Source organism: Takifugu rubripes, chromosome 16, assembly GCF_901000725.2.
Source record: "Takifugu rubripes chromosome 16, fTakRub1.2, whole genome shotgun sequence".
Lineage (NCBI taxonomy): Eukaryota > Metazoa > Chordata > Actinopteri > Tetraodontiformes > Tetraodontidae > Takifugu > Takifugu rubripes.
In genome coordinates, this window is record NC_042300.1 from 4,355,461 (window position 1) to 4,418,063 (window position 62,603).

General features: G+C 49.5%; 5 protein-coding genes, 2 long non-coding RNA genes and 1 other non-coding gene across 8 annotated transcripts; 7 read left to right on the forward strand and 1 right to left on the reverse strand.

The window, feature by feature from the left end:
* Positions 1-2,699: 2,699 nt before the first annotated feature.
* Positions 2,700-3,429, forward strand: LOC115252996 (uncharacterized). Its single transcript, XR_003891310.1, has 3 exons — positions 2,700-2,862; positions 2,961-3,254; positions 3,333-3,429. It is a non-coding gene; the product is annotated as an uncharacterized lncRNA (long non-coding RNA).
* Position 3,430: 1 nt separating this feature from the next.
* On the forward strand, positions 3,431-4,108 carry LOC115252995 (uncharacterized). Its single transcript, XR_003891309.1, has 3 exons — positions 3,431-3,560; positions 3,674-3,880; positions 3,986-4,108. It is a non-coding gene; the product is annotated as an uncharacterized lncRNA (long non-coding RNA).
* Positions 4,109-9,834: 5,726 nt separating this feature from the next.
* On the reverse strand, positions 9,835-12,090 carry glrx5 (glutaredoxin 5 homolog (S. cerevisiae)). Its single transcript, XM_003971461.3, has 2 exons — positions 11,681-12,090; positions 9,835-11,092 (listed from the first exon to the last, which is right to left on the reverse strand). The coding sequence occupies exons 1-2, from the start codon at positions 11,976-11,978 to the stop codon at positions 10,920-10,922; spliced, it is 471 nt and encodes a 156-aa protein (XP_003971510.1). The 5' UTR covers positions 11,979-12,090; the 3' UTR covers positions 9,835-10,919.
* A 224-nt stretch (positions 12,091-12,314) lies between these two features.
* Positions 12,315-13,925, forward strand: prkrip1 (PRKR interacting protein 1). The gene has a single exon (XM_003971482.3). It carries the CDS (start codon positions 12,362-12,364, stop codon positions 12,926-12,928), a length of 567 nt encoding a protein of 188 aa, XP_003971531.1. The 5' UTR covers positions 12,315-12,361; the 3' UTR covers positions 12,929-13,925.
* LOC115253112 (small Cajal body-specific RNA 13) lies at positions 13,202-13,473 on the forward strand. Its single transcript, XR_003891421.1, has one exon.
* Positions 13,926-14,272: 347 nt separating the features above from the next.
* On the forward strand, positions 14,273-18,030 carry clmnb (calmin b). The gene is made up of 10 exons (XM_011611857.2): positions 14,273-14,532; positions 14,843-14,904; positions 14,982-15,077; positions 15,566-15,649; positions 15,743-15,835; positions 15,920-16,113; positions 16,188-16,381; positions 16,444-16,526; positions 16,707-17,668; positions 17,832-18,030. Exons 1-10 carry the CDS (start codon positions 14,454-14,456, stop codon positions 17,953-17,955), a joined length of 1,971 nt encoding a protein of 656 aa, XP_011610159.2. The 5' UTR covers positions 14,273-14,453; the 3' UTR covers positions 17,956-18,030.
* A 452-nt stretch (positions 18,031-18,482) lies between these two features.
* Positions 18,483-20,471, forward strand: LOC105417541 (alpha-1-antiproteinase-like). The gene is made up of 4 exons (XM_011611887.2): positions 18,483-19,269; positions 19,492-19,759; positions 19,874-20,021; positions 20,102-20,471. The coding sequence occupies exons 1-4, from the start codon at positions 18,567-18,569 to the stop codon at positions 20,288-20,290; spliced, it is 1,308 nt and encodes a 435-aa protein (XP_011610189.1). The 5' UTR covers positions 18,483-18,566; the 3' UTR covers positions 20,291-20,471.
* Positions 20,472-21,003: 532 nt separating this feature from the next.
* Positions 21,004-23,054, forward strand: LOC101073758 (alpha-1-antitrypsin homolog). Its single transcript, XM_011611856.2, has 5 exons — positions 21,004-21,159; positions 21,278-21,917; positions 22,000-22,270; positions 22,357-22,504; positions 22,599-23,054. The coding sequence occupies exons 2-5, from the start codon at positions 21,287-21,289 to the stop codon at positions 22,788-22,790; spliced, it is 1,242 nt and encodes a 413-aa protein (XP_011610158.1). The 5' UTR covers positions 21,004-21,159; positions 21,278-21,286; the 3' UTR covers positions 22,791-23,054.
* The last annotated feature ends 39,549 nt before the right edge of the window (positions 23,055-62,603 follow it).

Below are 62,603 nucleotides of genomic sequence, written 5' to 3' on the forward strand. Positions count from 1 at the left end.
ACCCTTAGGTCCTCCTCAAGCTTCAGATAAAATCTCAATCAATCTATCTGAGGTACAAAAAGATTTTTCCTTTATTTCTTTTCGTTTCAATCAATTACCCAATTTTTTGGCAACAACTATGGTAACATCCCCCAGAAGTCACTTCAAACAAAGAGAGAGAGAGAGAGAGACGAACAGAACACAGAATCGACTCACGCACACACAGGCGCCACACACACATACAATCTGTCCATGCAGATTTATCCTATTTAAGCATGCCCCGGCGCCGCTGCCGTAAACCACAGTTTGTTTCTCGCGACTGTCCGCACTAAATTTACCACCCTGAAAAGTGGGCCCCTGACCGTAAAAGAGTGTCTTCAAACGCACTCGTCAGCCACGTCAGAGAGGACACCCCCGACCCGGAGATAACCCCAGTTTTCCAATCACTCAAGAGAGAGAGACCGGCCTGTGTGCTCCGAAAGGAAACACAGGACTTAGGGCAAATGGTCCTGAACCCGCGGCTTTTTAACACTTTAACATCATTTCCTGGCCGTAACCCGACACATTCCTAGTGTCCACACGCTCAGTTGCCAATCCTGTACATAACACAGTGTACAGACCGAATAAAATAAATTCAGAATCAGCTGTCCTTTTTAGCTGAAGTGAGCCGTGTAATAAACCTCATGGCCTGTCTCTCCTCCAGAGCCACTACTTCAATCTTTCACAAAACACAAAACAAAAGGTCAAATTGAACAATTTAGAAGAAGTATTCCCCAACATCAACACAAAAATGTACATCCACACTAATTATCTTTACGGTGTGTCTAAATTACTCCCCAAAAGCTTAATTGAACCAACTATCACCCCAATATGTGAAAAATGTTCACTTTACTTGCCGGCTTGGAGCGGGAGTTGGTCCGAGGAGGCAGATGGAGAAGACGACAGCCACAACCGATCCTGTTCGTGACGCCAAATTTGTTGTGAATCTTCTCCTGGTGGTTGCCGAGATGTGTTGATGAGGAAGGAAACTTCGCAGACACCGACTTGATTATTAAAGATGTTTATTGGAGAGAACAGTCAGGCATCAATCGAACACTGCAGTTTGTCCGAGGGAGGTCTCGAGGTCCCGATGGTGAAGAACTCCGGGGTGTCTACCTCGATACCTCCTTCTTATACAGTCGAGTAAACACATTCTTTACTGATGACCTCACGCTGTACAATATGGCCAACCCAATGGTATAGCGTTCAGTTATTACCAAAAAAGGTAATACTTGAAGATGCTTCATGATATACATCCTCCTAGTGAGAGGTACCAGGGGCCCACAGGCTCCAGTGTTGTCTTTTAGCAGCTCCTATTACCTAAAGGAAGAAGACACCGGACACACATGTGGAGGATGTCCTGATATTGTGCTTAGGTTGGCAGATAAACACATTACGGCCTTGCAGACGTAAAGCCTGCATAGAACGGGTCAGATACTACAGTTCCATCCTCAATCCAATGGCCAGACTGAAAGAGTGAACCAACAGATGGAAACAGCCCTTCAGTGTACTGTGTCCCAGAACCCATCTTCCTGGTCCCAGCAGCTGTTGTGGGTGGAATATGCTCACAACACTTTGACAAGCTCTGCCACAGGCCTGTCTCCTTTCCAGTGTGCCTATGGGTATCAGCCACCCCTCTCCCCAGCCCTGGAGAAGGAGGCCTCTTGCCCGTCACTTCAAGCCTTCCTCCATCGCTGTCGTCGGACCTGGGCCCGAGCTAGAGCCTCCCTCCTGAAGACTGCTGGCCGCTACTCCTCTGCTGCCAACCGTCGTCGTTCCCAAGCTCCAGAATATCAGGTGGGCCAGAAGGTCTGGCTCTCCACCCGGGACCTTCCACTGCGGGTGGAGTCCAACAAGCTGGCTCCCAAGTTCATCGGACCGTTCCCCATCGAAAGAATAATCAATCCTGTGGCAGTCAGGCTCAAGCTTCCCCGGTCCATGAGGGTTCACCCAACCTTCCATGTGTCCAGGGTCAAGCCTGTCCGAGAGAGCCCTCTGGTGCCTGCTGCTCCTCCACCGCCTCCTCCTCGCTTCGTCGATGGGGGACTCACCTATGCTGTGTGCCACATCATCCGCTCCCGTGTTCGTGGCAGAGGCCTTCAGTATCTCGTCGACTGGGAGGGTTATGGCCCAGAAGAAAGGTCTTGAGTTCCTGCTCGTCACATTTTGGACCGACAGCTCCTCCGTGACTTTCATCGGCAGCATCCAGATCAGCCCTCTCACGACATGATTGGGGGCTTCCCTCATCGAGGGGTGCGTGCTGTCGGCCCTACTGCTGCTCCTGAGCCAGAGGAGGATTCCTGGTCGCAGACGGGAGATCTGCAGGTGACCTTGTCCTCCTCTCAGGAATGACCTTCCAGCGTTTACCTGCCTGTTTTCCCGGAATCGACCCTGCCTGTGTACGACCTGCCTGTTCTGCCTGACCCCCGGTAAATCAACCCTGTCTTCTGTTTTGACTACGAGCTCAGCCAGTCTCCCTCTGGATTGTTTGCCTGATTCTGCCTGCCTCCCGGTTACTGACTTTTTGCCTGCCTCAACCAAGTCCACTGCCCCGCCCTCGAACTGTTCTTTGTTTGCCAGATTGCAGTTAATAAACCTGTTAACTGATCATCAGTTCATTGCCTGTTTTGTACTGCACTTGGGTCCATACCATACCCGTCACAACATGAAGACATCAAAGTCAAGATGGATTAAAGAATCTTGAAAGACAAAGGTATAGTCAAAGCTTCCCTGCTCAATATACTAACAATAAACAACTGTGCAACATTGGCTGTGAGCTGTCGTACAGAGCAGAAATGGGCATCTCTTCACGTAAACGCAAATGTGAGGAATCGTCAAAATCAGGTGACTACACCATCAGAGAAGCCAAATCCATGTTTTTCATGCTGGTCTGATTCATTTGAACAAAAGTTTAAAGCAAACTGGTTTTACCTCACAATCAGAGAACAGCACCAGTCCAACCACCAGCAGAGGGGAGGACGGTAGGCCGGTGTGCAAAAAGAGGAAGGTCAGCTCTGAGTGCAGGGGAACGGTTTGCAGCAAACCCACTCCTCGAGTGGGACCGAAGGAGGTGTCAAACCGGGGAAGAAAAAGAAAGGCCCAGTCAGACCCAGAAGCACCCAGGAAGAGACAGAAGCCTGAACCAGTGACGGTTCCCCACAATGTGTTCTCTTTTCCTGAGCTGCGGCCATCAATCACAGCAAAGCCCAAGCATATCTTGGAGCCAATCAGCAGAGGTGAGGTTATTGTGGAGGGTGTATGTGTGTGTGTGTGTGTTTGTGTGCACTACAGCTGTAGTAAATCTGTATTTGCAGAAGAATATGAGAAACACTACATCGAAGTTTCACAGCTGGGAGAAGGAGGTTTTGGAACGGTGTATTGCGGTTATCAAAGGGACGGCTTTTTTCCAGTAAGTATTTTTATTTGAATCACACCAAGCACACATACACATATAATCATCACTGATCTCCTTGACACATGATTTTTTCTTGCAGGTGGCAATCAAGCACATCGATAAAGACTTGGTCAAGTACCAGCCAGTGGTAAGGCTAACTTTGAGCCTGCCATCAGCTGTTGAGCTTAGTGTGGAGCTCTTCCTTTTTCATTGATGACCAGCAGTAAACCAGCAGCAAGCATGTTGTGTTCCTCTCTTCAGGTAATAAACGGTGAGCAACGCTGCGTCCCAATGGAGATGGTACTGATGGCGATGACACCAGGGGACTCTGTAGGGGGAAATGCAGTCGTATCCCCATTAGCATGGACTGACCTTGATTATGAAGTCCTACTGATCATGGAGAGGCCAGAGAACTGCATGAACCTGTTCGACTACAACAATGGCCAAATAGACGAACGCCTGGCTAAGGTAATAATGCTGGCTATCGTGTTAGGGTGGACCGCCTCCCACCGCTGCAGAGCTCAGTCTGATAATATCTTTGGATGTTCTTTAACTCTTCTTTCTATCCATCAGGAATTCATGAGGCAGCTGGTGGAAGCTGCAATTCAAATCCATAAGGCAGGCGAATTCCACGGCGATCTCAAACCAGAAAACATTCTAATCCAATTCTATGATGCTTGGCGCATTCCTCGAGTGCGCGTCATTGACTTTGGTTGTGGCTGGTTTGTGATGCCGGGATATCGCGGCTATGTCGGTTCGGCTGAACTCATGCTGACGTCTGATTTGGAGCTTTTCAGTGGACACTTTAATTCAAAACCTTTTTCTTTTCCCACAGGAACCTATTGCTTTAGGCCTCCAGAGTTTAACCACCAGGAAAGCTATGAAGCTGGCCCGACCACCGTCTGGCAACTCGGCTGCATCCTCCTCCAACTACTCAGTTTATAACAGGGATGCAGCACTGTGAACATTTCCTCATGTACACCATAATGGAGTTGAAAGTGTCTGAAGGTAAAGAGATTCTACTGATTCTTTTCTTTATTAATATTTTGCAATTTTCTTGCTAATGGTCACTTTTTTCTCTGTCTACCCTCCTCAGACTGTAAGACGTTTTTGAAGAGCTGTTTGCTAGTCAACCCGGATCAGCATCTTACCCTGGGACAGATGTGGTGCCACCCGTAGTTCCATTGTCTGATGTCCCTCTATTTTACTTTAATTTTCAGGAAATGTGAACCTCATAATGATATGTAACCATTTATCACTTGAAGAGAATTGTCTTTATTTTATTAGCATGTGTTGTACCATATGTTTCTGTTTTCTGTTATGGTCCGGTTTAGAAGTTAGGAATGGTAGAATGTTTAGGAAGTGGAATAAAGATAAGCAGTCAGTTGACCCTTCTTTGACATGAATACTGCTTAGACAGTTGGAGCCAGGCAGACAGGAAATGGTAGACCCCCATCGTAAAACGTGACAGCAGAGTTTACTGGTGATTGATAAGTTCCTCAGCAGGAATGAACTCTGACCTGGCCATCGGGGAAGAGAATGGAGAAGAAGGACCGTACCAACACCAAAGGAGGCTGGAAGAAGAAGATGAGGTCACCCAAGAACAAGGACTGGATTGGACTGAATTAGCATCAATAATTTACATATGTCTTTCTATAAAAGACTGGGTCAAGGGATAGTTAGGTTGTCAGACTTCATGCTCTGACAATTGACTTTGTTGTTTGCCCAGGGTTCTGTAATATTTGTATCTTGAATTCATTCTATTGTAAATACATTTTGAAATTGGCATTTGTTTACTTGAAGTCTTCATTTAACGCGGATTGGCAGTGACACATGAGAGGTATTGCAATCTAACACACTACTGTCTAAATAAACACTCTATTTTCCTACATCTCACAATACCTGAGAAAATGACTGGTGTCTGGTCTCTGCTTTGTTTCTAGGTAACTATTTTAATTATAAACCCAGCCCAGATGGGCCAACATGGGGACCATGTGGTGGGCTTGGGGCTGGGTGAATGCTTTTAGAGGTTACCGTATTTTCACGACTATGAGCCGCACCTAAATCACTGAGATTTTCTCAAAAATCGACGGTGCGCCTTATAATATGGAGCGCCTTGTATGTTGACTGAGTTCCAAAATCTGGTGTGCGCCTTTGGTGGGTGCACTACGGTAAACGCTCTCTAAACGCCAATCGATTAGCGGCACACCTACGTGTAAGGATCCCCTAAAATGGCGCCGATCAAGCGAGACGCATATGAATGAGGCTTACTTTAAACTGCAGGCCATCGAATATGCGGCTGAAAATGGCAATCGAGCAATCTTAGTGTTTTTGCTTTATGAGGATGCGGCATCTCTCCATACGTGCAAGGACAACTGTTGCGCAGCGGCTGTCCGCGGATTACCAGGAGAGGGTGGCCATCTTCCCTAACCCTAACCAGGAGAGGGTGGCCATCTTCCCTAACCCTAACCAGGAGAGGGTGGCCATCTTCCCTAACCCTAGCCAGGAGAGGGTGGCCATCTTCCTCACCTACTGCCGCGACAAGATAACCGTGCCCAGCCACATCACCAACATGGATGAGATCCCTCTGACTTTTAACATCCCTTTGACCCACAAAGTGGAGAAAACAAGACCGGCACGGTGGCGATACGCACAACGGGGCACGAGAAGTCGTCGTTCACCGTGGTTCTCGGCTGCCACGGAAACGGACAGAGCACTGGATGACGGAAGGCCAACACTCCTTCTCAAAGACAATGAGGCAGGGGCGGGCAAGTTATGCCACCATATGCGGGTGGATTGTAGACGCATTGGACTATGATACCGTCTTCATGTATTGGAAGAGCTTTCACAAAATCAACGCTGAACCGGAACCGGTCGGTGAGTCCGATTCAGATGATTAAGAAGAGGAATTCTGGATGTTGGACATTGAAATAGTGCAGCTGTTTAATTTAGATACAGAAGATGAAAACTTTGATGGTTTTGTGGCGGAAGAATGAATATTTTCTTCAATAAATGTGTCGAAACTCACTGTTTTACTTCCGTTGTCATTTTTTACTGTATGTTCCAGCATGTGCCTAATAATACGGTGTGCCTTATGTATGTTTTAAATACAGAAATAGCACCCATAACTGAGACTGTGCCTTTAAATACAGTGCGACTTATGGTCGTGAAAATACGGTACTCAATAAATGTTACCCATGTTTTGGTGTCGAACTGCTGAAAAAAAGTCTGAGGCTCTGATCCAAAAGAAACCCAGGTGGCCTTGACACACATTTATTTAGTGTAACTTTTAATAACATGTCTCAGACCTGAACCTGTACCATTATTGATTCTAAACATTGAGGGAAAAAAAGCAGGCTTTTCCAACTCTATGTTGTTAATTCAGGTACCAGAGGAGCATTTGTCAGGACCAGAGTTTAGTGTCTCCTGTACAGGTTTTTGTCCCTGTCTTCATCACGTCATGTTTTATTTTGAACTCTGGTGGGTGTCATCCGCATCTTCCTGACAAGTCTTCCTCCTGTGTAATTGGGTAACGTCTCTGTTCCGTCTCCCTCCACCTCCTCTTTATAAGCCGTTTCTTCGCCCTTCCGTCTCAGATAGACCGCTCTGCTCTCAGAATGCTGGTCTACTTGTGGTCCCTAGAGTCTCTAGGGGTAGAATGGGGGGCCGTGCATTTAGCAACCAGTACGCTCCCTGCTATGGAACCTCTCCTCTCCTCTCCTCTCCTCTCCTCTCCTCTCCTCTCCTCTCCTCTCCTCTCCTCTCCTCTCCTCTCCTCTCCTCTCCTCACCAAGTAGACAAGTGATGTTATTTCTTGTGTAGTTTTTCTGCCCCCCCCCCCCCCTTCTGTATTCATCTAAAGAATTACATGTGAAGTTTGAGTGGTAAGAAGCTCCACCATCAGAGTTTCAGCATTTAATCCTCACAATCTTGCAAAAGGGCTATATTTTGTACCCAGCGAGTTCAGAACTGAAGAAGCCTTCTGGATAGAAGGTGAAACGTCTTCAAAAGAGAAGAAAAACACTCCAGTTGACACAGAAAACTCCCTTGAATAGACACGCAAAACACAACGATGGCTAGGATCAAAGCATATAGACTTTGTTCGGAGTCAAAACATTAAAGAAATACCAAAGCCATTTCGAAAGACATACATGAAGACATCAAAGTCAAGAAGGATTAAAGAATCTTGAAAGTCAAAGGTATAGTCAAAGCTTCCCTGCTCAATATACTAACAACTAACAACTGTGCAACATTGGCTGCTGAGCTGTCGTACAGAGCAGAAATGGGCATCTCTTCATGTAAACGCAAATGTGAGGAATCCTCAAAATCAGGTGACTACACCATCAGAGAAGCCAAATCCATGTTTTACATGCTGATCTGATTCATTTGTACAAAAGTTTAAAGCAGACTGAGCCACCCTCAGGGTTACTAGCACAACTTCAGACAAGAGTTCTGGCCTTCTTCTGGGACGGCATGCATTGGGTCCAGCAGGGGGTGTTGTACTTGCCTAGAGACAAGGGAGGACAGGGCCTCATCCACCTGGCCAGCAGGACCGCCGCTTTTAGAATACAGTTTGTACAGAGGTTTTTAACAGGGCCGGTGGACCTAATGTGGAGAGATGTGGCCAGATGTGTCTTCAGACGGGTGAGTAACTTGGGGCTGGATGATGCTTTGTTTTTGACTGACTTTAAATTTGCAAAAGTAAATGGGCTACCTCCATTTTATCAAAGTGTTGTTATGGCATGGGCCCTTTTTAAAGTTTTAAAAGAACCAGCTCTGACTCTCTGTATTGGCTGCTAAGGGAACCCACGGTGCACGGAGCCAGGCTGGACGTCTCGGCCGAAGCCGCGCCGAGGCTGGCGGCTGCACTGTGGCGGACCCGGACCTTACTCCTCCAGCACATAGTGGCCATGGCAGGGTCAGACCTAACGGGCGCGGAGGCAGTGGGTTCCCTGTTGGGCATCCGCTCTACCCAGGCAGCCGAGGGGGTGCTTTGGCTATGGAGGAACAAACTCAGCACGAGAGAGAGGCGCATCCTTGTGGACTACGGCCAGGGGACCGAACCCGACAGTGAGGACCCCTTCCCGGAGATCAGGCTGGCCGCCCATCTCGTGAATCTAGACGGTCCTCTCCTCAGACTAGCAAAGACCTTCTCCCTGGTAGCAGTCGATAAGAAGACCCTATACAACGACTGCGTGAAGGTACTAAACAGGAGAGGACTGTCGAACAGGAGCACCAGCGTGTGGGCTGATCGACTGGGAGGGGATGGAGCCCGCCCCTGCTGGAGGGTCCTTTACAAGCCGCCCCTGAAGAAGAGGACCGGGGACCTCCAGTGGAGGATCCTACATGGGGCTGTTGCCCTGAACGCTCTCCTCTCCAGAATGAACACTGCTGTGTCGGACCAGTGCCCGTTTTGCTCCGGGCGAGAGACTGTGTTCCACGCGTACAGTGAGTGTGAGAGGCTCACTGTACTTTTTAATGTCATGAAGGGTGTTTTTAATGGTTTTAATGAAACATTTTTGATTAGAACTATTTTTGGTGCAGGATACAACAAAGCTGCTCGCAACAAGTGGCAACTCCTGAATTTTATTTGTGGTGAGGCAAAAATGGCAATTTACATCTCCAGGAAAAACAAAATTTCAAAAACTGGAGATAGTGAGGCCACCTCTGTATGGCGCTGCAATGTCCGGTGTTGGCTGAGGTTGGAATTTGGTTTTTATAAAATGATAAACGACCTCGGCCAATTCCGCGATATATGGTGTCACAGAAATGTTTTATGCACTGCTACGGAGGACCATTTGCACTTTGCACACCCCCTGGTGGGATAAATTGTATTGTATTGTTTTCTTAATATTTATCTATTTATTATTGTGGTTGTTGGTATTATTATAACTATTATTATAGTTATTTTTATTACTATTATTGTTCTGTGTTTTTTCTAATCAAGGCGTTCTGTGGCCCCTCCACCAAGTAGACAAGTGATGTTATTTCACATGTAGTTTTTCTGCTGCTCCCCCCTCCTCTATTCCTCTAAGTGCAACTAATTTGAAAGTAAATATTTATACTTTGCGGATGATGCATCAGATCTGTGGAGGGATTCAGTCAAATTAATTGGGTCCAAACCCCAAGTCAAGCATTGTGCTCGTCTCTGGGTGGATACCAGATTAGGTGCTCGATAACGCCTGTTAATTAATTGCCAATGTATCTTATGTTGATATTTTTCTGGATGTGTGTGTTGTGGTTTAAAGTCCAGCCTACAAAGTAAACTGCTTCCCTGTAAAATTTGCCAGTAACTAATAACATTAATCAGCTTCATCTGATTCACATGAGCCCCCAGGATAAAACAGATTGAGTCATCATCAGTGAAAGGTTGCATAGTTCAAACAGAAGGTCCACACGGGCCACAGAAACATCAGGACTGGTTATTTGCATCGTAAAATATTTAATGCATTTAATATTCTTCCCATGCAGCTAAAAAGCATTGATCAACACACTCTGAATGTACAATATGTTACAGAGGATATGATCCCAACTGTAAGCCGCAGTTGATTAACATCACAGGCTCAGTGAGAAACTTGATGAAATCATTAACTTCATGGACAAATTTAAAAAAACAAAACCCACAGACTCAAAGAACGAACCATGCATTTAAATATGGACGATTTTATGAAGAGACTGTGTGTCACAGTGCGCAGATTACAAGTTATGAGAGGACACGTGTAACTTTAGGGATGTAATAAAAAACAACCCAAGATGGGGCAGGTGTGATTAAAACCATTTCAACAACGGAGGGTGTTGAGGTCACAAGGTGATGAAAGATGTATAACTGCCATTACACCAATTAAAAACCCACCAGGAAACATTACTGCCCTCCACCGGCCCATCTCCTGACATCATAATAGGCAAATTTAGAAGGTATAAAGACAAAGGTTTTAGACACTAGCAGACTTTTTAAAATTTAAGTTTATGAATATAAATAAATGATACATTATACAGCTGAGTGTTTATTTCTGTCAGTACATATTAAAAATGTTTATCCTGGAAGAGGTAATGATTTGATTTTTTAAAGCTGCTATGATCCAGAAATAAAGCTGTACAAATCTGTTTTTTTCTTTCTGGTTGTACTGCAGATTTGGTTCCTCCAACAGCAGGAAACACTGAAGACAGTGTGTGCTACCGGCAATGTACATCACAAAAGCATTAAACATGTATGCTAATGTTCTTGACTAGTTCACAAACCAGCTTTGTAATTAGATACTCTATGCAGGTTTGGTTTTACTGCCCCCCAGTGGCCAGAAACAGTCACTACAGTTTTAAAACTAAGATGAACGTGGGTAAAAACTAAACCTCACCTAACTTTAACTCCATTAATGTAGTAGAAGTGTTGAATATAAATGCCCGTGACTGAGAATACAGTGTTGCCATCAAACATGGGTAAGTGGGAGGGGGGTTCAATCCACCGACGTGCCCCCTCTTTCGAGTCCGTTCTAAAGTTCTTGGTCTCTCTCTACTTGGATTCTCCCTCGGCGTCGAGGAGCGCGGACCGGATGCCCAGTTTCTTTAACTCCTCCACCAAATCGCCGTTCTGGTGCATCTGGAGCAGGATGTCGCAGCCCCCCACGAACTCACCATCCAAGTAGACCTGTGGGATCGTGGGCCAGTTGGAGAACTCCTTGACTCCTGTGGAAGAGAAAAGTGATGACAAGAGTCAGATGACAAATTCTAACAAAGACTTCAGGATAATCTTCATCTTTTCTTCAGGATAATCTTTTCATCCGTCCCTTTGTGAGGTTGTGAAACGGGACTTTTCTAATTCACGTCACCTCCTGGTTGTTGATCAACCGATTCCCTGTTGTAGAAAAGGGGGACTTTATTCCCAATAATTTAAAACCTTGGGTGGATTTTAAAACAATGAGGCTGTTTTCTGGCTGTTTCCTTAATATGACGCCAGATCACATCACACGAATATTCCGTTTCTGCATTTGTGGCGTCATGGTTTCAGTTTAAAACAACTAAAGAACCACAGAAGTTTCTGACGCCACAAACTAGTATGGAAGAAAAGCTGTTATCCGCTCCAAAAACAGAACCCGTGAAAGACACCGATAAAACCGCACCCCCCAGCTGCACAGAGGTGATAAAAGCCTTCCGAAACTCCTTCATCGTTCCGGACACCATCGCCATGTTCAACAGTGGTTGAAAAGTTCTAGGGGATCTGGAACGTTCACTTGTTGCTGCCGAGTCATGGTGACATCGAGTCGCGGTACCGACCTTGTCTCAGGTCCTGGTCTTCCAGCACGTTGTAGGCAGCGTAGTCGTCCACCCCGTGCATGCGTAGAATCTGAACCACAGCGTTACTGAAGCCGCACATGGGCTGAGCCGGCGTCCCCTTAATGAACACAACGACTTTGTCCTTCTTCACCATCTCACCAAGGTCTTTCTGGAGGTTCGCCGCCGAGCACAGGAGCCGGGCCGAGGCGACCCACGAGCGTCCGCCGGCTGGACGCAGTTGGTTAACCGCCAACCCCGACCGCAGACACCGCGCAGTTGACCTAAATAGACAATTCATGGTTTCGGCGAAGTTGTGCCTGAAAATAATTGGAAGTTACTAAGGAACTGATCTCAACCAGCTAGTTCGGTGAAGTCAATCGTCAGTACTAACGCTCTTTAGGAGGGGCGGGACTTAAATGTAGATTGGCCAGCTGTGTCAAGACGTGTCCTGGTATTGGTCAAAAGCACACGTCGATCATAATTACTCAACGAAGCACACAGCCGAGTCAATAAATATTAAGATTGAAAACAACATAAACACTTAAACAGTCAAAAATCGTGTTTGAATACGAGGTAATAAAATGTTAAAATACGTCTTTTGTCAGATATGTCTACCGGAAATATTCAATAACTTCCGGGGTAAGGTGCTCAAACCGGAAGAAGACGGGGAATGTTTGAAAGATGGCGGCGGACGCGCAGAAAAATAACAAGCAGAAAAAAACTGGAGGAAAAGAGGCGCAGCCTCTGATTATCGCGAAAAGCCCTGCTGAAGAACAACGGCTAAAGTTGGAGCGGTTGATGAGAAACCCGGACAAGCTTGCTCCTATCCCGGACAGACCAAAGGAATGGAATCCCCGGGCTCCACCGGAGTTTGTACGGGATGTGATGGGCTCCAGCGCCGGTGCGGGCAGCGGGGAGTTCCATGTGTACCGTCACCTCAGACGGAGAGAGTACCAGAGGCAAGACTTCCTGGACAAGATGTCAGATAAGCAAAACGCCGACCAGAATTACCTGGATAAGGTGGAGCAGAACAAAAAGGCAGCCGAGGAGAGAACCGCGAAGCGGCGAAGGAAACGAGACAAGTTAAAACTGAAAAAGCTGATGGCGAAAAAGGCGAAGACGGAATCCGGGAAAGAAGACCAGACGGACTCCAGTTCGGACAGTAACGAAGATAAGGAGCGTGAGGAGGAAGAGGAGGAGAGAGAGGATGATGCCGAAGCTCCAAGCTTCATCATGGGCAAGAAATGAGTCCATCTGCGGGGGGGTGGACACGCCGACAGGACTCGATCTCGGTGCTTTGTCGTCAGGTGACATGGACACTCGGATGGAGCTCTCTGGCTGTGCAGGGACATGCGTCAGATTTTTCATTATTCTGTCCATCTGTGAAATGGGTGGGGGGGGGGGGGGGGGGGGGGGGGGGGGTTATTTTAACCATTTTAACCATTCAATGGAACATTTGAATAAAACAGACTTTTCAACAGAAATGGCGCTAAACCTCCTTTTTGCATCTTTGTTTCTGATGTTTTGCAGCCTTGTAAACCTGCTCCTGGCTAAGATTATTGCTTGTGGGCACAACAAGGTTGCAGAAAGCATCCCAAAGGATGAAAAGGCGTGACTTCCAGAGGTCTGGGAATTCCACGTGCGATGTTCTTTGAACAAACACCTGCTTTCCACGGTGGCGATGGGCTTGTTCTGTAGCCATCGCATTTCTTGAGGCAGGTAGAAAAAAACAGCATGATATTGTTTGAAGCGGGGAGAGCTGTTCCCGTCAGACACTGTCCGCTGTCACAGCAACGTGGGATCTCCATCGGAGCAGCTTGATGATTCCAGATGAGGAACACCACTGCAGCGCTACTGGTCCATAAATGTAAAGTTTAATAAAAGTTGCCATGTTATTATGGTTTAAATATGGGGGGGAAAGAGGTGATAAGTGCTGATGCTTCGATCACTGACTGATGAGACTGATTCAGTTTTGTATTGGATGGTTTTCCAACCTGTTACCATCACATCTTTGTCCCTGGTGATGAAAGGATCCCATTCCCTGTGACTACAGGGAACAACAGAACCTCAAATAATGCACCTCAGTGTTTAAGATCACTATTATTGATGCAGAATAATCACATTTCTCATTAAAGTGAAGCATTTTGTTCAAAGCAAAGGGAGCATGTTTGAGTATTTAGGAGTTTTCAATCAATTTTGGTCCATGTTTTCTGTCTAAAAGTAGATTAAATTGCTATAAATCTGACTTGTGGAGTCCTACTTGTCCTGTTTCTGCGTGGGTGACTCTGGGATTATGCACTTTACATCAATAAAGTGTTAAACTTTTGGAAAGCCTTTGCAACCTCGGCGTGAACGTTTTGCCAAAAACCAAACTTTTGATGAATAAATCCCCCATTAGCCACTTTCTCCAGCCGTTTAAAGCGTTTGGAATGAACAGCTTGCTCTCCAGACTGTTGTATCAAAGTGAATCCCCCAGCGTCAGAAAGATTTATTGCCTCTCCAGGAGAAGTATCCCGCCTGCAGCCTTGCGCAATGACTGACTTGCTGCGACTGCTCCCACAGACAGATTTAAACCCCAGTCTGCCAATAAGACTTGAGCCGAGCCGTCACTGGGAGTGGAGGCCAGGGGGGAGGGCTCGGCGTGTCGGGGCAAGACACGCCGTCTGGGTTTGTCTTACTTTTTATTCTGGAGTAAAAACTCAGAGTGGATCAAATAACTTCAAGTGTGTGCTTCTCAGAAGTGGTTCTTAAAGGAGAACGTGATGTTAACAGAATGGAGGATGAGGCCAAAGTTGATTCCCAGAGGGGAGCGGACGGAGGGAGGAAGAATGATGAGGAGCCACGGACTGCAGGTAGTGTGGAATGAGTGTTACTGCTCCCTTTAAATCAGGACCTACTTAAACAAGCCAACGCAGCAGGGCGACACTGTCCTCCATTACTGGAATTTATTCTGTTTCACGGATGTTTCTGAAATGGTGGCACCCGATTAGGCAATCACATCATTTCATCCCCAACTCCAACATCAGGCTTGGCAAAAGCATGAATAAATCATCACTGAAGAGAAATAAATCACGACGGCGTTTCATCTGTTCCCCTCCTGACATGTGCTGCTTTGCTGATGAGGCTCTGCGGACCTCTGCTGTGATTTGTTCTCTTCCCCAGACGAACGGGCGGCCGTGCAGGCGAGAACCTTCACCAGGTGGATCAATCTGGTTCTGCAGAGGGTAACACATAACTCCAGACTGCGGCACTCTTCTTTAACTGAAGCCAGTGAATTAATTTCACACTTTGTGGCTCCCAGAACGATCCTCCAGCCGCTGTGCGTGACCTGTTCAAAGACATCCGGGATGGAAGAATCCTGATGGCTTTGCTGGAACGGCTCTCTGGGAGCCAACTGGTGAGAGGCAATTTGCCTTTGAGCTGCCAGCTCTTCAGCTTCAAACACATTCAAGCCTTTGATTTAAACAGAAAAATGGTTCCGCGGCTTACACCAAACCGGTTAGCGTTAGCTTAGCTCAGAAAACTTCCACCTTCACACACCTTCAAAGGTGAGAACATTTTGTTGACCTCACAACTGACTCTCAAGATGATTTTGCACCTCGAGTAGCTCGTTAGCGCACATTCTAACAATCTGCATCGAAAGCGTCTAAACGAGCTGGTAAATTATCGAAGAAAAGTTCGATTAGAGCGCTCTGGGGCTCAAACGGACCCCATTGATCACATTGCTGAGTCGATATCTGCTTCCTGCCCTGTGGCCGGTCTGAGTATCTGTCTGATTACCGGTTTTATGCCGATGACATTAGTGTTTGGCACTAGTGGAGGAAGATCAGAACTAGAATAATCTATAGTTTCACATTAAATAAATGAACAAACAAATCCTTTAAGCTCTACAGGTTCAGGTCTCCTCCTCAGCGCATCTTCAGACTGAAGAACGTCTCTAAGGTCCTGGCGTTCCTGGACGGTAAACAGGTGATAAACTGGTCGAAACGTTGTGACAGTGTGATACACCGATACGCAGAGCTACTTTTCTTGACTGAACCTTCGCTCTCTGTTGTCCTTCAGGTGGACCTGCTCAGCATCAGCGCCTCTGGTGTTGTCGATGGCGACCCTTCTGTTGTTCTCAGTCTGCTCTGGAGCATCATCCTTCATTTCCAGGCAGGATTCTCCCATCATGCATCACTCCAGCTCTGCCGCATCTGCCGGACTGAGATCAGTCTGCTCTGTTTTGCTTTAATCCAGGTAAAGCAGGTGGTTGGAGGCCTTCAGGAGCCTTCCTCCAGCCCCCCTCTGTGCTCCACCGAGCGCCCTACACAGACTGGTGAATCTGGTGCTGACACCCTGCCAAGCAAAGGCAGGCAGGCTGCCAGAGAGTCAGAGCATCATGGGAAAACCGTCCACGCTCTGCTGCAGCGGGTCCAAAGATGCACGTCAGAGTGAGTCTGGAAAAGATCCTAAAACGAGGCCACCCGTCAGGTTGAAACGAGTCTGATCTGCTGACGTGTCGCAGGTTTGGGGTGGAAGTTGACGACTTTGGGAAGAGCTGGAGCAGCGGCCTGGCGTTCCTGGCTCTGATTAAATCTATAAACCCGGCTTTGGTTGACCTGAGGGAGAGCTTATTGAGAGAGCCAAGAGAAAACATCCAGCAAGCTTTCACGTTAGCAAGCTGCAGTCTGGGCATAGCGCCCCTGCTGGAGCCCGACGGTACGACAGTAGCAAAGACAGGGCTGTCGATGTGACTCTGAACAACTTTATTCTTCCCACAGATGTGTTAAGCACATTTATAGATGAGCCGTCCATCATCACTTATGTGTCCACGTTCTTCCAACATTGTTCCACCACAGATGAGGTGAATATTTATTTTCTTTTTTTTTAGCTTTGGCTTTTCAAAATAACTGCCATCTGTCCCTCAACAACACGTTAATATTCACACGTTCCATTAGCATTCAGATCCGACTGAGTGCTGAAGGTCCAGTTTGAGTATCACAAAATATGGGAAAAATGTTCTGAAACTATTTTCATTTTGCAGGATTGTTCAGGATGTTCTGAAGATACCGAAGCAAACTTTGGATCTTTGGGGACCGGGTTTGGAGGGAACCTCGCCATTGATCCAGAAGCTCAAGCTTTGCTGAAATGTTCAGAAAAGAGCTGCGAGCAGCAACTGTGGAAAAAATGGAGTCGTAGAGCGTCAGCCAGAGGGAATTCTGAAGAACCTGTGGGCGACGGTGCATCCGGCAGTAAGAAGGGCAGGTATCCGAATCCACCCAGTCCGCTGAACGCCAACATAGCCAGCCAGGAGATCCAGTCGTGGATGAAAACCTCAGATCGGTCACAACACAGAATGTACGAAAGCCACTTTTCTCTGAGCTCAGAGGAAGGCGTCTACAGCCTGTCTGTGGTGGATTCAGAGGAGGAGGAGGAGGCCTGGAGCCCCATCCTGGGCCTGAACAGAGGGGTTTTTCAGCCTTGCTCTCGGCTAAAAACAGAGAAAACGCTCCTGAAACGAGGACAAACAGGAGAAAAGCTCACAGCTGAATCATGGGTGGATAGAACGTCTGCTTGGAATGAAAGGAGCAGCGGAGAGATGGTAAACAATGAGCCGGAGGGAGACATCAGAAAGACAGAAGCGTGTGAAGATGAAAGCTTTGTCAGAGGACAGATGAGCGATGGAGGCGCTTGTATAGACAAGGAAGGAAATCCAAGATCTACGGTGTCCCGGTATCATAAAACCCAGGCTCTGGGAGGTGGAGCAACAGAAATAAATCATTCTGAAGCTGCTGGCTGCAAGAAAGAGCAAAAAGGACAAACAGAAAGGAGCCTGTTTGAAAAACGTGGAAAGGTGAGGGAACAAACAAAGTCAGGTGGAGGAGAGGAAGAGGAAGAGGAGGAGGAGGAAGAGGAGGAGGGAGCAGCTACTGTTAGCAGAGGACAACACTGGCAGGAACGCGACACCAGTACCAGAGGCTGTTCTGGGATCTGTCAGACATTCAGGTGAATCAGAGGGGAAAATGCCAACCGTCGCTAGCTGCTGCAGTTAGCAGCTAAAGCTAACGGCTCCAGCAGGGTTACAGTAGTTTACAGCTTCATGAAATTATGGATATATAAAGGAGGAATTTAACGTCAAGGTGTTGTGTTTTATCTGCTTTTTTAACAGACAGGGAGGATTCCCTCCTGAAACCTCCAACGCTGCTGGCCTTACTCCACCAGAGACTGAAGTGCTTTTGCTCCTGTGGATCCTGACCTACTGTTGCTTCATCCTTTATCACATGATCTCCTGAGTTCACCCTTAGAGGGCCATATGATGCTCGTCTTTACTTCAATTTTCAAACAATAAAGATGTGTCTGCTGGATGATTCATTTAGCCTCATTGGAAGTTGCCAATTGCAGCGGATAAACTCGGCCACACGGGGGCGCTGCTGTACCTCCGCAGTGGCAGCCACGCGTGTCAACCTCTCCACTGCAATTTTTTTTGTTGGCTCCCAGATGACCTGCTGGGTAATTACCAGCGGCATTGACTGGTGAAAGTATTTAATGAGCGCTGACATTTCCGAGAGGCTCCGCCTGGCGTTCGGGCTCTTTTTACGCTACAGTTAAACGTTCCCATCGGAGGCGGTGGAGTGTCCAGCGGAAGTCTCCGCACAGCGAAGTTGCATAAGTGTTCAAACTCCGTGTTTGCCAAGATATGTCCACCAAAGACACACACTCACCGCTGCAGAACACTGAACGGTGTTTACTTGGACTCTTGGGTCAGTAGTTCAGCCCAGGAGATCAATATGCTTTCAACAGCGCTGACACCCCCGCACACATCTAGTGTCCACTTCCCCAAAGCTAAAGTTTGGGTTTATCTTTTATGAGCTCAATCTGAAACAGGCTGGGGAGGGAGGTAACAATGTCTTTGAGGTGCAGCTTTTCATGTCTGACCGCGCTGACTCTGCAAATGCTGTGCGTGGCACACGGAACCTTTGGACCCAGGGCTGAGAAAGAATTCGCCGGGCCGCTGCCGCAAGAAGCCCATCAGCATCTCAACACTTCGGCCCTAAACACTCTTTTGGCCTTTGAACCTTACCATGGCTTGGCCAGCAGAGTGTCCACTGAGCCTGAGGCCCAGCAGCGCAACATCCTGTTTTCACCACTGGGCCTGGCCTCAGCTGTGGTTCTGCTCTCCCGGGTGTCCCGCTCCGAGAGCAGGAGCCAGGCCCTGGAGCTGCTGGGCCTGGCGGCCAATTCCACGGAGCGGAGCGTGGAGGACGCCGTATCATCTCTGACTGATCTGTTGCACAACCTGACTCTCCCTGAGGGGAGGGGTGGAGGTGGGGGCCGGGGGGCCGGTTCAGAGGCTGGAGCTGGAACCACAGCAGGGGATGGAGATGGAGGCTCAGATGCTGGAGGCAGAGCTGATGCTGCCGAGGCTGGGACTCACGCCGGGAGTCAGCTGAAGGTGTGGAGCGGCCTACACGCAGGCGGAAATCAGTCCGACTATCAGAGTTTTCTGTCCGAGGGATGGTCGGGCTTCAACTACACCTTTGATACGTTGCAGAAAGACTTGGAGTCATCCGATGAACTCGAACTTAACAATTACGCATACTTCAAAGGTAGTTCCTTCTTGAATCGGGGGATGGGGGCTGCAGCTTGTTGAGATGATGAAAAAGCCCCACAGTCAGTGGAGCAGAAGGAGAGTCGTTAGATCAGACCCTCATCTGTTCCCTCAAACCTGGAGAAATGTCTGGGTTGCAGTGCACGTGTGAACATTGCTGTGTGTCAACACTCTCTCTCTCCTCTCTGACCTCTTTCCTTCTACCACTGACACCAACCAGGGCGGCTTCCGTTTGAGCGGCGCCACACGGTGCCACGCAGTTTCCAGCTGAACGCCACGGCGAGCCTGGAGGTGGCCATGATGTTCAGGGACGACTCCTCAGACGTGATGATGCTCTATGACACCAACTGCTCGGCCACGGTGGTGCAGCTCGCCCAGTCGGAACGCCTCGCTTGGCTGCTCCTGCTGCCCAAAGCCGAGCTGCAGACCCTGGAGGGCTGCCTCTCCAGCAGACGCATGAGCTTCTGGCTCAGCAACCTGAAGCCGGGGTAGGTGGGCAGTTGTGTGCACCAGCAAATTATTACTCAGTTGAATTGAGGGAATGAGCTTCTGAATGAAGCCTGAGGGGGAAACTGTTGACACGCCGGGGGCTCTGTTCACAGGCGGGCAGAAATCCTTTTCCCCAAGTTCCAGCTGAGGAGAAGCTACAATGTGAAGAACCTCCTGAAGAACTCCGGGGCATCATCGCTCTTCTCAGACGCGCCAGACTTCTCGGGGTTATCAGAGAAGGAGACGCTGAGGCTCGTCAAGGTTCAGAGAGAAGCAGAACATCCAACTGTTGCTTTCTCCTCATCTTTGATCTTGCTTTATTGTCTTTGATGGACACGCAGGCTTCTCAGGAGGTGATGCTGGAGGTGGAAGAGGCCAAGTTGGAGGAAGGGGGGGGTTACGATGTCCCGCTGGACTTCTCCGTCCCTCCACGGATCACCTTTAACCGACCCTTCGTACTGCTAACGTACGACCATGTGACGGGGCTGGTGCTGCTGATGGGCAGAATCTCTGACCCTGCAGATGTCTGAAGACGCCGCGCTCCTTTTTGTTTGTCATGTTAAACTGCACCCATTTTATTATATGGCTGGTTTGGTTTGTTTATTTTACCTCCAATTATGATGAGAATTGTTTGCATCATGAAAAAGAAGCAAGATGACTGTTGGCCTTTTCTTTGTTCTCCTCTAAACATAAAACACTTTTCTTCCACTACTAAGTGTCTTTCTCTCACTTGTTGCTACAACCATTAATGACGACATAACGATGCATTTTATATATCGGCTAAACGGTCCAGGAGTAAAACAGTGATAAAAAAATATGGCCTAATGAAGCAAAGGAGTAAAACTACAATGAAGAAAGTTTAAGCAAGCAAATTTTCTTCATTATATTCTAATATGTAGCATGTTGTGCAGGTTGTGTGTGTTTACTGAGGGATTAGTGGTACCAGCAGGCTAGAGGGCAGGTAAACAGATGTTAGCCACAAAGCTAACATGTGACTGACAGTGTTAAAATGAAGAATCATTCTGCACAGTTCAACAAGACCGACTGTGACTGTAATTGGTGCTATTGAGCCGTAGATCTGTCTGTCGGTATCTTTTACGTGGCTCCTTCTGCCAGTCGTGTGTTTCTGCCCCATATTTAGAATTATTATTGCACCTTTTCTCTTGATATTTGCTCCTTTTAAGGGTTCTTATTTCCAGGATTTTTCCACTTATCTTTTCCTTTGACTTGATCAGTCAGTCGAGTCTCTGTTACATCAGTCTCTTTGGTTATCAGGGGATGCGGGGGGGCGGATCGGTTTAATGTTTGACCCAGCTGTCATCTGATCTCCTCCACGCTCCCACATAAAAACGGGACATTCCTGTCAAACGGTCTGCCTGCAGCGAAGGAGACTCTAAAGGTAAGAAGAGAACCATATCCTATAGCTTCAGATCTTCTCTCCAACTTTAACTAAAGCGCCAACATCTGAGCTTAAACATGAGCTTTAGAGCTAAATGAGCTTCTGTTTTCCTGCACAGGCTGTGAAGATGCGCGATATCATTGCTAGTTGCATGTTAGCAGCACTGCTGCTGGCCGTAGCCTCAGCCGACCACCACCAACACCACAACCACAACCACCAGCACGGCCCCAAAGGTCATGATGGAGAAGACATCTGCCACCTACTTTCCAATGGAAACGCCGACTTTGGCTTCGCCCTCTACAAACAACTGAATGCTAAATCTGATGCTGGAAAGAACATCTTCTTCTCACCGCTGGGCATCTCCTCCGCCCTCTCTGTGCTGACCAAAGGGGCTCGTGGTGACACCCGCAGCCAGCTGTTCTCCACCCTGGGCTACGGCGCCTTTAACCAGTCTCAGGTCGATGAGGCCTACATGCATCTCTTCCACATGTTTAAGCACAACAGGGGAAACCAGGAGCTGCGTCTGGGCAACGCCGCCGCAGTCGACAAGACCTTCAACCCTCTGAAGGCCTACATGACTGATATCAAGGACTACTACTCTGCCGAGGTCCTCGACGTCGACTTTAAGAATCCTGCCGAGGCCGCCGCAGAGATCAACAAATACATTGCCCTTAACACAGGAGACATGATCAAAGACCAGGTGAAGGACCTGGACCCTGATACCGCCATGGTGCTGATCAACTACATCTTCTTCAAAGGTAGGAGACACACAGTCGCCTGATGATGAAGTTTTTGATCTCTCACTAATGTTGTGTCTTTATCCCTTGTCCATCCTGCTAGGAGAGTGGGAGAGACCCTTTAACAGCAACCTGACACAGAAGATGGACTTCAACGTGGACGAGTCCACCAAGGTTCAGGTCGACATGATGAGGAGGACAGGTCGCTTTGACTACTACAGCGACTTTGACAACCACAGCTCCATCATCATGCTGCCTTACAAGGGCAACACCTCCATGATGATCATCCTGCCCAATGAAGGCAAGATGAAGCATGTGGAGAACTCCATCTCCAAGGAACAAATCCTTCACTGGTTCAACTCACTCTTCAGGATGTGAGCTGGTTCTCTTTTCGGTCCCAAAAACCTGTTTGATCAAGAGTCAAATCAAAGATGGAGTCACACTATTCTTCTATCCGCAGGTCTGTGGAACTGATGCTGCCCAAGTTCTCCATCAGTGCTGATGCTTCACTGAACGAGGTGCTTCAAGAAATGGGCGTGACCAATGTTTTCTCAGATGCCGCTGACCTCTCTGGAATATCTCAGGAGCCCAAACTCAAAGTCTCCAAGGTAGGCAAGGTTCCACAGCTCTGGTGCACATCACATCCAGCATCCCAAAGGTTAGGGTGGAATTTTAACTCCACACTTCCTGGTTCCTCCGCAGGTGTCCCACCGCGCTGTGCTGGATGTGGATGAGAAAGGAACCACGGCCGCAGCCAGCACCACCATCGAGATCATGCCCATGAGCATGCCCGGAACCATGAAGGTGGATAGGCCATTCTTGGTCCTGATCCTGGAGCGCTCCACCAGAAGCATCTTGTTCATGGGCAAGATCAACAACCCCACAGCCCAGTAGAGATTCCAGGAAGCCCGAAGTCCTGATACCCCGCGGACTGGACGAGTATCGGAGATACTCGGCATCGCTACGTTAACCACAGCGCATTAATCCTCCTGCAGCCCATCAGAGCGACGGTTTTATTACCGTCTGTCATCTGGACCCTGATGAGCAAATGACCATCAAAGACATCTGTGACCGTTGGATGATAGATCGACTGACACACTCACGTGTGTTCATGTGCTCTTACTGTCAACTAAAGGAAATAAAGACTGTTTTTCAACACCTGTTTGTAGATCTCATCCTACACCACCACATATTTGAGTGTAAAGTGTTTCACATTAACATGAGTCCATGGCTTTGGTCACGTGTCATCACAATAACATTTCATTTCATTTATAAATGTAAAAAAATAAAAACGATTTGCTTAAATGCAACCCCCCCCCCCCCCCCCCCCCCCCCCAACACGCAACGATGAGGTTTTAGCTCAGATTTAAGTGATTTCTTCCAGATTTATTCAGGGAAAAAGAAGTTAAAGCTTACTCAACTAACAGAGATTAAGAGAAAATGAGGTTAAGTTGATGCTCAACCCTCAATAACCTCGTATTGATCCTCAATATAGTTTCATAGAATCGAGAACAGCTGACACAGATGTGTACTTTACTGACGTTGCCCGTGGCAACAAGGATTAATATGGCTGTCAGTCACACACGTTTAAGCTAATTTAGACCTAGTTTGATTTAAAATCAACGATGTTCTCCATCAGCTCATGTTCACCTTCGCGCCACAGAAAGTTTGTTCTGATTAGATTATTAGATTAGATCAGTTTTGTTCTGTTGAAAAAGGTTTTCAGTCTGTTTCGGTCCCAAAAGATTCAAACCAAAATCCCTTTTGACAGTTTCCCCCTCTCAGAAGTTAAACGAAGCGGCTGCTGGAGTAAAGATGAACCGAAAAAGCCTCTTTTAAAATTGCCCTACGAGAGCGACGATTAGGATGAAGGACGTGAAGGCTGACAAAGGGAGCGCCCGCCTCCTTTAGTCCTGTTGTGGACAGACTGAGGGAAGATGAGCAACCTTGAGACCAGTAGAGGCAACCAAACTGCTAAGTGGCAGACTCACTCGATCAACATCACAATCTCCTGTTTGGTGGCGTCGCCGCCGGCGATAAGAGCGGACCGGAGCCGTGTAACCTGGTGGCCATCACCCCCACACGAGTCCTTGCCCTTCTGACCTGTCAACAGAGGAGTTGCTGCAGGCGGGTTTACACAATCGGCACACATATACTTTGTCTCCCCTGTTGGCACGCACACACGCACACACACACCCACACACACACACACACACACACACACACACACACACACACACACACACACACACTTGTGTGGAGGATGCCAGCGAGAGCCTCCAGTACAGCAGGAACAGGGGCCAGAGGAGCATTTAGGAGGACAGACCAACGTGCTTCAGTTAAATTTAACACCCCCCCACCAGCCTTAATAAAGTCCAAACTACCCCGAGGAGAACTTTAGCACAACTAAAAATATGCAGTTCCTGGCCTCCAAATGTTTACGTTTCTGTCGGATTCCAAACTCTCAGCCGTGAAGCCACGTTCCTGCTAAACGTCCTGCCCAACGAAACGCAGTGGAAAAGGAGAGCTGGAACACACACTGATGTTTTCACAGAGTATTTGTGAGCTACATCCTTCGCTAGGTTAGCGAGGCTAGCTCACATCACCATGTGGACTCTCCTACATGAGCTGGTGTGGAATTCTGCACAAATAAGACAGGTTCTCAGCTTTTGTTTTGAGCTTTCTACACCTTGCCCTCCACCCAATGTCCCTAAGATTTAGAGCCGTATCTTTCTAGACCACTACCATGGCAATAAACGTCCAGATGTTACGGTTAACATTAACCAGTTTACCAGAAAAAGAGGGGGCTGAACACCAGTAAAGGTCGGCTGTGTGGACTCCTGCTTCCAACACCACCTCCATCTTGCTGCAACCGGCTTTTATTTTTATTGTTGTCGAGTGTGAATGGAACTCACAGCAAAAGAAACAATTCAGTCCTGGACGGCACCTTTCATCAGTCAAACAGGGGAACTGAAAAACTGGAATTTAAAATGCATCCAGGATGGAAACGAGGTAACAACAGAGCAACTATGGGAGTGCTCATGACCCTGATGACAGAACTGCTGCTTTGCATAAGCAAATATTTCTAAAGGAGATTTTCCGAGATGAACTTAAGAGGAGCTCGTGAGCAGCAGCTCTTTTTATGATTGTTTATTTATGAAGTGATGTTTGTGAGGGAGAAGAGGCTTCCTCACTGCCTGAGACGACTGATCACCTGTCAAATCTGCTTTTGACATGCTTTTAGAATGAAGGAGTGAACTGGACCGGCTACAACCGCCATCGAGGGAGCTGATTAAGGTGTCCAAGAGCTGCCACCGGGCACCACCTACGGACCAGCCCACCCCCACACCCGTATTATTGAGACGCTGGAACAAGAGTGACAAGGAATGCTGTTGGTAGGGGGTCAAAAGGAAGGAAGGTGGTCTTATAAGGAGAAATAAACCCAAGATGTAGGCAGCTTCTAGCCCATCCTTGGTGAGAGCCCCGTCTCCTCTTCCTCAACATCCACCCTCTGTAAACCTTCCTTGACCCCCTCCCTCCGCTGGGAAATGGATCCGGCTCAGCAGCAGTATGAATGTACTTGAGGGCCCTCTCCAAGTTCATCGTTTCCATGTGTGAGGAGCAGCTGAGATGCAGCCTATGAGGCCTTTATATTTCCTTCCCCACTTCTAAAAGCCTCAGCAGAGCCCTGTACCCACTGAGATCCTTGTTATACCAACAGTCCACCTGTTTAGTGTCGCAAAATGGAGATTAAAAATAAATCCCATGAAAAGAGAGAATGTGCTGATTATCGTCTTAAATAGAGAGGTTCTTCTGGTAGATGTGAGCTGATCGATCACTCCCTGCTCAATGCTTTTTGTTGCCTTTTGTCATTATGGCAACATGAGAGGGAATCAATACCTCAAATCCATTTGTCTATCGTTGGTGAGCAGGGTTACAGCTGTTTACCTTCCACTCGGTTACACACATCACCTTAATAATAGCAAGCCTCAGTACTGACACCACGGCTTATTCTGCATTCACCAATTTAGATTCTAATCAAAGGCAAAGGAACATTTTGCATTATCTTTGTCGAAAATGTCTTTAATTCAGATTCATTTATCGATAGTGATAGAATCTAAGCACAGAAAAAAGCTGCCTCAATGACACTATGATGTCATGACACTATGATGTCATCATACAGGTCATAACTTGGATAAAAGGAAATGACTTTTATGCCAGAAACTCTTTGATGTTCCATTTCTCAAAGGTTTTCCCTTTCATGTTGTCTTGCATCTTTGCTGCCTTCATGCTATGGAGACAACGGCACTACTGAGCTCAACCAGATCCAAAGCAAACTTCCTCAAACTTCCACCTACAATACCAGCGAGAGCAACATGAAGCTCTATGAAACAAGCAGCCGGCATCTTGACGGGGAGGTGGATGGAGCGAGACAGAAGAGACAAACAGAGGACAGAGTGAGACCCCTCTGACAGCAAGAGAACGAAGTGGCTACCAGACTGGAAACATGTGGAGCCAAAGTTCAGCAGCCGGAGGAGAAGAAGCATCAAGTGACCATGAAAAGTGTGAAGGAGGAAGCAAAACTGCTGGAGCAGCAACACACAGAGCTGGAAGCAAGAGTTGAAATGTACTAGAGAGAAGTCCAGCAGCTGGAAAAGGTCCATGAGAACCTGATCCAGGAACATGTAAAGAAGGAGCAAATGATCTTCCAACTAGAATGAGAAGGAGAAACTGGCATCTCTGTCAGAAGAAGACCAGGAGATGGAGAGAAGGTTGGTGGAGCTGGAGGACATTGGCCAGCAGATGATCAGAAAGAAAAAGAAGCCGTTCTGATTGAAAAGGGCTCTGAAAATAGAGGGAAAAGAGAAAGAAACAGAGGTGGAAATGGATCCTGCAGACACACAAACCTGTGAAGGTCAGAAGACGGGACGATTCATGAAGATGATTCAGGTTTAGGAGGACAAACTAAGCTTTGATGGACCTCTACAGGTACATGTTGGTTTATTGCAGGAGACTTTGGACTCAATGATCAACAATATGAGTTAATTTCAGTTAAACCTGTTGAGATTAACTGAGCTGATTGAGTTAAGATACATCATTTGTGTCTGTTGCATTTTATATTTTTATTCATCACAGATTTTTTCCATCTTCCAGTAACGTATTTCCTGAAATTTTAATTAAAATAAATGTTTTTTTTTTTTAGCTTATTTTACTACCAAACACAAACGGAAGTCAAAATGGCCTTTCCAGGGTGTACTACCCATGACCGCCAGCGGGCGGTAGTATTGTTCCGCCCGTTGGACTAGAACCGACATGATTTTGACGTTTCTGCTCATTCTGCACTTCGGATTCTGATGTAAACGCAGCTGCGCGTCCATTCACCCGCTACTTTACACATCAAAGTCAAATTAGATGAATTCTACAATCTTGTGCAATCATCTGTGCGCTATCTGTGCAGACCAGGGAAAACACATAAAAGGGGAAATGTACCCGAAGCAAGAGCACTGTTTTGTTTTCATCACCATCATCAAGAAAACAAAGCTTTAATCTCAAAGGTTTGGAAGTATTCTACTTAGGTAATAAAATCTGATCCCCCCTTATTTTTTTTAATGTTGAAGAGGATGACATATTCATTAAAGGGGGATTCAAACACACACCCATGGAGTTGAAATCAGCCACAAGAGAGGCTGGAAAACCAAACCAATGTGGTGTCAGTGATAAGACAAGAATACACAAGAGTCTCTGAGTACAACCCTGTTAAATGTTCATGAAAGCCCATGAAGGGAGAAGAGGCCTGACAGAAGGAGGCTGCTCCGGCATCAAAGGCAAACAATAGGAAAACTGCTAATGTTTATTATTTATGCCAGCTCGCCGCAGACGTGCACAACAACTTTCATGATGCGTCCTCGGTGGCAGAGACGAGATAAACTCAGAATAAAGTGAGCAGAGAACGTCTGCGTGCTCGGCGAGAGCGCCTGTGATGTTTTATTACTGTAACTCCTAGTGACAAGTCACACACACACACACAAACACACACACACACACACACACACACACACACACACACGCTCCCGTCGACCCTCATCGGGCCCGCAGAACCGCACAGAACGTAGAGAAAGAGCAGAAAGCAGCCGACATCACTGCACAACCATCACCACCAGCCCTCGTTCCCATCAGGCTAAATCATAACCGCCATTGTTTCAAAAATAATTGCAGACTCTCATTCCAACTGGCGGATAATAATAGAGGAGTGTTAATGAGTGTTAATGTGCGGTTTCACACCGATTAGTTACAGGAACCCAGTTATTGGGTTTATCCACCTGGAGAGCTCCCAAGAGAACTAATTACCCCCTGGAGACATTGTTCTGGATGCATTAGCGCCTCAGCGGGAACGATGAGGTGACGTCAGCTGGTTCCAACTTCCTGAGCGCAGGGTTTAGCATTGTGCGCTGTACTCTGACAGAGGACACATGTGATCACAGTGAAAAGAAAGAGGTTCTGCTTGAAAAGGCCGTTCTGATCCAATCTGAATGAACTGTGATGATTTCCCCCCCCCCCCGCTGCGCACACTCTGCCCCCTGGTGGCCGACATGGCGCCTGCAGCTGAAACAGACGTCGCTTCCCTCTTTAGCTGCAGGAGCTTGGTGATGTTTGCTGAGCCGCAGCGACCCGCAGGGCTGCGAGGGCCTGCTGCTGCTGACCCTGCAGCTCCATTTTCTTAAATTTCCACGCTGAATCCAGGCGGTCCAGTCCGGCCGGCACCCAGCTGAGGCGGTGACATGATGAATGGACAGAAACAATCTCGCTCCCGCGGCTCAAAGTGGACGATAATCAAGACAAATGTCTGCTTTTGATTCCACATCACTGTCAGAAATTTGGAGATGCAGCTTTTTTTTCCTGACAGCGGGGGAAGAGCGGTAGACAAAGTGAGTGGGGAACAAGAGCGAATCAATGGATCATTTATAATGTTCTGCCCTTAATGAAAAGGCTCTGCTGCACAGGGGAAAGTAGTGCCAAAAGGGAGTCTTCGGAGACCCTTTGTTGCCTTTAGCTTGATGTCATGATCAGTTTGATACTCGGACTTCCTTTCCTCCACTATTGATCTGCTGCTTAATGGTTTTTCTAATCCGACCATCGTTGGGAGAGCACTTTATTGCTGCTGTTGGTCCGCTCGTCGATTCCTCCCTGCACCACTTACCCATCCATTTGTTTAGCATCTCGCAGGATAGTTGGGGGCTGAAAGTGGAAATTCTGAGGCAGCCGACACAAACCCTTCTCTGCTACAGCCATTAGCTTGAAAGTAGTTCTACCAGCCTCCTTCTTAAATTTAAGGAGCAGCGATTGACTGCTTAATTCCGACAGGACGCAAACATCACCTTCTGCAGAGCATCCCACAGGGAGCCGGACGGGAAGATCAAAGCTGGGAGGAAAGATCAAAGCTGGGAGGAAAGATCAAAGCTGGGAGGAAAGATCAAAGCTGGGAGGAAGCGTGTAAAGATATCGGTCGTACATCGGCGAGCGCGGGCTCACCACCGCCAAAACACTAAACTGATGTGCGCAGAGCTGACCTCCATCGGGACGGAGGGCGACGCACCCCCGCTAACACCGGCGCCACGGGTTCACACGTGAGCGTGTGACCTTTGACCCCGGGGTTTCTGTCACCGGTGTAAAACCCTGCGCAGCCATCGCTGCATTGTTAATGAGGAGGGGGGGGGGATTAACGGGAGCACGGAGCAACATGGCGAGGAGGAGGAGGTGGGAGGGTGGGGGCGGTGGTGGGGGAGGACGGCTCAGGTCCCCGTGATGTCCTCTTGTCATCGTTTTGCTCTCTGCCTCCCCTGCAACACATCCTGGATGGTTAATAATGGATGGCGCCCCTTTAGCCTTGGTCGGTGCCACTTTGTCGGTGCGGGTGATGAATCTTTGTTATGGTGATTAGGAACTTTATCTACAGAGCAGCTCGCCGGCGCTCCTCTCACTGCAGGTGACATCGCACGTGTGCTCTGATAATATCTGTCTGAGGGAGATAAAAAGGTAGCAGCGTCCCCGTCTCCTCAGGAGGTGGCACACTTCCACATCAAAGCTGAAGTGGCGTCTTATTAGTGAGGCTGCTGCCGCCGCTCTGACGCCCACGCTCACGCTCACGCTCACTTTCAATTACACTTTCGGGGCGAGATTCCGAGTCCTGGCTGAGAAAGTTTGTGATCATCCGAGCAAAACGCGGCGCCGCTCCGGTCAGACTGTCCGGACCAAAACCTCCATCTTCCACTGTTTTTGTGTGGTCTGAATTTATCCGTCCGAGGGATAAATTCAGCCAGATTCAGATACTTTATGGATTCAGGTAAAGTCCCACCTCTCCGGGCCGCCCAGGTGAACGCCGGATTAATAGAAATGACTGTTGAGCTTTTAAACCCAAACCAATAAAAGCTGGTCTGAACCTGAACTCATTCCAGGCAGGGCCCGGATAGTCGGCATGAATTGAATAGCTGATGAAGTCTGGATGATGTGAAAGCCTGGAAGACAGCGGAGAGCCTCCTAAAGCCGGGGTCACGTGCACCAGATGGCAGATAATGAATGCAATTTCAACAGTTTCCACAGAGGAACAGCCTCCCAGCTTTTAGAATTCCGGCCCGGCAGACAAGAACCGCATCATAATTCTGTCCCTGAAGCGAGCGGGTTCAAACCAGCTCCGTCCCTGCATCCCTGTTCGGAACACCTGTCCAGAGTTCAGACAGGAAGCAGGAGAAACTGGAAGTTGGTGAGGGTTACTGGTGGGTCCAGGTCCAGCACTGCTCCTCGGAGCTCTCCTCGGCTGGAGTGCTTCCTACTTGGATAAATATCTCCTCGTTTTCCCAAGGCTTTTCCAAACCCTTTTTCTTGAAGACGTCCCATCCCGTCGCCGTCCTCCGGCTCCTCCACTGCTCTTCATTAGGAATACGCTCCGGTTTCAGCTCCAGACTGTATCCATGTCAGGCCGTTGCCACCTGTTGCTGTGAAAGCCGGAATCATTCCTGCGTCAGCGTAGTTTTCCTCCCGGTCTCACTGGTGGATTCCTCTCCCTTCCCAGGATTGCGTCCCTTCCATTCCCTGCCAACATCCTGGCGTTCCTCGGCGATAAAGCGGACGTGCCGATCAGCCCCAGAGAGCCGACGGATTGGTGGCAAAACAATGTGCCTCCAGCGGCGGCCTCCACGGGGAGGGAGGCGTTTGGCATTCCCACCACTGGTGCCGTGGTGTCCATGGTGCGAATGTTTTTGTCACCTGACAACAGTTTTCCACCTTTCGGAATGTCCGGATACAGACAAGGGAGGAGATTGGATTGGAACGCATTCCCATCTTTTAAAAAAAAAATAAAGCTGATTATTTTTTGCAAAGCACATTTTTTTGCGGAGTGGTAAATCATGAATTAAAGATGAGGCCGGCATTCTCCAGTTGCCGTGCAGCGCTGCTCCGGAATATCAAAAGGCTGGATGGATTCCCGTCTCATCTTCATCGCATTTCGCAAAAACCACAACATTCGTGATCCGAAGTTAAACCGTCAAGTGGCCCAAACCGCTCATATTCCCTGCTGCCTGTGCCGATAGAACAATGGCACCAATCTATACCATAACAATCGAACTTCCCACCAGTGTCCCTGCTGTTGTCATGGCAACTGCAACCACTCGGCTGTTCTGAAGGTGAGAGAAAAGGCCAGGAACGGCCGTCGGTGGCCTAATTAGGGACAAGAACAAGAAAGAAATCAAAAACAAAGCCCGACGTATGGATGGCGAACGTTAACGGGTGGGCGGAGACCTCCTGGCCGGCGTCGGTCGGCGTGGCGACAGGTGAGGGGAGCATCACAGCGGATTATCCGCTGTTATTAAACCAGCAGCCTGCAGTGTTGGTAAATTCCAATTTGAAAGCGCAGCCGTGTGAATCGGCGGCTCGTTTCCCCCGCGAGGTCCGGAGGTTCCACCTGCTCCGGAGGACGTTTGAATGCGGCCGCTCTGCCGACACGTGTCAACGCCGCGCTTGAGTGTTTCAATTAAGCTCCTGCGGTTCTGGACGTGCCGTCGTCTGAGAGGAGGAGTTTAGAGGACGTCTCCAGGCCGCTCCCAGCAGCTCCTGCAGGGGGACCGGACCTGGGACCGGCTGGGCCTGAACTCCTAAAGCTGGTCCACGGACCCTGAAGAGGTCCTCAAACCCTGCCCCTAGACCACAGGGGGCGCCAGAGGGGCCACGCCGGCTGGAGGAAGCCGATTTTCCTCCTCTCGGCACCCTGCAGTTGGCGCCGTCTTTTTTGGACCGGTATTTATTCGCTGCTGCTGCGACTCCCGCGGAGAGCCGGTCGATACTTAAGCCACCGCTAAAGCGGAGGAAAAGCCGAAGTTTCCATGCGTCTCCTCCGCCGCCAGTCAGATAATTTATGCGCCAATCATTCTGTTTCCCTCGAGACGCAATTTTAATTTCAACGGTTCTGCCCAGCGGGTGCCAAATAAATAGCAGTTTAATAACAGCATTTGAAATCCTCCCAGTTGTCTGGGAGTCGTAAAGAGACTGAAGGTTTTAATCTGGAGCTGTAACCACATAATGGTGTCACCCTCCAGGAGGGGGCGCTGACGGCGCCGCTTAAAGCTCAAATACCTGCAACACACAGGGGAAAGGTGGAGTCGGTGCCGTCGCTACGGTCCGGAGGGTTGGGAATCGGGACCAAGTCCTGGCGACCTGGTGCGACTCTCAACTGATGCTACTTTAGGAAACAACTCAGAGCAGCAGAAACACAACCAGACGGGCGACTTTCTCTGTTTTCAAGAGTTAAAATGAAAGGTCTCGGCCAGAGACGCTGCCCTTCGAAGAAACCCAATTGTCACTTTAAAAAGGCAAATTGATCGCCCCCCCTCCTCCCCCCGATGTCCAGTTGCTCTTCGGAGTCTGGGGGAAGGACAATTACACAAATCTGTCACCCAGGAAATCCTGACACTTTATTTCCTCTCAGACAAAGAGCCGGTGATGGGTGATGAGTTTGTAGCTGCTGGGGGATTCGACAGACTCTGGGGGAATAATAAAGCAATTTCAGCCTGCCAGAGAAGTCGGAGCACGGAGAAGGAAACATGCGAGGAAGGTATAAATCAGCGCTGTAATGTCTATAGTTTCCTTTTGTGGCCAAATGAGACAGTTATAGTGTACAAAGGAATGAGGGGCTTGACCAGGCTGTGGGCAGAAATGACATAATGATCCAATAAAAATGTGTTGCCCGGGTTCTATGTGAGCGGAGGTCTCATGTCCACGCCACACGGCGGAACCTTTCCCCGAACATCCCTCTTTATTTGAGCCCTAAAGTGTGAAATGTTTGTAAAGGCCCTCGGAACGCCGCTGCATTCCCACACCCTGGACACGAGTGACACCAGACGGGTTCGATCAGGTCTGGAAACGGGTCGAGTCGGGCTGATGTTGGCCCGAGGCGAGCCGGCCCCGAGGCGCTGCTTCTTCAGTGTCAGTCGTGTCACCAAGAGGTCCGGGAACTCTGAAACTGGAACCTTTGGGACTCGTCCTCTGATCCCCAACATCCCTGGATATTCAGTTATGATTGAAAATCCCTTTTTTCCGTGTGGGCTGAGCCATCTGTCGGTGGAGACGATCCACGGGGAAATGCGTGATTACGTCGACACGAGCTGGAGATGGAGGAAATATCCTGGATCTCACCTGTTCCGACATCCCGTTTTCCCAGTAAACAAACCCAAACTGCCTTAGAGCGGCTGCCTGCAGCGCCGCTGCTGCCAGGCATCCATCAACCTTCCGGTCGCCGTCTGACACCAGACAGTTTGGCTCGCTCCACGCACACTTTGATTTTATTTCCCGGAGATTTGCGGCCTCAGACTGAGATCTTGGCAGTGACAGAAACGAGCGCTAACAAACACCCCGGAGCTTTTCATGTCATTTCCTCCTGACGCCACATCCATCATTAACTGTCACATTCTGAAGTTCTCTGCCGAGGAGCCCCCCATACCCCCCCCCCCCCCCCCCCCCCCCCGCTCAATAGACGTCCCAAACTTTGGGGGCTGGGCTCAATTTAGGAAAATTAGCTGCTGCATGTGGCGGCGGAGGCAGCCGGACGGTTTGCTGGAGGAATGATGGGCTTTTTGTTGTGATAATGGCCGCCTTTCACAGAAGCAGCGCCTCGTGACCCGGAGAGCACTCGGCTCCTGCAGGATGCCGCTTTAATGGAAAACCCAGCTGCATAATCAGCCGCAGGTTAAAAAAACGACTACAAACAGGACCCACTGAATAAATGTTCCGGGGGGAGGAGGGGGGGCGTCACCAACAGCTTCCTGGTGACCTGACATGTCAGGCGTTTGTTTGGGTTTTGAGAGCGACTTTGCAGTTTTGGGAAAAGACAACAAGGAAGAGAAGAGGAAAGTGGCTCCCTCCACCTGAGGATGTTATAGCCCTTCGCACCAGGAGGGGGCTGATGCTGATTCCTATGCAGCGCAGGTCTGTACTTACAAATTGGAGGACGCGATGGGATAAAGCTGGTTTTATTAGGAGTGCTGCAGTACCACACACACACACACACACACACACACACACGCACAATCCCCTTCACACTCATCGTCTCGCTCCTCTTATTCCACTCTGCTGCGCCTCGGCACACAGCGCAGCACTCTGGTTCAACAGCTCCCCTCTGCAGGGAGCGGGGGAGGCCGCCTCGGTCCAGCCAACCATCGGAAACTCATTATTACATTACTAAGTGATGGATCATTTCCAAATGATCTCCACACACACCTCAACAATTAGGCCACCGGCAAGGCAATTACCGATCGGCAATATAACGCCGGGACTCTGATGTATCGGCGGGCTTTAACCTTTGAGCTAGCCCACAGATTACGCTTATTAAGGTGCAGCGTTATTGGACCAATAAAAATGGCCGCGCGGCTGCATCGGCCCACATGAGGATGTTTATTGTTCTTGCTGGAGGACTTGAGAAAGTGGGAGAGGAAAGGTGGCGTGAGGCGAACCCCTGCCTGCCGCTCACCCCGAGACCGAGGAGAAGGAGCCGAGGTTTGCCGTCGATCTGGCTCCCCCATCAGGCGGGAAACAGAACTGCACATTCAAAAGCAAGGCACCTTCCACAGACCTGCTTTCGTGCTACAGCCCCCTGGTGGCAGGCTGCAGCGCACGTGTTCTCTACAGATTTGGATGTTTTTGCAGCTTTTTCTCCCGTTAAATGCCCCAGCTGGTGCTGCGTCACTGACGCCGCCGACATGTGTTTTGCATTTCTTCTTAAAATAGACGCGTCTGCCACCTCTGCTGTTGCTAAGCGAGTCGGAAGCCCGGGGATAAACACTTGGGAAACAAGGTCTGCAACCTGTTTACTTTGGTCGGTTCCTCAGAAGGAATCAAAAGACACGTCGCTTTTGCGCTGAAAACCAGACTGCCTGCCGAGCCTTAGCGCTCCAGATTATCGACCGCGGCGCCGACTTGCGGGCTCACAGAAAGCAACGAAGAGAAACTCGGGAGAGGGGCCCCCGGGGGTGGGGTGGGGGGGGGGGGGCAAGAGGATGGGAAATCATTTTAAATTGGGTGAACGCACACGCAGAGTCTGGAGAGGGGCTGAGCTCCGCGGTGATGAAGAAATGAAGAGGCTGAAAGCTGAAAGATGGAAACAAATAAGTCTGCCCCCCCCCCCACAGTAATGAGGACAGATTAATTCAAAGCCATGTGCTGTCACTAAGATCCTTAATTAACTGCCTGCGCGTGGAGGCAAAGTTCCGCCTCCGACAGCGGCCCTGGTCTCTTTCTTCTGCCTGGCCTCCTTTCCCCGCTGATATTCCATTAAAAACACCCACGCACGACACGCGCTGCCACGCAGGCGAGAATCTGAAATACCTGGGGGACAGGTGTCAATTCTTCCGCTGGAAAATGAAAGCAGCTGCCCGTTAGTCCCGGTTGCATCATTGTGCGCGGCGTGTTTGACTCCGATAAGATTTTGCGACTCTTTTGTCGACTTTGTTCGCCAGCAGAAGGAGCGATAATTAGACTTTCCCGACGCCGCTCGCTTTGAAGGGAGCCGCCTTTCTGAATCCTCCTGCCAGACTCGAACAGTTCCTTTAATACCCAGTTCTCCCAGAATGGAGTCCTGCTATTTTGCAAAGGCTTTTGACTTTTTTCGGAGTTTAAGAGTCAGCTTAACGGGGGATGGCGGGGACGTCTCTCTGATCAGATACTCGCTGCTCCTGATGTCAAAATGCTGACTCGGAACTGATGAGGCCAACAAACGTACACGAGGTGCTAAGAAGACGTGATGGAAGTGGCTGTAATGGGCTGATGAGGTCCATTGTTGGTCGTTTCTGCTCCGGCTCAGTCAGGAACCACACAACCGGGAAAAGCCTTTAAGCCGGACAGGTTTCATATGCCCCCCCCACCCCATGTGGGTTGGAAAACAGGCGAAAACAAACACGAATGCTGCAGCGCTGATGTGAAAAGCACCGAAGAGAAACCCTGAAGAGGCTGTTGTAACTCTTGTTGTTTCCATTATGTCCGTGTCAGTCTCGCAGGGCTGCCAGCCGACATCCAGCGGAAAGATAAAGAACGGGATGTACAAGCTGGAGGAACACGCTGCGTGCTAGGGGGGCGCGTGCGGCTGCATAAGGACCTCCGGAACGCTGGAATAAATCAGTACAAAATCAGCCGCTCGGCTTTGCTTGTGTTTTTGGAGCAGTTACAGAATCTTGAAGATCCTGCTGACGGTTCAGTCTTTAGCGGCGCTAACGACAGGCTAACGTGCTCAGGCGCTGTTAGCGGGGATGCTTCTCTTAAGGCCAGCACTAAATTCTTCTCTCTTGTGCTGAAGGTTTTGGTTTAAACCCTCTTTTGCTGGGGCTCAAGTCAGAAGATGGTTCCACAACAGATTGTTTGCATTAATGGCCTGTGATGGTTATAGCCTCATAGAAATGTAACGTTAGCTAGCTTAATTAGCCCTTTATGGTGTGCTCCTGTTACCAGCAGCACAGCAACAGTTTGTGGGCTGGATAAGCTGTTTTTAATCACCCGAGGCTCATCAGAGGGGGCAGCTTTTAGCAAACGTCCCACTTTGTTCTCCTGATGCACGGCCTTTAGCACATCAGTGTAGCGCCGCTGTTAAAGCTGCTGCTGCTTCGGAGACTCTGATCCTTGTTGTTGTTGACACCGTGGCCGAGGTGGGAATTTTGCTAACAGTTTAAGTCAATGAAGAAGTCTGTCCTTTCCAGAAACAGAAGCATTACAAACACAGATAATGAGAGAACTCCCCGGTCCCTCCTTCAGCGCCGCGGCGGAGGCCGAGCTATTGATCGCAGCGCGGTGGGAGAGCACTGATTCTTATCACAGGGCGAGCGAGAGGCCGAATCCCCTCAAAGGAAGGTTCAACTCCACCGGCAAAGGAACAGTGGAGAGAAAAAAGGTTCGCCTCGGCTTGTTTTTCTGGGTTTTTTTCAACCGTAACAACTGTGTAAAGATATTTACCTGTCCAGCACCACACATTTATGAGAAATATAGCAACTGTTGTGGGTTTAAAACATAAATTCCTGACCTCAGTGAACAACGGTGAGTTGTCAGCATACAGAGGCGTTAGATATCGTCCACCTGTGAGAAATGAGGCCGCCAGAACTATGAATATGGAAGTGTGGTCCTGCTCGGGGACTAAATAATCAGAAAACGGGGTTTGACCTCCATCTGCAGCAGTTCAAGGTGATGTAACAGGATTTAAAGCATCATCCAACCAATCAGGAAGCAAACAGGTGTAGAACCAGGACACCTGGGACTCAGCAGTGATCCAGAGATCTTTGGTTGTCTGGACCATTATAAGCACCAAGGTCTATTCAGCTGAATGTTTGCATAGAAAATGTGTTTTCACAGCGGTATAAATGCACGCGGAAATGCTAAAACGCGCTTGTTACAAGGCTTCCTGCCGCTTCCTTTCACACGCGACGACCCACTTTGTTGCCGATTTCTGCTCCGCTCTCCTGCACAAACACCGTCTCATCACGGCGGCGACACCAGACAACTGAGTTTTTAATGAAAATGAACATGAATCTACCAGCCCTGAAAAGGATGGAGCGCCTGGCTCAAGGACGCCTGGCTCAAGGATGCTCACCGGAGCTGCAACATCTGTAGCTGCACCCCTCCCCTCCCCTCCCCCACCACACACACACACACACACACACACACACACACACACACACACACACACACACACACTCTCAACACAACCATGAATAAAAATAACATTATGGTATGAATGTGTTCTGCCTGAAAGGAGGACTTTGGTCTGCGTCCATGCATCAGAGTAAGTGATGATTGTGTGAGTGAGCTGCACAAATGGAAAGATTGATGGATGGAGTGAAGATAGCAGAAAGAAATATACGGCATGATGACCCTGGAGGAGAGAGGCGCAACCCAGAGGCTAGCAGATGACAAAGTGTTGAGATTTAAAGCGGCTGCCTGTGGAGACAGAGAGCGGGCGAGGGAGACGGATTATTGGATGGCTGTTGCTAGCAGTCAAGCGGCTGGATTAGCGCCCATGCTAATCCAGGAATCCTGTGTCCGGAGGCAGATCTACATTATTTAATTGTCAGTTGTTGACACGCGTTCATTGATCTTCTCCTCCTCCACGTTTTTTTTGGCTTCTCCTGTGTTAGCCTCTAATTATAGCCCCCCCCCCCCCCCTGCTGTGGCATCACTGTTATGCAGACGATCAGACACCAAAAAACAGACAAACAACAAATTTAGCATCAGGCTGACAAATTAAACTGATCAGCAGGCCGCAACTGAACATTTCATGTTCCCACTGGGGGGATTATTGGGTGGGGGGGGTGCTCATTAATTGAGGAAAAATGTCTTTGTCCACCCTTTTGTTTGGGAGACAGCCCGTCCATTTCTCAGGCTGTGTGTGAGCGAGACTATTGTTGAAGCTAATAGCTCACAGCTTCTAGGAGAGGATGGGGGGGGGGGGGGGGGGGGCACCATCAAAAGGCCCGACACTCAATTTTGAGCCCATCAGAGAGTCATAAGTATTAAAGAAGAGGGTATAATTTCAGCCCCGCCGCCTCAGAGCTTGTTCATTAGGCAATTCCAAATCATTTGACATAAATAAGTCATTGGCTTTTGTGTCTTGTGGCACATTTAATCATTTTTCTCTTTTGTGGAGCTTCATTTGAGCTCATTGTTTCTGGAGGAGCTCCTCACTCAGCCCTTGATCCTTTCAAGACCCCTGACTCTCCTCATTATCCGCCGCCGTCCTCACAATCGCGGCTTTTTGCTCGATAAAAATGCGGCAGAGATGCAACCGAAACTCCGAAGAGCTCCGATATTTGGAGGATTTCAGTGTTTTCAGGTTTGACGTTTATCCGTTTAGCATTGAAAATGGCGTCTAGACTCTCTTCTTTCTACTGTCTGAACTAAAACCACAAAGAGGCACATTTTTATGTGTAATTTCCACTAAATGGGCCTTTTCAAAGATCTGCCGTTTGTCTCTGCACGTTGGTCCAATAAAAAGTCACCGTTCAGCCTCTTCAGCCAGGCCTGAAGGTCTGAGGTCACTTTATAAAGGCCCAGACGTTCCTTTTCTCCGAATTTGGCCACCTGCATCAAAGCGTCGGGATGCAGAAACAACAGGCGCTGTACAAGGGTGCGCGTGTTTGGATTCATTTAATAATTGACTTTTTTCCCCCCAAACGGCTCTTTCATATGAAACAGATCAGGCCCGTGGCGGCTTTGGACAGCGCAGCCAAAAACCTGCTGCAGATGGAGATCAAACGTCTAAACTCAGCAGGGGTGTGTGTGTGTGTGTGTGTGTGTGTGTGTGTGCGTGCGTGTGTGTGTGTGTGTGTGTGTGTTTGGGGGTGGCAGATTTGTACTTCAGCTTCAGTTTTATGACTCTTTTCTCCGGTTTACCGCTCCGACTCTGAGCCGCTGCCATTGATTCACTCACTGCGGCGCCGACAGGAATAAATGCACCGCGGGTGTTACGCGCACGTGCACGTGCACCGCAGATCAGCCGAAGGACGTTTCCCCCTGTGCGACCTGAATAATTCACTCGGATGTGGGCAGTACTGAAGCCAGTCCCAGCCTGGTCAAGTCCTCCACCGACGCCAACTGTTCCACATCCCGCCACCAGGGGGAGACAGAGTAACCAGAGATTGCATCTTTCCCCCTGATTAGCTTTGAACTTCAAATCAAAGGCGCCTCCTCGTGGCCTGATCCAGACGGACGGAGGCATGGATGATGTTTCCATTAGCTGGTTCCTGTAGCGCAGCTTTCATCACCCTGATCATCCCAAATCATCCCGTTTGTATTGGAAATTCATGAATCAGGCCGGAAAGCAAACAATAGGAAGGAGTGCGAGCGGAGCGTGACAGCACGGCGAGGATGAAATTGCTTCTCGGCGCCCGGCACGCCGACTTGGAGAGAAAGAAAAAGGGATAAACGCGGAGGGGGAAAAAGGCGCCCGTGATAATAAACTGTTGAGCGGACGTCAGTGTACATTTCCCCTCTGAGCTGAGCGGCGAGCGGCGAGGCGGTTTGACGGATGGAACTTTTAATTGACTCTGTCGACGTGGGACAAACGTGGGCCAGTTGTTTGAGGAGACGGTGCAGAACAAGCCAGGGCTTTTGTTTCCAGCAGAAGGGTTTCCATTAGAGCAGATAATAGGCCGGGCTGTTGGTATCTCGCTGCCTTTTATGCTGTCTGCAGAAGGTGGAGCCTCCATCCCTCAGCCCCCCTCCACCACATCCAGTTTTACCCCTGGTGCAGCTCTGCCAGGCCTCCATCAACGCCACAATCAGCAGAACGGGCAATTAAAGCAGCAGGACTGTTTGTTTGCTGCTGCTGCAGCTGGAATTTAGCTCTTAAATCCAAACTCTGGGTTTAAGATGCGATGACCCTGGAAAATAGCTTCCAATGACCCGTCAGTCAGGAAATGTGAAAGCACACGAGTGGCTCCGAAAAAGAAAACAAGGCTCCGTCACGGCCGATTTCCCGGCAGATCCCTGGGACGACGCTGGACTTCTGTCGTTCCAATTCCTAAATTGCTCAAATTCCCTCTGGACTCCTCAGGTGGCCTCGGCCCAGAAATGCTCGGATGTCGTTTGAATCCCGTTTTTAATCCGAGCTGAAGTTGTTTTCCCCCCAGAATATATCGGAGATGCAGATTTGCAGCTTAGTTTCCAGCTGTGGAGAATCTGTGGCCGGGCCGTGCGAGCAGACGCAGCTTATGGCTGTAGAGGAACCGTTTGAGGCTTTTAAAGCTTCGCTCCCGTTTAAAACCTGCTCATATTCCCTAAAACTGCTGCTAAATGGAGCGATCCTCACCCCCAGCTGCTGCCGGATGCTGCACACCTCAGCTTTCAGCAGGAACTCGTGCTGCCGTGTTGATTGGAAGGAGTTCAGCGTCCGGCTGCCACCTGCATCAACACATCTGGATCCTGGATCCTGGATGAACCCGTCCCACATTAATCAGTTTCACAGGAGGGGGTAGAGAAGGAGATTTATTCTCTCAATAATGTGGCGTGAGTCACCAGGTGTATTAGAGTAGATGTTGAGCATCAGTTTAGGACGTTAGCTAACAGGTGGCAGCTTTAGCTTTAGCTCGTAGCTGCGGTTAATGCTAACGTATCCTCAGCAGAGGAGTAGGCAATAACTGTCACCTGTAGTAGTTGTTGCGTGCGCTTAATGGACGTTCCTGCACATTTATCCTCCACCCTGAACAGAAATGTGCACATTTCCACTCACAGGTAAGAAAAATAAAACTGGGCAGAACTGTTTGATGCAACTTCAAACCGGTGCTGAAATGCACCTGTGCTTTAATCAGAATCCTGACTGAATTACTAAAAGGCTTGTTTAGTGTCAAAATCACAAAACACACACATTACGCTGGAGTAGCTTCAGCACCGCTGCCAGGTTGGAAAAAACCAAACCAAACAGATTTATAGAATAACTGAAGCAACAGACAACAAAGGGCAGAGCGGAGCCAGGGAACGTTACGCAATCACACTGGAGAGATGGGGCACGCTCAAGGAATTAGTCCCACAATTTTATTTATTCATTTCCTTCAAAGAGGCAATTTAACGCATGGCTTAATCCATCTTTGCGATGTCTTTGAAACGCCGGCTGCCCCCTGTGACACGTGCTGATATCTGGGCGGCGGGTAAATAACTGGAGATACGAGGGGGGGGCATCTGCCCCCCAATCTGACGCCGTATATTGGTCATTCTGAAGGCCGACCCGCTTGTTTTCCCTCATGTGAGTGAAAATCCAAGTGGTTTGGAAAGACGAGGGAGACGAGGGAGCGATTTTCTTCTGGGTTCGACCTGCGTGACTCTCCAAAGGGGGGGGGGGGGGGGGGGGGGGGGTATCGGGATCAGAGTGTTTACGGGGGCACCGTCGTCCCCGTGGCCCAGCTGTAATGGGCCGTTAGCGCCTCTTAGCTGGAAGCAGATTAGCCGGTTGCGGCGCCCGCTGGGAGGAGGAAAGACTTGAAGGTCTGCAGGGCATCATGGGAAGGTTAGAGAAGACAGAGGGGACAAAGAGGGCGCTCTGAGGCGGGACTCCAGCTGGGGGGCCGTGCAAAGAGGATTACATCTCATGAGCAGAACCCGGCGGTTAATTTCAATTTGCAGGAGTCGCTCCGAATCACCGCAGCACATCAGACCCGCTGCTGTCCTTTAATTCGCTAGGCTTTTATTAACGCGGTGATCTAAGGGGCCCGTTGGAACGTAGCGGCGCTACGGTGGCAGCTAAAAACAGGAAGAAGAAAACAGCAGCAGCTGCAGCATTAAATAAACAGCAACAGACGCCCCCCCAGCACCCTCCGTAGGACGGAGCCAGCTTGTTTTGTCAAGGTTTTGTCTGAACATCTTTGCTACTAATGGCTAAAATAAGATGTTTGTTCACTCCCAGAGCTCTGGGGGGGCGGCTGCTCTGCCAAAGCCCTTATCACCACGCTGCTGGACGGCCTGGATGACCCAATTACTCCCAGCTCGCCTTGAGAATTAAGCGCGGCTCCATCAGTGGTGGCGGAACCCGGATTTACGGCTGTATAAGCATCTGTGCGAGTGTAATTAGTTATATAATTGGTTTCTGCAGCATCTCCAGGACTGTTGTCATAAAGCTGCTCTTCATTATTGCCCACTTCTATAGATGCTTCATTCACACATAGTATCCCTCCTCAGGGACGATGGGAGTGCTTCAGGGACACCATGGAGAGTCCTGACCTCACACCCTGTCCCCAACTGTCGTTACTCCAATTCCAGGTCTTCCAGGACGCCCCTGGACTCTCCAGGCCGCGCCGCCGCCGTCCGGAGAACAAACGTGACGACACTCTGTGTTGAGACGCACGTAGAGTGAAGAATGGCTCATGTGAAGATGTCATTAGTCACGGTTCGCCCTAAAACGGTGATAAATCCCTTGAGCTTTTGTGTATTTCGTCAGTTATATAATAATAATGATGCTAATGGCCTCATTATGTCCTATTATAGTCTGCTTATGATGTGCTTTAATCCCGCATCCCCCGGAGCCACACGTTACTGATGCGTTCATTAGTTTGTCGTTTAATTCGACCTCAAACACCCGACTGTAGCAGGATTCATGGGCTGAAAGAGCGGCATTAATGACCGCTCCGCTGGGCCCGGAGGACCGGAGCAGCTCCGGCGCGTCGCCTGGGTCCCGGCACCCTGCCGCCAGCCCCGCGGCGCCCTTTTCACCCCGATTCGTTCGGCAGCGTCACGTAGAGGACGGGCGCTCCGGCAGGAAAAGTTGGAGGCGGTCTGCGAAAGTCTCGCTGGCTCGGCGTCCTTGTTTCCAGAGGAAACAGGGCCCCGGCGTTCCTTTCTGATCACAGGCCGGATCATTTGTATTCCGGGAGAACATCACAGGAAGCGCTGAGACTGGGCCTCGGCGGACTGGAGTCGCTCACGGTTGGGCGGATTGATGTCTTCTTCGGAAACAACATCGCGTCGTCTCTCCGAAGGCCCTCTGGAAATCTCTAACACAGAGTTCCGTCCAATAACGTCTCCCTCCACCGAATAAATGTCACGGGTAGAAACGCTTCCGCGGGCGTCTCCTCCCGCCGCATTAACAGCGGGGTAGTTTTGGAGACAGGTTCCGTGAGCAGTCGGCTCGTGGAGTTATTGTGCTTTCACTGGAGGCCCACATTGCTCCCGGGACCGCCGCTGCCGGCGCCGCCGTTTATGGAAATGTGAAGCAAACGGCTCCTTTGTCAGGACGCGCACCTGCTTGTCATCCACTGAAAGGAGAACTTTCAAAATCTATTAAGATGCAGAATACAGACGCCGGCTGTTCCGTGAGAACGGGTCAAAGGGGGGAGCGGGGGGGAGCGGCGGCGAGCGGTGCGTTCTGTCCGCCGCCTGTCGTCATCCATCAAGTTCTGCAGGAGGGAGATCGTCACGCCGGGAAGGTCGGAGACAGAAGAGACGGAAGAGAAAAGGAACATCCTGAACGTCGTCTCTCTGGTGTGTCACACTTCAGCGTCACGTCTAGCAACGCGGCACCACGAGGCCCAATCAGAGCTCTCGGGACGGGAGTCGGATCCAGTGAATCTGGACACGATTCAACGGAAATATTACATCTGCTAGCATCTGGACGGAGCCGCACAGCTAGCAGCTGCTAGCTTGGAGCTACTTAGCCGATAAATCACGCCGCTCTCACCTCTTCTCCTGCGTTAAACGTAGAAAAGAAACTTCTGTCGTCTGGGCTGGGTTCAGTTGCGGCCTGCTGATCCGCTTGATCCAGTCACAGCTCTACGGCAGCACCCCCCCCCCCCCCCACCAGAACTGTCAGATTATTGCGTGTTTGTAAGAGGATTCGGGCAAAGCTGAATGAACCCTTGTTACACAACAGAAGACACAAGAACACACGACGACGCGGCGGGTTTGTTTATTCAGTAACTCGGGGCTTTGATGGGGTCCTGAATGTAAACCCCGATGCCCTGATCCCGTCCCTTGGAAACGTGTTCGGAGCAGAGATCTGTGGATCCCCAATCCTCCGACCCGCTGGGATTTACACACACATCACAATCACACAACGCCGAGACGCCACTGTAATAAGCACTAACGCTGACTTGTACAGTGGGACCTCTACATACGAAATTAATTGGTTCCGGAAGTTGTTTCGTAACATGAAAATTACTTAAGTAGAGACGTGTTTTCCATTTAAATGCCCTAATCTGTTCCAAGCCCCCAACAATTCAGACACAATTTTTTTTATAAATCATAAAAATGCATCAAAACATGTAACAAATACATGTTACAATTAGATTACCGCACAATAAATGTAGGAATTCAGTGCAAGGCTTCTCCAGGAACAAAATTAACTTTATTACAGGCTAATCTTAAATTAGCCGTCATTACTAGCAACGAACGTTAACACTTGTGGTAACACCGCCATCTAATGGACAAACATAAATAAATAAAATAAATAAAAGTTAAACAAAGGCGACGCTGGGATACACACAAACTTGCACATATTGATGTCCCTCCTAGCCAATGGGATGACAGGAAGATGCTAGGCGATAGCCAATGGCAGAGCAGCTACTAGCATGTTTGCATTCACCAAACTCCGCGAGCTGTGAGTAGCAGCGGTAGCGTATTTTTGCCTTTCATATCCTGAAATTTCTTTCATAACAAGAGGAAATATTTTCCCATTGAGACATTTCGTAACCTGAAAATTCTGCATGTAGAGATGTTCGTAAGTAGAGGTCCCACTGCATCTGAAAACATTAGTACACACACACACACACACACACACACACACACACACACACACACACACACACACACACACTTCGATCTCACAGCTGTGAGATTTGATAAAATACTTGGCGAGAGCCCGTGGCTGACCTTTCCATCCGCGCTTAACACAGCGGCTCCATGAGCAACCTCCAGCACGTAACCAGGCAACGGCGCCTGTGATGAGATCTGAGGTCTGACCGGAGTCTGTCACGGGCTCGGAGCTGCGAGGCGCACACACACACACACACACACACACACACACACACACGCACACACACACACACACACACACACACACACACACACACACACACACAAACACATGCGCACGCCTCTATTTCTTGTGTTTTGGTGAATTATAGAAGGTGCCTGCTGGGGCCTGATGCCCTTTGAGGCTGCACACACACATCCGGCTCAGGCCCAGATGATTTTATCTCCTGGCCTTTTGTTAGTTCAGGTGCTTTTTCCAGTGTCGCAGAATTTTGTAGAACAGGGTGGGTGGTGGTGGTGGTGGTGGTGGTGTTGGGTGGGGGGGTGTTGAGGGTTGGTTTTCCTGACAAGCTCCGTCCTCTAATCAGGTCTCTGAGGAAGCAAAGGATTAGAAGAGGTGGACGAGGACAGGAAGATGGAGGTTTGACGGGCAGATGCGCTTCTACCTTTTAGCACCACGCGAGTGCTCCTCTTCCTCTTCCTCTTCTTCTTGTAAAACTGAGTGGCAGCGGCAGCGACACGCCAGCTGGAGGCTCTAATCTGCCGTGGCGTGAACTTCAGAAATATCCAGCGAGAATCTTTAATATTGATGAGTTCTGATGAATTATTTCTGGGAAACATCGTCGTAGCGGTCGCCGAGGGAGATGTGCGACTAACTGCAGACAAATCTGCAGCCGCGTGCCACAGCCGAAGTCGGCGAGGGGCGGAGCAGGACACGCTGCCGGGACGAAACGCCAGCGACAAACCGGCCGTGCGGCGCGTCGTGGTTGTATCTGCTCTGCGGGAAAAGGTCAAAGGTCACTCGGCTGATCTTATTTTGAAGGACTCATGGATGCAGCCTCTAATGCAGTTAGTTATGTGTTCTAGTTATGGTATCAAAATGACTCCCAACACCTTCTGGGACGAAAACGGGTTCTAAAGCCGCTCAAACGCCCCCTGGTGGTGAACCGGGGTATGAAAACAATGCCACCAACCATCCATTATTCTGGGAAAAGTCCAATCTCATCACCTTTCATTCCCAGTTCAGCCCGCTGGAGGCTCCTTTACTTCGGCCACACATCAATGTAATGATCTCAGAGCTGTTTAACCTCAAACAGGTGGTCAAACGTTCAGGCTGCCCCTGGTGCCGCCGCCGCCACGCTCCGCTGGGGCAGTTCAGCTGGTTTCATGTAGAAGTGTGGTGATTGGAGAGACCACAGCAGAAAATCTTGCAGTCTAAAAATAATGATGAAAAACAAGTTATTAATATGCAACGTTTGTGATGATGGTGTTTGTCTGCAAATGTTTCTGCCCCTGCCGCCTCTTTGAAAAGGTCACAGGATGCCAGAATTTCTCACAAAACGCTTCAGAACCAAACAAAAATAATCAGAGGTGATCCAGAGGAGAATGAAAGCGGTTTCATGAAACGCCATATTTTCAGCTGCTTTGTTTGGAGTCTGCAGCCGTTTGTGATCCAGATCAATACGCAGCAGTGAGCTGAAGGGTCGCTGCCATGCTTTGGTGTGGATGGAACCGCCCGCTTCCCGCGTTATTACCGCCGTCATCGGCTGTTTTACGCTGTTGTTTAATTCCCCGGGCTGATTCGCTACTAAAATATTGATCAGAGCAGATTTAAATTCATGAAAAGGTGTCCTTGTTTGCGCTCAGATCTGTAACCTTGTTTGGTTTCTGCTCTGCTTGGCCTCCACTTCACATTAACTTTAATGTTATGGAAACAAACCCCTCAGTTTCCTGATTTTGAAGCCACGTGGACGCGAAGAATTCTGCTCCAAACTTCAGTTGATTTAAGAACAGTCCGGGCAGGGAACAAAGCCAGGCGCGTTCCTTTAATACCACAGTCAGGTGACACCAGTCCAACCGGTGGGAACCGTTTCCCATCAGGATTTGGATTCATTTACTTCCTAATCAGGCCGGCAGGGGGCGCTGGAGTAAGATCTTGAAAGCGCTCCAGCGGAAGCAGCTGGAGGATTTTTTGACGTTTGGAGTGTAACACTGATGGAGGCAATAGTTTCTGAAGAGGTCAAGTGTCTGTTATTTCAGAGCTCGTGACATTGAATGTTCATTGAAAAGCTCCTTTTCACATCCTCCCGTGAGCAGATTTTTGATTTCCTAACAGCTCAGAAAAGCCGCCTTGGCTGCAAGGCCGCTAGCGTCCTCCTGCAGGGACACAACGCTGGCGCCTCGCCGCGTCTCCACTCCACCGACATTCTTGTCAGGTTTTCATCATGATTTTCCTCTGACGATCAATAAACTCCGTATTACCGAAGCGGGAAGGATCCCCGGAGTGTGGCTGCACCTTTAAAACCCAGGCGCTGAAGCACATTTAAGCAGAAATCCATCTGATCCGCCGCAGCTCTCAGCCCCGACCTGCACTTTCCCGCCCTCCTCTCCGCTCTCGCTCACGTCCTCTGGGTGATGAAGACTCATTTAAATTCTCCGCTCCTGATTGCAGCAGCCGGATGCAGCAGCACAATGACTCCGAATGAGCTTTCTCATCCCTCTGAAGGTGTGCCGGCACATTTCAAGTATCTCCTGACCTACATCTTCACGGAGGGCTGTGTTTACTCAGAAGTGCCATCAAGTTTCTTCAAAAACTTGCAAGTTTGGCTGGAAACCTTTCACCCCACCCACGGCTTCTCAGATCGGCTCCGGAAGGAGCCGCGGCAGGGCGGCGCTCTTTTGGAGCGGCGCGATCGTTCTGCCGAGAAAATGACACGAGGAGTCGCGGAGATAAATCGTGGCGGCGCAGCGAGGCCCCGCGGGCGCCTGCTGAGGTAACGGTTTCACGGTTCACCTCCAGAGCAGCACCTGCCAATCAACAGAGATCGGCTGAGGGGACGATTCTCAAAACGAGTGCGATTCACACATTTGCAGAGTGCAGACGCACGCGATCGGAATGTTTATCAGGCGTAAACTCCGTCCCGGCAAGAGTTGTAGCCTGGCTCTTTACTCCATAAACCCTCGAGTTTGTGGCTAAAAAAGAACCTTTATTCACCACCTGCACCTCCCACCTTAGCTTCATTAGCATGCTGCTTTCATAGAGGGGACCAAAATCCACTTGAATAAATACGTGCTAGCAAGAGAGCGGCTTAATTAGCCAAATGAGCTCCGTGCCAACTGTCCCCCGCCGTTTGCCATCACGCCACAACCTGCTTCATCTCTGACTCAGACAGTTGTTTGTGGGCGAGTTCATAAATTTCAGCAGGTACCAGGCGGCGTGCTTTAAAGGCTTTCAAACAGCAGCGTGGAGGCTCTTCCTGCTGATCAGAGTGACTAATGGAGACGGAGCGCAGCTCCCACTGGAACGACACTTTAACGGCTCACTTTTATTCCAGCAGCCTACGTATCGTCCATCAGCTCGGCTCAGAGGACCTCTGCACAGGGCTGAAGAACCCGCTCATAATTCTACCTCTAATATGCAAACACGCCGTTGCTCTTGCTCGTTTAGTGCTCTGCTTCCTCTCCTGTTTCTAAGCTAACTGTTTTAGAGCCGTGACCCGGCTCCAGTAGTCCAACAAAGCCCACTTCAGCAGGTTTGGATTCATTTGAAGGTTGACAGAGGATGCAGAAAAGCTCTGAGCGCTCTAGTGGCGGTTCTGAAGATGGCGCCTTCGCCTCCTGGTCGCTCGTAGCCTCGCCGATGCTCCGCTACAGCAGAGCGGCACTATTTTTACTCCATATTCGGATGGAAAACAGGTAACGGACGCGACAAAATACACACACATCACAGAAGAAAGCAACGTTTCCACTCCAGGAAGTTCCACTCTCACTCGCTGGAAAGTTTCCCATCGACGGAATCTTTATGGCAATCCTTGGACACACACACACACACACACACACACACACAGAGCGGAGGTGTGCAGATCAACTGGAAGGACCCCCCAATGAAAACAATGTCTTACAAAATGAGTCAACACCAGAGTGTATCAGCACGACCCCCCCCCCCCCCACAGCAGAGTGCTCGCTGGTGCAACAGCGTCAGTGTAAACACGCTGCATTATTTATGCGCGTGCGTCCTCCGAGACCCCGGCTGTTGCCGGAGACAGTTGGCGGTTTCCTGAACAAATCCTGCGCCTTCCTGCAATAACTCAAACAGCCGAGCCCGCCAGGCTCCGCCGGTCGGGGGTCCGGCCGGTGCTGCTCGCGTGGACGCGGGCGCCGGGCGACTGTTGCACGCTGGGAAAATACAGAGCTGCTCCTCCGCTAACGATTTAATGGATCATTTTAAAACTCATTCATTCGATATTCAACATTCCGCCTCAAAGCGCTGAATTCATTAGTTGAAACTCTTTGTGAAACATTTGTAAATGCGCGTGCGTCTTTCCACTAATGGGCTTATTTTCCCGTGGCTGTTGCTTCGCAGCCCTCGTGCTCGCCGTTTATGGCGGGAGGAGGCGCGCTCGCCCTCAGCCGTGCACCGCCGCAGCCTCCGCAGCCTCCGCAGGAAGCAGCAGCAGAGGTTAATGCGTCGTGCTTCTCTGCAGATGCACTCCCGCGCTCCGTGGCGGCGTAATTAAAACCAGATGACGCCATCGAATTACCATTATTGCTTTTTCAGATGGGGGCGGTGGGGGGGGGGGGGTAGATGCCGGGGAAGAACAGCGTCTCGTCCCTGGACCTGGCTCATTTTTAAGGAGGACTCTGATGTATGCATCAGCTGGATATTTCCCATCCTGAGCTTCCATAAGGCGACTTGAGGGCAAACGTCGCAGCTGAACCTGTTATGACACCATTAGCTCCAGTGTTAGATGTGCAAATCACATCAAATCCACACAGATTTGAAATTAATCACCCAAAGCTGGAGCTGTGCACGTTTTAATAAGGTGTCCTGATGTGTTGCTAATGAAATCCAGAGAGGACGGAAGCGCCCGTCCTCATGGCGGCTAATGAGACCAGCACAAAACGCCTATCAGCTAGTTTAAAGTGGCATTATTGGCGCAAACACAGATCAGTAGGATGCTAATTAGCAACACGTTGCTAAAGGTGCGATAGCGTGAATTCTGGCCGATACAGATTTAATGTTCAGGACATTTCGATGTCTCATTTTGAGACAGAAGAGCGGCGGTAGCGATGTGGGTGACCCAGCAGGCCGTGCTGCTGGAGCTCAGATTATTTCCAAGATTGCCTCTTTTGGCTGCTCTCTGGTGCTTTAAAACGGAGCCGCCCCATCCACGTGTTTTCTTTCCCCGTTTTGAAAGCACGCTGTGAACAGGAAGAAACCCGAACCAGCCCCCAGGAGAGGAGAGAACAACTACAATCACCTTTGAATGTTGGCGGCTAACAGCTAAACTAATTGATAGACATGTGACCGGTCCCCTGGTGGTGTCACATGGTCCACCCAGGGGTCACCACATCTCTGAAGGGCTTACAGGGTTAATAACTATGTTATTAACTACAACCTCACCTGAAAAGATCCATCAGGATAAAACCTCACCTGAAAAGATCCATCAGGATAAAAGAGAACGCCATACATCTTTTACACATTAGCACGTGTGATTTATTCGACTTCAGTCCACGGATTAATTTGATTACAGTTATTAAATCTGCTGGATAATGAGTTATGGAAATCCCAGCGCGTGAAGGCATCGCGAGGTTGCCCATTAAATGTAATTCATAATCCGGGTTTTTTAAATGGATCCAAACACCAGGCGGACGTGCCAGATGGGCAATATTTGCCGTGGAGCAGAGGAGCGACAGGAGGAACGACTCGAGGGGCGGCGTGAGCGATCGTGTGAAGACCTTTGACTTTAAATAGATTAGAATAATCAGATCATGCATGATGGGAATCAGGCCGAAGGTCTTTACACACCTGGATGGATGGAAGGAGCGCATATATCTGGGATCTATATGATCACCGTCTGCTATTCCCGGCGCTCCAGCCCAACCCGAGCTATACGCTCGATGAGCTGCAGCTCTGTTGTGATCACTGCTGCGTCCCGCTGGGAGCGCCATCAAACCGCATCCTCTGGCGTGTAAACAACAGAACGCACGTTCGTTAGCGTTTCTGATTTTGGATCTCCATCCTCTGCTTCCGCTCTCAGCAAAGTTCTTCATGTCACGACAGAGTTTCCGTGGATACCGAATCCAACGTTGCCTCGAAATGTGGCGGGAGGGGAGAAAACGTCATTTTTAGGGTAATTCGACTGTTGAAACCTCGTCCCGGTGACACCTGAGGCGGTTAGCATGCTAACGCTAGCATTAACAACCCAAATGTTTCTGTAATCTATCCAGGTTTGGAATGCGGAAAACTTCCTTCTCCATGTTCTCAGCCGTAGTTGCCCCCCAACACTTTTAGGGAAATTTGGTTGGGGCAGGATTTCCGAAGGCCCCTCCTGTAATTACACTGACGGGGCTGAAATCCTGTAATTGAGACACGCGCCGTTGGGATTGCGGCCTGTTTAAATATAATTAGCAATGGCTTTTACTTTGTTTGCTTGCTTCCATTAATTAAAAGATTTTTCTCATCCTCTCCGACTTTGTCCGAGCAGATTTGCGCTTCGCAGGGATGTTTGATAAGTGATTAGCTTAGTAAGGCGCATTGAGTTAATTAACTGTCCAATTGTCCGCCTGGTCTGTGGTTCCTAACGGAGCCCCCTCGGCTTTACGCTTCTTTGTGGCTCCGGTTTCGGAATAATACCGGCGTTAACCTGCGAAATGAGGTCTTTGTGCGTTCCGTGTTCATTCATCACGGCTCCATGTCACCAAAGTTGCCGATAAGCAGGTGTGACAGCAGCTCATCAAGGTTAATGGTTCCATGACGTCTCCGTGATGAGCTCCGCCATTAATAGACGCTGCATTCACACCTCCAAGCCTGATGAAAGCAGATGCTTTGCTTCTGCTCCCAGCTGCCGAGTTTTGGCATCACTCCGCCGTTAGCTTCCGAGCGCCGCGTCCACCCGCTGTGAATATTAAGTCTGCTCTCCTCCGTGGGCGCGAGGGGCCTCGTCCTTGCCGAGCGGAGCGCACTCCATCCCTGACAAGGGCTCTGCTTTTATCACCTGGTGCTGTGAGAGCCAAATGAGGGTTCGGCCATGTTGGGCCATTCATCATCCTCCATCAGCGAGCAGCCACGGGGGCAGGAAGGACCTTGGCGGCAGCCACGCGCACTCCTCCGCTCCCATTTGTTGCCCGTGCTGCGTTAGCATCAGCGCGGTCGACTGTAGACTCTGCTGCAGGACACACAGAACGCCAAAGTAGCCTCTTTGTTTACGCACCTTTGTATAACACAAAATAACGGCTGAAAGGTAAAGTGGAGGTCGGTGATGAACGCGACAAACGTGGGAGCTGCGGCAACAAGGCTGCTTATTTATTTTGGTGCCGACGTCGATTCTGTTTGCTGGCAACGGTACAAAGGGACGTCTGCAACTTGACAAATTTGTGTGCAGAGGGAAAGTTGTTAGCGAGCGTCATTTGGCAAACAGCAGCAGCGCCGCGTGTGATGTTCGGCGGGTTCGGATCGGGCGAGGTGAATTTAAAAAAAAACAAACTCCGCTGACGTTCCTTTCATTTGGAGTTTTGATGAACGTGTGCGTGGGAAGCCGGCGAAAGAAAACGGATTACTTTCTCTAAATTTTCGTAAAAGTTGGTGCGAACGTGCCGACGTCTTCGCTTTAACAAACAGACGATACCAGTCTTACTCCCATAATGCCTCGGACACACCCCGGGGCGCCGCGTGTTCGCTACTGCTATGCTCGTGATATTTTCAGCAGGAGGTAAACCGGTCAATACTTAGTAAATGCAAAGTTTGGAGATTAAACACACACACACACACACACACACACACACACACACACACACACACACACACACACACCGGGAAACACTCTTGAAGCCAAAACTGTAGAACGATCTTGAACATTAAAGCCGTTAGCATCAGTGTCTCCAGTTTCTGAGGATCACTCACTTATTTACACCGCAGTTATTCCGAAACTCTTCATAGAATCCTTTTTGGCCGCTTCAGGATGGCCAGTCAATTATTTCCAGATTAGGTGTTTTCTCAATCAAAGCGTGTTGTTTAACTCTCGTGCAGCCCAGAATTGAGGATGAAACCGTGTCCTCCCCTCAGCCTGACCTCTGACCTCGATCCACGTGTTCCACTTGATGATGCACTGACCGATCAGAACATGATAAAAGCAAAGCTTTTAAAGTTTGTGGAAAAAAACTGGATCTGAACAGTTTGCTGATTCTGGCCTCTTCCAGGATTACAGGAAATATTAACCCCCCCATGAGAGATGTTAGCGGCTGAAATTAACAGTGAAGGGACTGAAATTCATCCTGCTGTTTCAATGTTTGCCTGTTAGCTGTGCTGACGGACGTTTTAGGCGATTTTTCTTTTGTATTTAAACCACAGTTGTGTCTTTTGCTTTGAAAGCCATTTTGTTTTTCTGTTGGTTCGTGTATAAAGTGTCAGAGCACCTTCCAGAAAGTCATTAATCAGCATCGGTTTCCACTTAAACAGATGTGAACTGGCAGACTGGCAGAAGCAGCACTGTTGGATAATTAATCATTTCGTAAATGTCAACCCTCCAAAAGCAGAAAACAGGCAACAACTGTCGTCCCCGTCTGTAACGTCTGCCGCCTCTTCCAGTCCACAACCACCATTTTTCCCTCTCCCAGGGGCTTATTTGTTCCCGCGGGCTCCGAAGTTCAACTCGAGCTTCTGTATTTGCCGTTAATAATGTGAGAACAAATTCCGCGAACGCTCAAATCTCTCCTGCGACATCAGTTCCAGACTCGCACACAAGCCTTCACACAACTCAGAGACAATTTGCACTGAAAACAAAGGCGGCGGTGCAATAACGGTGCAATTCATCAGGTGTCAGGCGCTCCAGCTCTCCTCGCGGCGGGGAAACGACCCCAAAGGTTATTGATAATGTAAAGAAGAGAATAAAACCTCGGATTAAATGAAGTCTGCAGCTCGCTGAAATCCTGGGGGAACCTCAGCGACACAAGCAGGAATCTTCGCAACAACGTAAAGAGGATCGCTGCTCTGCTCCCTTTACCTTTATTAAAAGGTAAATCGGCAGGTGATGAGTTCACAGCTTTGAAAATTAGCAGCAGGATGTGCACATACCCTGAAGCTAACTGGGTTTCTGGAACAGTTCAGACCCGTTTCTTCTTCTCTGGAAACAAGCAGCTCGTCGCCAGGTGTCGGCGGTAACCAGGGCGACGGTATGATCAGTTGTAGCATCAGAGTGGAGGACTTCAGTAGACGGGGAGGGAGGAGGCAACCGGTCACACCGGCGAGAACCTCTGCTAAGAAAATACAAACAGGAAACGGGAATTGGGAGACAAAAACACAGCAACAACAGCGGGGTGGGTGGGGGGGGCGCTCATGAACACGTTCTGGCTGAGGTCTCGCTCCTGAAGAAACAAGCTAATCACAGTCTCAGTGGGGAACATGAAACTGAGCGTGCCCAGTTACTCCCCATCGCCATGAGCACACGGCCGCTGATTATGTGGCAGTGTGCCAATCTTGGCACGCGTGCCCGAGGTTGCGGACCACTGCTTTAAAATCCTGACCTCGCAAAGCTGTTTAACACTTCTTGTAACTTTAAAACAAACTTTACTGCACTGAGATATATAGATAGATTATATTTAATAAAACTATCAGATCAGAAAATAAAAACTTTTATACAAAGTCTGTAAAATGGCTAAAAAGATATACTAAATTATAGCTGAGCTGGATGGTAAAGTCGGTCCTGTAAAACATTTGTTTTTATGGAGGTTGTGAAAAAGAAAAAAACAGCCTCACAAACTTTAGAGACGGTTCAACTTTTACACGTCCAAACAAACTTTTGCGATGTCGGCTCCCTTTTGTACGTCACCGCTCTGCCTGAGCCCAATGTTTTACGGCCCAATGGGAAGGATTTTATTTCGGGCTTGTTGGGTCAACGACCTCCAGAAACCGAATTTAAACATCCAAATTTACAGAATGAGTCACTCTTGTAGTTTATGGTTCATCAAACGGCGTTAATCTGGAGCTCATTTGTTCTCCCCCATGACGAATGTCAGTGAGCCGCACTTAATCATTGAATAATTTACCTGCTGCCTGTGATCAATACCTAATTACGCCAGCTTTGCCTTGTTTGGTGTGTTATTGGCGAGGGGAAAAATGGGCTGTTTGGGAGGCGAGAGCCACCCAGCAGGCTTATAAAGACAGGCGGTATCGGACTGATCAGTAACCATGCATCATTACTCTGCAGTCAATGGTAACAAAGTGTCTGGGATCACGCTTAACGATGTTAGAGTGAGGGGCGAGCGAAGGGAGAGGCAGAGTTCGTTAGCCGCACCGCTGCTGTTGTAACCGCGTTAGCCGGACCGCGGTAACGCTCTGATGTGCCTGGCAAAAGCCCGACAAGACATTAATCCTGGTTCGAAACTGATTTTTCTCTTTGTGGCTCGGAGGCAGCTCTCATTAACCTCCGGCCGTTAAGAAGTAATGCGTTGATAAGCTGCTGAATTATGCCTCCTTGGGTTTCACTGCGAGGCCTCGTTAAAGAACCCATAGAGTCCGTTAGCTTCTCCAGGTGAACCTGGACACCCAAACAGGCATCAGCCATTGGAAGTTTGACACAACGGGTTATGAGTCTTACTACAACCCACCAGCAGGGGGTCGCCAGAGCAGCGGTGGACACCGGGGACACGCTGCGCCCAGCAGATGGTACCACACTGGAACCAGTCACCTCCCACCAACCAGGATTTACAGAATCAACAAATTAAAAGGGGAAACCACGTGACCGCGCACCCCAGCCGACATGAATGTCCCCAGAGGTATAGAAACTCACCATCTCGACTTCTGGCAACGGAAGTTGCTCTGAAAGTGTCCAGTGTTGCCCCTTCAATGATCTGTTGCCCTGTTAATTGTTTGACATTTCTAGTTCGAAAAAGGTCTAATTTCCCAGCTGATACGAGCTAATATTGATTATGCAGATTCCATAAGTCTATAAGCACCTCCGACGCTCGTCTTCAGTCCCTCAACGTTCCTGTTAATCCTCCATGTCTCTTCATCTTGAGGCTTCCTCTCAGAACATGAGCAGAACATTGATGGGCTGATTAAGGTCTGCTTCAGTCCCTCCCCCGTTCTTAAAACATTTCTACCACGAGCAGCCCACTCAGGCTTACACACCATCCACTCCCCCCCCCACCCATCCTTCCAGAATTATTGAAAGAACACGAAAGCAACACAAAGCCCATCTCTGTGGAACCTCATTCAAAGGCGACCTTTGACTCTATCCAGAAAGAGCTTTGATCTGCGCCACGTTGTGGTTTTTGTTCACCTCAGCGATGAGATTTGAGGCTTCATTTAGGGGTCCGTGAAGCAACTTCATCACCATTTCAATCATTTTATCGTTAAAACGCCACCGACCACAGCTGTTGTCCACTGGTCCAGCAGCTGTTGTCCACTGGTCCAGCAGCTTTGGTCCACCGGTCCAGCAGCTGTGGTCCACTGGTCCAGCAGCTTTAGTCCACCGGTCCAGCAGCTGTGGTCCACTGGTCCAGCAGCTGTTGTCCACTGGTCCAGCAGCTTTGGTCCACCGGTCCAGCAGCTTTTGTCCACTGGTCCAGCAGCTGTTGTCAACTGGTCCAGCAGCTTTAGTCCACCGGTCCAGCAGCTGTGGTCCATTGGTCCAGCAGCTGTGGTCCACCGGTCCAGCATTGTGTCCAGTCCTTTGATTCTGCTACATTTTATGGCTTCTGTTTGTGTCCAAACGCAAACATTTAAGTCCACCCAGGTGTTTGGAGGTCGATAATTATGCTCGGGTGGCCTCAACTTTGTTCAAGTTCATTCGGTTCAGCAGTGACCTCACGCCATTTCAATAACAACGTCCAATAATGTGACATAAGTACAGTTGGAGGCCGCTTTACTTCCAAATAACAAACGCTTTGACATTGATGCTCCCCCTCCGTGAAAATCATTTTCTACCAGGTTTCAATTAGTTGCGCGAGTTTTCAACCTTGAGAGCTGACCTCCACACATAATGGACCCACGCCTCCGGGCTGGCTGTGACTAACGTCTCCCCCGCTAAATTTGAACAAATCGCCACTTAAAAGACGAGCTGAGGAGGAAACGATCCCTCCGATCAACCTGTCTTTTCTTTCTTGATTTTCTCAAGGGCAGCGGTAGCCGCTAATAACACCAGAGCTGGGGGAGGCTCGGCAGAGCACGCCGATAACGAGATAATGAGAGATAATAGGAACGCTTTACGGAATAAAACATCCTGTAAGATTTCTCCTGACGTCAGTTTTTTAAAGAGATCGTCGGCAGTCACAAAGCAGACGGTTCACAAGGCTAATGCTATAGAAAACACCTGATTGTTCTTCAAACTCTCATTTCTTTCTCCAAGTGTTTCTGTTGAGTAGCAGCTGAGAACATTTCTGTGCCTAGGAAACAGTGCACCTCGTTAGCATATTAACGACATTGGCGCCAAGTTAGTGTTGCTCTACTTAAAACTCACCCCGCTAGCATAAAGCTACCAAGATACCAGATGAGCTTTGCTTAGATTAGCTGATGATCCACAAAGGAGAAGTGCGGAAACATGGAATAATAAAGATGCCGTGTGTACACCACATATGTATGCTAGGTTGTTACACCTAGCATACATATATGTATATACATTGGTATTCACGTGTGCCGTCTTCACACGGACGCGTGTGTGTATACAGTAAGTCGACGTTTTCTCGTGTTGGTTTTCAGCCACGGGTGTAAAACACTGAACGTCCATGCGATCAATTATAGATTAAAGGCCGTTCGCCGGTTCCGTCTGAAGCGCTCTGGCCCGTGATGGTGCGGCTGATGTGGAGAAACGCCCGGAGAAGATGAAGGCGCAGATGAAAGACGGCAAAGCCGGCGCCTCCGTCAGCAGATGCTGGACACGCGTGTCTGAATAGGCAGAGCAATTAGAGCGGTGCGGCGGGGCCCTGGGGTGGGGGGTGGCAGGGGGCAAACTCGGGCTCCCCGACCCACGAGGCCACCTTAGACGGGCGGCGCCGGCACCAGCAGATCCTGTCCGGCGGATGGATTTTCACAAAGGGGCCAGGCTTGTCAGCTGCAGCTGATGGGCTGACAGATTTCCTCAGTGTCTCTGGGCTAATCTAAAGTTGTCAGTCGGCCAGACACGCTGTTGAATCGGTGCCCCGGCTCGTTCTCCTAATTCCCTGTACGGCTGCCGTTTTTTTCCGAACCTGGAATCTGGCCAGCCCTGTCAGCCTTGATGTCTCTATTGCCTACGAGTGGTTGTCTCTATCTGGCCGGGGCACATTCGATTCTCCCTCTGTCCCCGTCCCTCCCCCCTGAGTCTCTGACCTCTGGATTTCCCCTCTCTCACCCCCCCCCCCCCCGCTCGCTTCAATCTTTTTTTCTTTCATCCCAATCTATTTTTCCGATCAGCCCCTCATAAACCGTCCTCTCCCCGTCTCTGAACTTTTGCAGCGTTCCCAGAGGTCCCGAAGAGACGCTGCCACACGACTGCTGAGTGGCTTCAGCCCCGGCCTTCACGCAGACGCCACTGAATCTCAAAAGGGACAGAATTTATTCACCCCCCCTCCCCCCGTTCTCTTCTCAGCCTCAAACATGCGGCGCTGATAAAAATGCAGCTCCACATCCGAGAGCGGGTTGTTTCCCCGGAGGAGACCTGAATCTCTCTGCTCCCTCAGTGGCGCCTCCTCGTTGCTAATCAATAGTCATTTTCACTTTTCCTGATTTGCTTTCATTAAATCTTCAAGCTCAACCTGGTTATTTCCCACCGACCCGGGCGGCCGCGTTTCCCTCTCGGGTCCAGACCATCGCTGGACGCACACAAGATGCTAACAGCTACCATGCTAACCAGCCAATCACCTGTAAAACCAATGAAAGCCGCCGTATCGACCTCGTGGTCGCCCGTTCAGCCGTCCATCTGCCAGTTTATACAATTAACCGATTTAGAGTCCCATAATTAGCATCAGGGTCCCGTCAGGCTGAATCAGGAGGTGAAGCCTGAAACCGCCGATCAATCAGCGCTGCCGCGATAATTTTGACCAGATCAACACGGCGTCAGCGTGAATTACTCCCGTAAACGAGCGCACGCCAGGGGGAACTTGTGCGTTCCATCAGCAACGTGGATGATGAAGTGGTTTTACATTTGAAGCAGATTAAGCACCCTATTGTCTAACTGCTGCTTCAGTGACTTTTCCCAAAAGCCATTAATAATATCGTGGAGGAACACTCGGCGACATGAAAGGCAGAGCAGTCAGAGCGGGCTGATGGATGAGCTCTGGAATTAATGAAGGGAGCCTTTATTGACATGAAATCAACATAATTATCCCGAAGAAAGGCAAAATGAAATTAGTGCCTGCATAACTTTTCCAGATGATCGCTCATTTCCTCGGCATTCTCCCTCCCTTTCTTGGGAGACGCCGCTCCGCTCTTGAGGAATAACAAGCTGCAAACGCAGCGGCGGTGTTAGACCAACAGCTACGCCCCGGAGGTAAATCCAGGTGAAGCCATTATCTCTCCCTGATTTGCCTTATTAAATCCACCATCATCGCCGAGGAGGAGCAGCGAGAGGATTTTCAAGCTTACGGACGAAAAAAAAAAGGTTTTGGCTCCAGATCCTCCACACGCAGCTCACAGCTTTAGCATTTATTACGCGAGTCCTGCTATTATTATACGGAAAACAGGAGGCGCAGGATCTGCAGATGGTTTAAGAAGTGAGCTCTAACAATCCACCTGAACCTCTGGAAGCAGATCCTTTATTGCTGAAAGACCTTCATCCCTGGAAAATCAGGACCTGGCAGGAGTTTGGTGCTTAAACGCTCATTGTTACACAGCGTTAGCAGAAATACGCTGGATTTGAACCCGATATCATCCAAGCTAGACATTAGCGGGACGACACGTTGCGTTGTACCGAACAAAGCTTCAGCGTTCCGTAACGGAGAACATCGTTACGCCTGGAACACAGACGCCAAAGGGCCGCTTGTCTTATCAACTTGAAACATGTCGTGCGTGTTAATTTAGGCGCTAAACCTGCTACAAAAAGGCTGATTTGTTAGCTATGTTGCTCTGGACGCATGGGAATTAGACGCCATCTTGGTGTGTTCCTCATCAGACCCTCCCTCACAGGATCTGACCAACTTTAGTTTCTTCGACATCTCTGCAACCGCCTGCGAGCGGCCGCGCATGCTAACCGGCCCGAAGTGGCGAGTCAGTGTCAGCTATGAAGCTCGGATCTGTCTGTGCGCTTCAGTCGAGCATTTATGGCACCTGCGGAGACGGTGTGTGAAATAGAGTCTCGCCGCGCCGCCATTAAAGTGGAGAGTCCAGGTGATCACTCAGGTTTATGCCGGACGCCCCCCCCTCCCGAAGTGAGCGCACCAGCGGCGAGAGCGAGCGACGCGTCCCTGCACGCTTCCACCCGTTTCCAGGTAATAACGGGCCACATATGGAAGCGCCCTTAATGAGACCTGCGCATTATCTGTGCAGCCACTGGCGCAGCAGGAAGTAACAGCAGCCGTAAAGACTCGGCTTCATTTCGCTCCCGCTGGGAATTATGTGGCTATGAAGCCAGAATCATCAACTCCGCGCCGAGGCTCCGCGGAGCGCCGCCGTGGAGGCATCTCTGTTGATGTGGAGGTTTAATTTTACCGCCGACGTGAGCGATGGCGGGAGGGAAAGACGGTCCGGAAATAACCCGCTCCACCTGACGACAAATCTGTCACGCCTCTACATCCGGCCGCGCCCCTCCCCCCCCTCCCCCCCTCGCCAAGGAGCTTTAACCTCAGAAATGAACTTTGGGATGTCAGGATCCGAAGGAGCCTTCATCAGTGCCGGGTTACGCAGCAAACCGACGCCTTCTCCGTGACCAGACGAGCGGGCCAAAGCATAAACAAGATAAACAACGTCTCCGGGCAACAGAGGCGAGCGCGGCGGCGTGTTTGCTCTCTGATCGATGCCATACATAGTGCATGAGCCTCCGCGGGAGCAGGAACTTTTCAAGTGTGCGAGAGTTCGGACAAAAGCAGAGAGGCCGAGGAAGACGAGGAGCGCCGCGGCCTCCGATAGTAAAGCGCGATGATGGCTCGCATCGACCGGTCCCGCAGAACCCCCCCCCCCCCCATTCCCTCCATTCCCTCCAATCCTGGAGCGTAAATCCGGGCTGTTGCGAAGCGTTCGGAGAAAATTAAAAGCCAAAATTGGCTCCATGAATATTAACGAGCGGCAGGCGGAGGTGGCGCCCTCCGCCATCCGTCATGCTCGCCGGAGCACATTTGTCAAGAGTAAACAGGATACTCCTGTTTACCTAACGCACAACACCGGCGAGGGAGCGCCAGGATTGATGCCCCCCCCATTTGATTCCTAAGGATGTAATTAAACACAGTTTGCTGCAGAACGCATTCATTTCTCTTGGCAGTCGGCGTTCAGTTAGGAGAGAAAATGATGGAAGCGGAGTCGATTTCCCAGCGTGTCGCCGGGTTATTTCCCACCGTGGGGTCTGGGGGAGGCAGATACCCCGGGACCGGCTCTCTGAAGGGGGAGGAATTAGCTGCTTGCTTAAGTGTGACGGAATTGTTAGCGGAGTGAAAATAAAGTCAATAACACCTTTCTCTCTGTCGGGACAGCGCCGCCGCGGCTTCGTTCTTTGGAATCTGGTGTAAAGACCTGTATTTTCCTCATAAATCCACTGACTCCGAGCGCTTTGTAACTGTGTAATTACACACACGTGCTGTAATTCCCCTTCCCTTCACCGGCGTCGCAGC

What these genes read in the sequence shown, in the direction of transcription:
- glrx5 (XM_003971461.3), bottom strand. Translation starts at nt 11,978, where the DNA reads ATGAATTGTCTATTTAGGTCAACTGCGCGGTGTCTGCGGTCGGGGTTG. An exon ending in AGACCAGGACCTGAGACAAG is followed by an intron (nt 11,093 to 11,680) that starts GTCGGTACCGCG and finishes TCTCTTCCACAG; the next exon opens with GAGTCAAGGAGTTCTCCAAC.
- LOC105417541 (XM_011611887.2), top strand. Translation starts at nt 18,567, where the DNA reads ATGTCTTTGAGGTGCAGCTTTTCATGTCTGACCGCGCTGACTCTGCAA. An exon ending in CTCAGCAACCTGAAGCCGGG is followed by an intron (nt 19,760 to 19,873) that starts GTAGGTGGGCAG and finishes CTCTGTTCACAG; the next exon opens with GCGGGCAGAAATCCTTTTCC. An exon ending in AGACGCTGAGGCTCGTCAAG is followed by an intron (nt 20,022 to 20,101) that starts GTTCAGAGAGAA and finishes ATGGACACGCAG; the next exon opens with GCTTCTCAGGAGGTGATGCT.
- prkrip1 (XM_003971482.3), top strand. Translation starts at nt 12,362, where the DNA reads ATGGCGGCGGACGCGCAGAAAAATAACAAGCAGAAAAAAACTGGAGGA.
- LOC101073758 (XM_011611856.2), top strand. Translation starts at nt 21,287, where the DNA reads ATGCGCGATATCATTGCTAGTTGCATGTTAGCAGCACTGCTGCTGGCC. An exon ending in TTCAACTCACTCTTCAGGAT is followed by an intron (nt 22,271 to 22,356) that starts GTGAGCTGGTTC and finishes TTCTATCCGCAG; the next exon opens with GTCTGTGGAACTGATGCTGC. An exon ending in CCAAACTCAAAGTCTCCAAG is followed by an intron (nt 22,505 to 22,598) that starts GTAGGCAAGGTT and finishes GTTCCTCCGCAG; the next exon opens with GTGTCCCACCGCGCTGTGCT.
- clmnb (XM_011611857.2), top strand. Translation starts at nt 14,454, where the DNA reads ATGGAGGATGAGGCCAAAGTTGATTCCCAGAGGGGAGCGGACGGAGGG. An exon ending in CGTTCCTGGACGGTAAACAG is followed by an intron (nt 15,650 to 15,742) that starts GTGATAAACTGG and finishes GTTGTCCTTCAG; the next exon opens with GTGGACCTGCTCAGCATCAG. An exon ending in GCATCATCCTTCATTTCCAG is followed by an intron (nt 15,836 to 15,919) that starts GCAGGATTCTCC and finishes GCTTTAATCCAG; the next exon opens with GTAAAGCAGGTGGTTGGAGG.